The sequence below is a fragment of the Aquila chrysaetos genome, chromosome 2 (genome assembly GCF_900496995.4).
Source record: "Aquila chrysaetos chrysaetos chromosome 2, bAquChr1.4, whole genome shotgun sequence".
Lineage (NCBI taxonomy): Eukaryota > Metazoa > Chordata > Aves > Accipitriformes > Accipitridae > Aquila > Aquila chrysaetos.
The window spans coordinates 13742980-13815068 of record NC_044005.1 but is presented as its reverse complement, the minus strand read 5'-3'; the positions used below and the strand labels follow the sequence as shown (position 1 = coordinate 13815068).

Below are 72089 nucleotides of genomic sequence, written 5' to 3'. Positions count from 1 at the left end.
AAAAATTACTGATATTCTCTCAAAAACAATTTCTTCACTAAGAAAGTGGAACATTATCTAGATATTATTGCTATAAGATAGGTATACAACTGTGTGGAAAAAAGTGACTGCCAGTGCCTCATTTTCAAACTAGAAGAATATGCTTGAGAAGGTCTCAGCACAGTTGAAGTTATTAATAACTCGGTGGAACAGGAAATAGTCCTAAAACCTGGGCAAAGCACAGAAGTGAAAGAGACTGCAAGCAATTTGAAAGAGAAGATTCAAAGTAAGTGTGATAAATTAGCAGGGGGGAGGGAGGAATGAAATCATTTAGATGAAATTTTATAAAGTGCAAAGTTCTGCATTAGAGGAGGAACTCAAGTATACAGTATCAAAAAGGGAAGGCTGGAAAAGAAAAGACTGGGTAAATTGGATCACAGACTGAATATGAGTCAACTGCAGACGAAGGTTTCAAAACAGAATAATATAATTCTGTGTTTATTAAAAAGAAAGCTCTATATAAAACATGGAAGGAAATTATCCCACTCTACTAACGACTGGGAAAGCCTCAGCTACATCTATTTGTGTCTTTCATTTTTAAGAAAGATGTGGTAAACTGGAAAGAGTCCTGAGGAGAACAAAGAACAAGGGGAAATTTATAAAATGTGACCTATCTGGAAAAAACAGAAGACTGAAGACAGAATGATAAACATCAGCCAATGTTGACTTTAAAAATTTTAAAGTCATCACTTATCCTGTTTCCATCAAAGGATGGCAAGAAGTAATCAGCTTCATGTGTGACAGAAGACTTAGATTAGATGTTAGCAAAAGCCTTTCTAGCTGTTAAAATAAAGCTTGCATAGGGAGACAGGCCCCTTTAAGGTGGGTGCAAGAAGGCTGGTAGGGGAAGTAACCACAGCATTACTGTGTTACAAAGCAAAAATTTTCAGCTGAAAATGAAATAAGTAAAATGAATGCAATGGGGATAGGGGGAGGGAGATGCTGGCTCTCCAGCAAATAGTCTCTTTCACTCACAGCTTCAGTCTGCCATGTCAAATGTTCGTAGCCAATTCTTTCACTGGTTAAAATCAGTATAGCTGCAATGGCTTAAAGTTTTTCTTGGTCTGTACCATCAGGTGGCATCAGACCTTGTCCTTTGTCTATGAAATGGAAAGTGGGAAATGCTTTTAACAAGAGACAGCTGTGGACAACTTTGGATGATAGCCTTGCACCGATGGCCAATTCCCTTCCCTCTTAATAGAGTAAGTTCCACAAGAGGCTGTGCTTCTACATCAGGGAGGAACCCTACTAGGTTTTTAACTGTCTCTGCTACAGCAGTGGTTACATCTAGCAATCTTCCTCCTGTCCTTCCATTACACAGACCATCCATGTTTATGGTCGGTCTGTAGCAAGCAAATGCATCTGACAGGAAGATAACAGTAGCAGCAAAAGACACGCCAAAACTCACCAAATGAGGCATAAGGATGTTAAATCTGTAACCCTGCAGCTGCATGAGAAATACTTATTTGCCTCCATCTTGGTAATCTGGCCAAGCAGATCTGTTTGGATTTGTAAATAGTCTGGTTAAAATGAGCTGTTTTTCTTAGTAGCTGATTTTAAAGTTTCCTCTTGTGAGGAAATTTTCTTGTTGTTTTGCAGATAAAAATCAAATATATTTTGAAAAGATCATCTACATCCATGGGGGCAGAATAATATTTTGACAGAGGAAATGCCAATGTTTCCCTGCTTCGTTCTTGGCCAAAGTCACTCACCAAGGTATGGGAGGTGGCGGGGGAAGGTCAGGCCTTTGGATTTACGTGCATTTTGGCTAAGTTTCTTCCTGGCTTGAGAAGGTTATTTGGGAACTATTGGCTTCAATGAACGCAGATATTATCTATGATTCTCTTTGGGTAATCAGTTTGCTTAGTGCTCTTACCAATGTGGAAAACCATTTTTTAAAGGGATAATGATTGACAATCTGACCGGTGCTCATCTCTCTTTAATCTCCTGCTTTGGGCTACAGTCACAGCTGAAGTGTGTTACAACGAGCACCCTGCAGTGCAGGCTGCTCTTTGGGTGACAGCAGCTGACTGGTCTGGTCCAGGATCTCCTCGGAAGTAAAGGCATTACCCAGTCTACGTACAGCAAGTAGTATCATCATGAGGTGATTCACCTTCTACACAAGAGCTATAGATGAGATTGCTTTTCATGTTGCTGCCCCACTCTCAGACTGCAGAGTATGATATTGGTCAGCTGCTCCTCAGCCTCAAACCTGAGGTGTTCCAGGGTGGCACCTGGCTCATTCTCCTTCTGACACATTACAGGATCTGAGTGCCCAAGCTGCTGGACTAGAAAAGCCTTACCCAAAAACTCAGCTGCCTGGTGTGCAGTCCCACCCTGCCCCAACACAAAACCTCTATCTGTCCCCATTTGACCTAGTACATTAGAGAGGATGAGAGGGTTTTTGTCAGATGCCTCACCAGATGCTGCCAGATGTTGTCAGATGCCTTGCCAGAGTTTACCCTGCAGCTGCTGGGCTGTCACAGCTCCTTCTCTAACCTGTTCCTGACATGGTGCAGCTACATCCCAGCCCTCTCTTGGAGCAGCTTCTCCAATTCCAGCCAAAGCAGAAGCTTTGAGTAACAGACAGTAAAACTTTGGGCATCGAAGTGCAACACAGGCACAACAGCAACAGACAAAACAGACTGACAATTTCTTAAAGCATTCCACCTAAGAGCAGGAAATGACTATAAAAAAGCACTGAAGCACTGCATCAGCAAAAGGTTCAGAGATAAAATAAACACTGTAAACATAATACAGCCTTTCATAGTAGGAGAAAGACTGAGGGAGGAGGAACAGTACAGCCTTTGCTGTTTTGACTGGCATCACTGCTTGTCTCGCTCTGACAGGTTGCCAGGTTAAGATTTTGTTTTGAATCAGTCACTTCCCTTTGAACAGTGGCAACTGTTACCATTGTTACCCTGTTACACTGAATATAAAACAAAATTTCCACCAGCAGCTTTCCTACCATATGTTTATTCTAGGAGGCAGCAGGCATCTAGGATTTGGTAGCAATCACAGTGAGGAAACATTTGGAGGACCTATCTCAACAAAATAATTACCTCAATCACAGTAATATCATACAGAAGAAGACACTGAATTCACAACTGTTGTCCATGACATCTAGCCGAAGAAATCTAGTAACGTCAGGATTTTTTTTTCTCTTTAATTGAAGGGTTATTATTTCAAGAATCATCCCTCTAAAGCATACACATGAAGTATTAGTCCCAAAACTGTTGAGCATGTTTTAACTACAAAATTATTTAACAGACTTTCTTGAAACGTTTTCTGCTTTTTCTCCACAATAAATCTAGCCACATCCTGGTGAAAGCAATTTCACATAGAAAAGTGATATGAGGGGCTTAAAACAGGGTTTCATAAGTTTTTCATATTAGCACAGCTTTAATTATGAAGATATTTTTAATGTCTCCAAAACTATCATGATTTCCTAATTACTTATGGAAAACATTTTATAATATGTCTCCTATTTACTTACAATGTAGTTTTTTATTCCTAATCCTTTAGATAAGAAGAGCTAGCTATATTAAAATCAATGAAATCTCTCTTTAAGATCACCTTTACCGCTAAATCATATTATCACTACAGTGCTTACTAGTTCAATAAAGTAGTTCAATAAATAATGAGTGCTCCCTCTTTGCCTGAATTCCTAGAATGAATGCCAAATTTCCAGTGAGCTCTCACTCCTAAACAAATTTACTTAAATATTTGGTGAGATAGCTAGAAATTACTAGAAGTGGTTGAGAATACACTACCCATATGGTCTCCTGGACTTAAAAAAGCTGAAGTCTGATGTAATGTTACAGGCATCGGATGATAGTTTATTAATAACAGCTTGTATTTTTGAAAGAACCTAGAAGAGTTAGACTCCCAAATCCAACTGCCCTTTAAAGGGAAATTGTTGCTAAATCCCATAGGTTCTTTTGAAATCCCAGACATCATTAAAAAGTAGGAGAGGAGAAAGATACATAATTTTGACCTTAAAAGGAATCTACTGTCAATAATGCCAGCTGCTTGATATTGAATGAATTAGGTATTTTTTTCTATGAATAAGAATGAGTGGTCTTCTCCAATCCTAGAATTTAGCTAACATTCACATTCACCTTCTTGTAGGTAAAATAAACTTATATCAACGTACTGTAGTTTGTTTATTCATTACTCTGCAGGTAGTTAGATAATCACCTTTGACTTGTTTAGCTGCATTTCATTTTTTGAACATTAACAGGAACAGTTTACATGTGTGAGATTTGTGTCATGCTGAGACAATTTTTACAAGATTAAGAGACCAGAATGTGAAGAAAGCAGAGCTTTTATAAGGTAAGACAAACAAGGCAAGGACAGGGGAGTTGAGCCTTGCATGAAATATAGATGTAAGTTATCATTGCAAAAATAAATATACAAGAAAAAAACCAAAAGTGTAATCAGCCAAAAATCATTGTTACGGCAACAGATCTGCCCCAGTAGGGTTTACCTGTCCTTGTTTTAACAAGTGATTGCTCATTTCTCAGTGCCAAGCAATTTCTCTAGGCATGGAATTTGTTGCCTTCAGTGTTACAGCTGGAGGGAACTAGCTGTTAAGAAAAATGACTAGTAAGAGATTAAAAAATAAATGAAAAGATTGTATCAGAAAGGGGCCAGTCTCCACTTTTCGTGGAAAACAATACAAGACAGGAACTCTTTTTTCCCTATTTACCTCCCCTCCTCTCTACCTATTTGTTTTCAAGTTCTCGGCATACATCAGCAAAAGCAGCACAGAAAAAAATAAGAGGAGGCAAGAGAGGGAGAACACGTAATAGATGTTAAGATATGCACAGAAAAGAAAAACACACAAGTGAAAAACACACAAATTATATTCAAGGTTTTTGAGTTGCTTTGTTTTATTGACTTGTGCTGAAGACTAACAAGCTTTTCATTATATCCCATTATGTGTAATTAAAGTGTGTTACATTTGCAGATTCTGAACAACTGATGTGGTGAAGTAAGTTGTTGGAAAATACATATAAAGACATTTGGACTGAAGTAATGTATCTTTCTCTTAATAATGTTCAGTTAAATAAAATCTGACAGCTTCCTTATTAAAACTATGAAGTGATGTAGGACATCCTGCCTCAAGAACTCCTCAAATGTAAAATAAACAGTACGTAAAGAGGACACACTTCGCTCTCTCAACAAAATGTTCCCATCTTTTGGCTGAAACAAAGAAGCTGTATAAAGTTAGCTACATGTCCCAATAATCAAGGGAAGGAATTGGAAAATAACCGTGCCAATTGAAACTGCAGGAGTTCTTTTGGCCAATGTAGTGTCAACACAGTGTCACTTTGGCCAACGAAGTGGCTATTGGAACAACAACAAAAAAATATGTAGAGTTGCCGAAAGTGCCCATTAACAGATAAAGAATCAGCATCAATTATACACCTGTATTTGCCAAAATGCCACATGCAAATGTCTGAGGGCAAGTGGATAAGAAGAAAAACAAAAAACAAACCAGTGGAAAATGTCCAGTCCCCACTTTTTTCACGGAAAGAAGTACAAGAGGAATTCTATGTCCTCCAGTGCTCTGGAGGTCAAAACTTCCAAATATACATGAAGTAAAAATCTGTGCAAATGTCATCCATGATATGAACTCAGCTTGGTTCTATACTGGCAATTTGCACATAAGGAAATCTAATCTCTGTGTTCAGTGGTAATAGTTGCAGTAGCAAATGTGAGCACAAGTTTTTGTATGAACAAACCAATCATTAAAGACAGAGGGTCAAAAGTGATCATAACATGCCAGAATCTTCTGTTGCCAAATTCTTCTAAAAGTTGATAACCCACTGCTAACATTGGGAGAGAAGTAACTTCTGTTGAAGCCAGCAAGCCTTCTTGCAACTACTTAACTGGAGGGCTGCCATCCAAATATTCCAGATAGTTGGGATGGTAGAAGTCTCTGGAGACTTGCCTGGATTTAGGGGATGAAACTAAACATGACTTTAATATTTTATTTCAAATTTATTCCTGCTTTGGTGGACTCCCTATACCTTCCCAAGCCCCTTAAATGAAATGGAAAATTGTTGACTAAGTCAGAAGACATCTGGCAGACTTAACGGAATGCACTGATGGTGTTCAATGACATCTGCTCTGCAGAGAAGCATTACCTAGGTCTGTTCAGAATAAGCCAGCTGTTCAATCATCTGGAATGAGCAGGCAGAGGTGTCTGAAGAAATCAGAAATAGAACAAAGACATATTGCCCTCAGGTGAATTGAAAATGGCCTTTCCTGGCAAAAAGCCAGGCACCCAAAGAAAAAGGATTGCCAGCTGAAGATTGTATGTCTCTCTAAAAGTATTTCCGTAGGGGTATTTCTTTGGATCAGGATGATGGGAAGGAGAAGATTTGTCAGCATAAACTCTACATCCACAAGCAGTTTTCTGAGAAGTGGCAGCAAAAATGGCTTTGTGGCTTGCATGAGATTTACATTGAATAACTCTGCTGCCAAATCAAGATTCTTGACTTTGTACACTCTCTACAGGGGCTGTTTCTTGAACTGGAGGGAATCAGTTGTTTACATCCTTTTATGGTAAATGATAATATTTCTACAAATAATTTAACCTCTTGCCACAGAAAAAAAAAAAATCATTGTTATGACCCAGGCCCACCAAATACTCTAAATAAAATAAAATAATAAAATAAATATACAAGAAAGCGTTCAGAGAAAATGGCCACTTAAAATGGCCTTATCTGAGTACCTGAGGGGCTGATTTTGTAAGATTCAAACTGGCATAACCATTCAGAATAGCTTTAAACTAAGAGGCCTAGGAAAGAAGACTGGAAAAGAGCCATGTTCAACTCTCAAAACCTGATTTTATTACACAGGCAAAAGAAAAGCAGTTTGAAGGGTTCAGTAAAAGGAAAGAAAAAAAAATCAGCAGAAGCAGCAAAGAGAAAAGTATAAGCAGAGAATATAGGAGTAGTCATGGAGACAGTTCAGTTACTGAAGGGATTACACATGATCGAGTTGAAGCGGGTGGGGTAACAGAAAGGCAACTTAGCTGTTTGGAAACCAATGAAAGGTGGCAAGGTTACAAACCAGAGGAAGTGGAACCAACAGAGCGGGGCATGAAATCAGATAGTACAGCCATAACAAGACATGGTGGAGTATCAGTCATGATTGGAACGTGGATATTGAAATACATGATACTCTTCTAAAAGCTAGAAATAAAATCAGGAGTAGAATACTGCCATAGTTTAATAAAGACCACTTCTGCAAGTAAAAATTTGCAATAACATGGATAAAACTGAAGCTTTTAAGGTCAAAATCAATTTGAATGAAGGGCTGCAAAATGAACTAGGGTCAGAAGTTTGCCATTGCCTCACACGGGTCAAATTTGAATCTGGATGAGGATGTCATTAATATTTTGTTGGAGAGAAAATGGCTATCAGAAATTGTATCATTGTGTGGACACATAAATTTCCCAGACACAGATTGGAAAAAACATGCTACCAAATATGGTAGGACCCATTTATTCCTGAATGTGATAGCCAACATATTTCTTCACCAAATGTACTGTGACTAATAAGTACCATTATAAAAAAGGTTCTGGTCAGCTGGAAATGACAGATCAAGCAAAAGACCTGGGCATAGAACTTAATCACAAGATTACTGAGTCACCAGTACAATGATAAAGTGCAATGTGATAATAGCCTGCAGCTAAGGCAAAATATTTCCAATAGAAATAGGGACATATTAATATAATTATATAAGGTAACAATAAACTGCAGACAGTGCTCTGTGTTGTGTTGTGTGCAAAGATGAACTCAGACCAAAACAGGTAGAAAGAAGGACTAGTCATCCTTTTAGGGAACTAAGGGTCTACTTTGGGAGGAGAGACAAAAGTGGGAGCACAGACAAAATGTGGTTGCCCTCTGTGAATTGTGCGAGCACGAGGTAAGGGCTGGAGGACTAAATAGAGGATCATGTTAGGAGTGGAATAAAGTGGCCTGAATTAATTTAGGAAAGAAAAAAGAACAAGATTCCTTACAATCAGCTGTGTAAAGTCTTGAAACAGCTTCCTGAAAGAAGTGCAGGAGCAAAAGTTAATTCATTGGCTAATGATGAAGGATAGTGAAGTTAGGAATGGGATTACATGGTGAAGTTCATCCTCAGTGCAGACAACAAGAGATAATGATCCAGTAAAACCCCTCCCTTCTTCAATGTCCACATATAATCATTAAACATGTCTGAGATGCAGCTTTTTATCAAGAGATAGCAAACTACTCACACATGACAATTAATATAAGTGAAATTTAGCATATACTTAATGCTTAGTTCTCTGCACACTCTACAAAGCTTTACTGATTTGTATCAGTGTAAGACATTGTTTAATATGTTGGGGTTTTTAATTATTTGCCCTGTATTTCATAAGATTCACAAGACCTACACTACAGAAAATGTGGAAATATGAACCAAATCTATGTAGCACCAAATAGGATCGAATAGCACAGGATTTTCATGATGCAAATTACATTTTTTCAGTCCATTCTTTCTTTCTTCTTCCCATCCTCTGTTTAGAACATGAACATTAAATAAAACAAAAGGGTCACATTTAGAAAGCAGAGATGAAAATAGGTGTTTGCTTTAACATATATAGTTTAGGCTATGTTCAAAAGGTAATAGAAAGCTACATATGTGCTTCTTTCTCCTCTGTCTCAAAGCCAAGTCCAATACTGTATGCAACTCTGTGCGTGGGTAAAGTTTTCTTTTAGATCATATTGTGACAAAATGTTACAAAGTTTAAAAACACTAAAGACTTCTTTGTGTTATCTACGGTGGACCTGTGGAATGTACGGCTGCTAGTGGTCACTGAGTCAGTGGACTTTTAAAATGAATGAATCATTTTATGACCACTAATAATTTCTGTAGCTATGCAAGATAGAACAATGAATTCAGCATCAAAATTGCATTTTCCAGGAAATAAGTTATCTGTTTGTGAGTATGGGGTCAGAAAGGAATTTATTCTCCATTTCAGCTATTCATTTTGGCAGATGAGCTTGGGGATATTTCAGCTTTCCCTGACTGTAGGGGTAGTAGCTGTTACTGTACCAGGACAAGAGATGAGATATGGATTGAGGCTCCAGTGCGATATAGTTCTCTTCCCTTCCACATGGAATATAAGTCTTCCTTTATACTCCATATATGAGGAGTAAAATCAGCAAAGAAAATGATGTGAAACTGACATAACCATAAGAAAACTGAGGCTCGAGTTCATAGAGAAATAGGAAAGATATTCTCTAAAATTCAAGTAGCTATTTGTATAATATTTTCATCAGTAATATACAAAATAATATAAGCTAATGAAATTTCACAACTAGTGTCAGAATTTCAATGCTGGCCTCTATGCCCTTCTCACCTCAGTTAAACTCAACATTGTTATCTTGATAGGAACTTCCTCTCCAGCCTACACAAAAAATAGCTTGAGCATTCTAGGTAATGAGGGGAGTTACAAAGCTTGTGTAACTCATTCAGAAAGAGTTAATATGGAACTTGCACATTACATGTGTATTTCTGCATTTATACTAAGTAGGTGCATGTGAGATACATGGTTGGATAGGAATGAAAGAGGAAGGAAAAAAGATGCATAAATTGATTACACTTTCCACTTCCAGGTATCTACACTTTTAAGGTCCACTCCTGAGACTTTAAGTATCTGTAAGCCACATCTCTCAAACACATACAGAGCTACAACTATCATACTTAACTTCAGACTGCACTTTGAAGTACATAAAATCACAAAGACAACAACTAGAGGGCACTTACAACTTTCCCTGAAAAATCAAGCTTTGGGCATTCAGGCTGCTTCTCAATGTGCTCGTGGAAAAGTATAAGAAGTTTAGAAGATAAGTCACAGGAAATGTACTCAACAGCATTCTTCTCCATTTCGCCAGAAGATGAATATATCAGACCCCTGCTGCCAAGGACAGTTTTGGTCTATCTGCCTGTGTTGGGCTCATCAGGAAACATTTTGTACTGTTTTCATCTGGCAGGGCTTCTAAGACAATGTGGAGGACTTTATAAAATCAGACCCACCAAAATCAAAATACATAACCTATCTGACTAGACACCAAGCTTGTTTTCATGATTACAGCAAGTCTGCTGTGATACAAGTCCTAATATTTTGAGACATGTGCTTGTATTGTAACAAGTGATTTAAAGCATTTTCAAACTGGAATCATGGGTAGACTGCTTGCAGTACAGCTGTCCATCTGGAAATTTCAGATTTTGTTTATCTATTTTCACAGGAATTTTGACACATCAAATACTTGGGGTTGCAGAAAATGACAATGTGCATTTTGACTACATACTGTCTAGGTAAACACTTGTCAAATGAGGAATACTGAAATCAAAACAAGCTTTTGTGTGTGTCACTCCACGAATTACAGTCTTTCTGGCTACTGGACCAGATTTTAGTTACTGCTCCAATACTGTTTGATAAGAAAGGCAGCACTCTGAAGATTGCCAGTCCTATAGCATGAAGAGTTGCATTTTGAATGGCATTATATTGTATAACAATAACAATCTTTCTACCTTATCCAAAAATAGAAAGAGCAACTGTTGAGGCCTCTTCACTGGTAGCCATCACATTGGACCAGGCTCACTGTGAAATGATTCAAGCAAAGTGTTTGAAAAGAGATATATTTTGGTTGGATACTGGCAAATTTAGTAGAATCGAATTTGTCCTAGCTGGAGGTGTGGGCTAAGAAGAAAGCCTTTAGGCATCTATAGACACTGGGTTTGGCTTAGGAGTCAGGGCTCAAGCTGAGAAAAGAGTGACTTCTCATGAAATACGCACCCAAACAATTGGAAATCCTTTGGGACCAGCTGTTCCCACCATCTTAGATTTACACAAGACATACTAAAGAGCCAAAGAGGAATTTAAAAGCAACCAAAAGCCAGAACAGTAGGAGAAGCTTTGGATCCCAACCTGCCTGAACTTGGAAAGGCTTCACACAGTCTACTTTTCAGCTTGAGCCCATCTGCACTTTTAAGTGTGCTTGTCAATTTAAATTAGACCTTTACAAGTAAAAATAAAAAATTATTTTACCACTAACTCTTGAAGTGTTATCTTAACAGCTGGGTAAAACATTTGCACGGAAATTCAGACCCATTCAAGTGGGCCCTGCATTCCAGGCTACAGAGGTTTATGAACCTCAGCCCATTCAAATGAAATCTGCGATGCAGTTGTCCATAAACACAAGCAGCTCCAAAATCTCTCTCCTCAGCCAACCTCTCTTACTCAATACATGCAAATTCCCCTTCTTCTGCCTTCTCTAATCCTCTCAAGCACTTCATGCTTCCCAAAGTCAACTAATGTAAATGGAGACCTGAAATGTAGCAGAGACAGAGGACAAGATAACACAGTGTTGGTCTGATACCCTTCCAAGCCCTGAAGAACAAGCCTAAAGGTTCATTTACCCTGTGGAAAATAAAGATTTTCAAGATTAAAACAACCCTAACCAACAGCCTACACCAACCATGGATAAGTAAGGAAGGGCCTTCAAATGTATTTATTTTCAGGTGCATAAAATGTATGCATCACAATTTTCTGAAAACTTTGCAAAACATATGACACCACGATAAGCAGCCATCAGAATATGACCAGGACAGTTAAAGGAATTTTATTTGCATTACATTTGAATTTTTCCTTACAGAGGATAAACAAAAAATTTTCACTTTCAGTCAATCTGAAATATTTTTTTAATTTTTTAGTTCAGCAAGTAAACTGAACAACTAATTATTCATAAAGACCTAATGGCAAAGTTTTCACTGGAAAGAAGAGGCTGAAACTCTCTACCAAGTACAAATAAAGTCTTATTTGTTTATTTAAATTCACATGAAAATTCAGTAAGTGACTAAGTTCAAGTAGATACATAGAAGAAAAGAACTGAGACTAACTTCTGACTTTCTATGTTTTAGGAAGTGTGATTCTCCCTATATGTGACATTCACACATATATTCCAGCTCACATATATCACATATCATATTGCATGTGTATATCAGGTTGCCTATATGTCCTATAACCTACACATCACCTTACAGCCCTACCTGAACCCTCTCTGGTCCTATCAGGATCAGGTCACACAGGAATGAAAGTGTTAATAAAGTTATGAATTTTATGTTAAGTTTTACTGCTGAAAGACCTGCCAGAAATTATGCTGTGCATTCTACCCCATACAAATATCTGTCAAAAAGGCTAGAAGTAGCCACTAAAACAGATACTTCCTATGCATTAAACTTCAAGCACACCATGCAACCCGGCTTAGTGGCAACTGCATATCAGCTACTATGCAATGAGGCTGAAATAATAAAACTATAGATCACAAAACATGAAGCAGACATTTGTTTTCTACTTCAAGATATTCAACAGCTGTGTTTATTCAGAGATTTTTTTTAACAGATAGGAAATAAGACATACTGTCTTTTATATAACAGGAGTAAGAATGCTTTTATATTCATTTTCTGAAGCCATTAGTTTCTGTCTTAGCTACTGTCAAGAGGGTACTTAGAACAACTGTTGAAAGACCTTATCTGTGACAGTAATTGGCAAACCCAGATTTCTCAGTTAAACTTACAGAAACACTTCTAAGCACTTTGGCACCCAGCTATTGCAGCATTTGAAATGCCACCTGCAATGGAGGAGTCCAGCATTTCTGATAGCTTTTTCACAGGCCAGTTATCTTACTGCAGATGAAGAGCTGCCCTTCCAAGATGCTCTGGTTGTTCCACACAGCTCTGGAAGTCCACGCCAGCCATGGATGCATCCTAACAAATCCTCTGAGGATCTCCCCTATGCAGATACTACCAGCAAGTCACATAGCTCCTTTTGTGACTAATGCTCCATCTGACATGATGGCTAAGGGATGGCATTCCTCATGCGCTGCAAGAATTTATTGGTGCTCAGCCAAGCATAAATTAGACATTTTTCATCTTGTTTTATATTATACTGCCACCCACCAACACCAACTTTCAGCCTTAAGTCTGTGGGCTTCTGCATTTTTTTATTTGTTCACTGTAGCCTGACGGCAGGCAAATTTTAGTAAAACACAACAGAATAATCTCTTTCCTGTCTAATGATTGGCACTGAGAGGAACTTTTAAGTACTGGAAACTCTTAAGGTCTTCTTCATAAAGCTGATGAGCTTCTCAGCATTCTACAGACATTTTTGTAAAATTACCTAGGCAAAAGTGATCCTAGCCAAAACCAAGATTTATTAAAAACAGAGAAAATGGAATTCAAAGAAACAGTTTCCTGAATAGCAGCGAACTTAACACTTCAGTGAACCAGGATTTCTGTGATCGCACATGGTAGTGTGGGGTCAGACACGTAACTTCAGGTAGTTCCCAAAATAAGGGTACCTAATACATATGTCACACTGTTCATATGTTTCATCCTCACCTGAATACACATTCAAGTATATACCTTCCTAGTAAAATACCACAGTCCCAAAATTCTTGCTGTTTATTCCAAATACTTTTTATGATACATACACTAAAGTAAAACACAGTATCAGATTCCAGAAGAGCATATCCCTCAGGATAGCTTCATATTGCAACAGCAACGCAATGCAGATAGTTAAATTACTTTGTGCTCTGTCTTTAAACTTAATGAATCATTAATAGTAACCAAAAAAATAGTGAATTTACATTGCTGCAGACATCACCAGAGCAACTGACATAGATGTTGGAAAAAAAGTGACAAGCTTTCATCATGTGAGAGTTTCTGTTTCTTTCCAGTTCTACCATTTCTCCTAGAAAAAGGCATTACCCCTCTATACAAAATTTTGCCCTACCTTTGTTTACTTAAATACCTCAGAGACATCGAAAGTTCAAAATATCTGCTATATATATGCTCATTAGCTTTTCCTACTGTTAGTGCCACGTATAGATAAAAGAGAAGGAAAGATTAAATTGTCACTAACCTTGCTAACCACACCAAAGACTATGCAATGGAAATGTTCAGAGATCCTGACTTTACAGCACAGGAAGATTTTCAAGGCCACGTCTTATAGGGTCACTGTTGCTGAGCTAAGCCAGCTCTGTGTCATCTCCCTGATATTTCCTCAATTGAATGACGTCTGCCCACAGGAGGAAAGAGAAGGTCAACGTCCACTACTGGCAGACGCGCTGGAGAATGGCTGGATTTTTAAGAAAGACAGGCCATGTTAAGTTTCCAACGGGAAGTTAGAGAATAAGCTGTTTCTGGCCTCAACATTTCTTAGACTGTGGGAAAGAGCAAGGAAATCTATACAATATTATCCATTTTCATGGTAAATGAAATAAAGTTATACAGCTTAAAATATTGTTCTCAAGTATTCCTCAGGTAATCATTGCCTCCATATGTTTAAATACACATATTTATTGAATTCTAGATCATTTGCTGTACATGCTTTCATCAAAATGAGTCAACCATAACTATTTTCACTGGAGTTAGGCACAGGCTGCATAGTTTCCAATCCAGTCTTATTCTTTGTCATCTTTCTTATTCTTAGCTCTGAAATTAAGGCCTTATGTTTTAATAAGTGAAGAAGATACAAGATACACTACTTCCACAATCCAATAATTATTTTTTTTTAGGTATAGTCACACTGGGCTGAGTCTTTGTTTACAGAATGGTTAACGTTTCTACTTATTAAAAGAGATCAAATATATACTGAACTCCACTTTATCCATTGCAGAAATCAGCTTCAGAGTTTTGTTATGAAGCTGTAAAACACAGCACCAAGTAGAACCACAGATTCCAAAACTCTGTCAGAGAACCCCTTGGGCACTTCAAGAGAGATTAAATCTACAGATTATTCAGGACAAAATAACTTGGCTTGCTTTTTGGCACCAGAAAAAAAAATACCACCATTTCTAAGACCTCAGTTTCAGTTTGCTCCTGATTTCCCAAACATCTCAAATTCTCACTGCTGGAATTCCTCACAACTGAATTCCTTCCAGTTTTTGTTGAAGAGCTTTCTTTACAGAAATATCACGAAATTATCTGATGGCAAAAATGGGTATTTTCTAAACCCACAGCTTAACTATCTAATCCCTGCATTTAAGCCTTCATCTTCATTTCAGTCATAACTGAAGGCTCCAACCCTGATGTAGGGAAGTCAGGGGATTCAATCCCTTAGTTTAAAATTAGGAGTAGGCAGAATAGGAGCAATATTGTACTCTAACCTTCTACAAAGCAGTTTCAGGCTCTGTCAAAGTATTCTCACAATCTATTGAGACAAAAATAGGAAAAAAAGCACCTGAGCACCCCATCTGTCTGTCTAGGAAGGGCAACATAGACTAGCAAAAAAAAGTCCAGCCAGCTTCTATAGGAACTGAAGGATATTAGAAGGCAAAAATCTAGGTGGAAGATACACATCTGTACCCTCAACTTCACAATGTCTTTCACTCACACAGGAGTAAGATTCATGATCAAGGTTGTCATTGTATGCTGACCTGCTGAAACATCCTATGAAATACACTATCCAGCAGGTATAGTCCAAACCATGTTTTCAAACAGAACCGCCCCATACGACTCAACATCTGTAATTCACTGTGGCACCAAGACTGCATAATCTCAAGCACGTAACACCACTGCACTGCAATTTCAAAGCAATATAAATTTATACTTCAACCAAAAGGCGTGGTCTCTGTTACCTGTTTGTGCCACTCCCTCATGCCCACATTAACTTCCCTTTTTTCTCATGACTAGTTTTCAGTTGGCAAAGTTTCCTCATCTGACATCTTTTGCACCGACATGAACACTCAAGTAATCACAAGGGAGGGGTATGAACAGGACAGCTGACCCCTTTTGGCAATAGTACAGATTGTTTAGGCAACCACTGCCTCTATTCCTCAGTGACTGGTATCAATGGCAATAAGCCATAATGGTATTTGCAGTGATGCAGTGGCAGAAACACTAATCTGCGCTTGCATTTAAGTGAAAGTGTGAGCTTAATATATTGGCACTGACTGGTGCTGCAGCAGGCAAAAACTCGACTGTAAATCTTATTTTTACTTTGAAATTTCATGACACAACAGCTGTACTTCCAGGTACTTTTGTACTCTTTCGCTTGTCAGAAATGTGAAAAAAAGTAGTGCTAGAAAGAAAATGGGGATTTTTCTTTATGGAAAGTATTGCCTTTCCTTCAGAAAAGCCAACTATTCAACCTTTTTGAAATTTGGTAAGAGAAAACCAAATATTTTTGGCCAAAGCCACACAAAAATAGTTTGGGGGTTTCCCACAAAAAGCCCTGCAAGTTTCTAAGAAATGTAGATACTATCTGGAAGTACATTAAAAAAAAAAAATTTCCCATTCAAATAAAGATTCAGGCTGAAAGGTTATTTCGGGTAATCTCCTCCTCCTTATTTCATCAATTATGCTATTGAATCTAATTTCATCAGAAGGAAGTCTCTCATCAACTACTGTATTTTAAAAAAACATGGGAAAAAAACAAGCCATTTTTATTTGTATCTGTTGTAGTGGGAACCTCTGAAAAACAAATCAACCCAGCACCACTGGTAAGTGGTATTGCACATAAAACCAACTGCTGATTATAAATTCCAACAATGCTGGAATGTTCAATTCAATCTCAGATGAAATTAAAACCAGGTAAAGGCACTGAAAAGAAAGACCGTGACAAATTTCAACTAAGTATCAAAACATCTGACACTGACCAAGAGTATCTATGAGCCTGAAAGCATATGACCTCAATTTGAAGAACTTTAGAAAATTTTACTGTTGATTTGTTCAGTAGTATTTGAGAAAACAAGAATAAAATGCATAATCACCTATGATCTATATGCGAGAACATATCTAAACAGCTGGCTATATAAATAAGGGATATTCTATAATCCAAGAAAAACAGTAGCATATTTGACCAAAAAAAGATCTTTTTCACGTAATTGCTCTCCCTATCTCTAACAGGTTTTAAATTCACACAGAGGTATAATACTTATATTCAGAGAAATATGGAGGAGAAAGAGAGAGGGGAAAAAAAACAGAGAGAAAAAACAGACTTCATATACACTCTTAAATAAATATACATGCAGATAACAAAAAGTGAACTAAAATTTCAGGAACAGAGCACTTAGAATCTATTATTTCACTTTCCAATACCACAGATATAGGCAAAATCAGAGCATGTGAATTAGTTCACTTAAGTCTAAGATTCCTGATCTTTTTCCAACGAACATTTCAGACTCATTTTGAAAAACACACCCGAGACAGATTTTCTTCTAGTGTTTGCCTGAATGGCACTCTTGCCTCTGCATAAGAATGCTGCACTGTTTTCAGATCCATTCCAATACTTTTCCCAGTGTTTCACTTTGAACTGAAGAAAATGAGAATTCTGAAGGCGCACCCTTTTAAAAAACTGAGTCACATCAGGTCACAATGACTTGGCTTAGATGGCTACATAAAACAGTGCAGTTGGCACAGATCTATCATAAACAGCTTGGTAGTGATTTTGAATGAAAATGTGTATGCTTGGAAGCCTGCTGAAAGACGAACATGGAGACGTAGATTTCCAGTTCTCAGTCCTATTCTTCATGCTGGCAAAGCACCTGCATGTTGTTACAGGCAAATGCCAAACTCTTTGTTTGGAGGCAAGAGCTTACTCTGTCCCTCATTTATACCCACTTCCATGGCATTCTCATGCAGACTTTCTTCTCTGTTTATTCTCAGTTTAGCGGTGTGACAGCCTCTGGTGTTCCATCCCAACAGTAAATCCTACTTTCAAAGTGCCTTACTTCTCAAGAACCACAGTGTACGATTCATGTATCTTCATCAGAAACCATTTTTAAGGATTAGCTGGCAAACCTGGGGTTCAGAAAGTTCTGGCAGTACCAGGATTATACCCCAACTCCTCTAAGGAATGCTGAGAGGCTTCCAGCTTGCACCTTGTCACAGCTGGGCCCTGAAGAGGACAGAACTGAAAGTATTGATGTGGCTCTGTGGAAGTAATTCAAGCAGAAAGCAAGAGGGATGAGGCACTGTTCTTCCCCAGTTTTACCCTAGGATAAATTCACTGACTTGAATGGAGTCACCCTGGAGTAGAATTAATATAATACAGTGATAAATCAGGCCTATTGATTCACTGACAGTGCCCCTGTAGGACCTTCTTGAGCAGCCAGCCTACTGAACATTGCTCGCAGCATTGTCTTCCCAAGCACTGTGCCATGCCATTTCCACAGACAAATTGTTTCCTGACACAGCAGAGAGCGATCTCCATGCTTCCTGCTTAGTTAATGCATTATAACCACATTGTTTTGCACTGGTTGCCCTCTAATTTGTGTGCAAAAGGATTTTTGAGTCAAAGACACAGCCCTCAGCTGTGGCAAATCCATGTGGAGTTTTGACTCCTGAAGCATCCAAAGATCACAGGAGTTACAGATGCAAAATGTATTTCCCAAACTACTTTCATGATCTGATTATTTGGGAAGCCAGGAGAGAAAAGATGGATCAAACTACCGGAGCCAAGAATGCTTTCTAAGGAGGCAACGACAGCCAAACTCCTGGCCTTGAAGTCCAAGGTAGCAATGGATGCCCTGAGGAAATATTTATACATCTCTTGGCCTTTTTTGAACTCCTCAAAAATTTTCTGCCTTTTGTTTTCAGTCAGATATTAAACCCAAGAGGCAGCTTTAGACAGTGAAAAATTATGTCTGGTCATAATTGCCTGGTAATTAGCAGCTCTCAGTGGCAGCAAGCCAAATAATAAACCTTTCTTCCAAGTATATCTAGTCATTGTTTAGATGACACCTTTCCAACTCAAGGCTTTTCATTTCTGGCCAATGTTGAAAATGCCACAAGGGTGGGACAATGTGAAATGAAAATCAGACTCCTCTTTGGAAATCAGATAGGAGGAAAAATACCTTAAGAAAAGAAAGTGCAAGAACCAGGACTGTTCCAGTCTTCTTTCAACAATTCCAAGAGACCTTTGCTGGTGGAAACATTCTGGTTTTCTCCTGGAGTTCCAAAATGTCAGTAGGCTATGTGGTGTCCCAGGCAAAGCTACAGTGAGAAAAATCAAAATTTATATTCAGCAGACTTCTTGCCTGCCCTGAAAAGTCTTGTCAATATTTAGAGGAGAGAAGGCAGGCAACCTTAGAAGGAAAATGAAATATAGACCACCACCTCTGTAAACTGCTTCACCACTGTGAGAAGACAAAGAATCTGGGGGCATTCATCTCTCCTCAGTCTCCAATCTAGTCAATAGATACAGGCACTGTTATGGACAGAGTCCATCTGACATTTTACACATCTGCTTTAGGATAAGTAGAGCTGCACCTACAGTCCATTGACTACATTGGCTGCCTATCCACAGATCATAAAAGGATGCTCGGGGACTACCATAGCAGCAGACTTTTACATTTCAGATGCATTTACCTTTAGTTAGATAAAGTCCAGCCTGTTTCTCTAATCACAGAGGCCTACTGCTCTTGTAGGCTCAGATGAAGAAGTCTCCTTCATAGAAGAATGACTTTCAGCAAGGGAAAACAACATGGCTGGTTGTCAAGAATCTTCAGGAAACAGTCAGGGATGTCAGAGACAGAGAACTATTGGTCAAAAACCTGCAAGATGATCTATCCCAAGAGACAGAAAAATACAGGCAGCTCTAATATAAAAGTAGTTCCAACGTATCTACAGCTGTTATCTTCCAGACATCTGTCCCACCTTTTCTAACAGGAGGACTATATCTCCCTTCCCTCTTCACTCTTGCTGAGGAAAGGACATTTGATCTAATCGTGAATTGGCTGACAAATTACCTGGGCTCAGTCCAGATGTCCCTCCCTCCTCAGGGCTAGGAAACTCCATCAAGAGGATGGGGACTACAGTTGAGGAATGGGGGGAGGTACCTATTCTTTAAGCATTTCCAGACTCCATGAAGCCACTCTTCTAGAGCCCTCTACAACCTGAACAGGGTGTTTTGAAGGTTCCACTCATCTTCTGGTATACACTTCCATTCATTTGTAAAACAAAGCAACTTCCACAAACCAGGAAAGACAAAAGGCCAGCAGAAAAAGAAAGCACAGATTAAGTAGAGATCCCATGTATTTACTTTAGACTTCAGTGCTAGTCATGGTCTCTATGTGAATAAAACAAACTAGCACATTGACAAATTAGCCAAGCTTGAAGGGATAACAAGAGCTGAAATTATTGCAATTACACAATGTGAACAGGAATGCCAAACTGAAGTTCTCTGAATTGTAAATGAGACCTGAGGGTCAGGTTCTGTCCCAGGAAACACATCAGAAACTTCACCCAAATAAGTGAAGTAGTGCTGACAGTAATCCAGTGCAGGACTGTGTGGGCTGTCTCTTCCCTGGAGAATTTTTCCCACCCTTTGGGCTCCGAGTCTTTGACTTCAGCATTAAAAGCACTGTCTTCTTGTAAGCTCAGTCACTAAACCTACTCACTCCTCTACTGTTTGCTTTCTTGAAGGAAAAACTGAGCTTCAGCCATGAGAACACAGCATCCTGGACAGCCTGACCTGCACTCTTTGAACTCCCTGACTTCTTCACACAGGGACAGGTGCCTAAAACACCAAGGGATGCTCTGCTTTAAATAACCACAGTCCTTCTGAGATAGCTCAAAAGGGATACCCCTCACATTTTAGTCTGCAGCTTTGGGTTCACAGTTTAAGCTCAGTTCTGTTCTAACAACGGATACAGTGGGGAGGAGTAAAAGTAAAGTAGAATCTCCCTAAATCTAAACAACACTATTTGCTCAGCCTAAAGTCATGACAAACCCCTTTAGACATAATTCCCTGTGGTTGCCACGGCTCCCAGTACCTTAGGGAGGCTTTCTTGGATGGCCCCCAGTCCAGGATAACCAGCAGGCACTTCACATACTCCTCTGCTTGCCCTCAGCCCGCTGCTAAACTTTGGCCACTGGGCCATTCTGACCTTACACACCTTCTGCACAAACCAGCATGATGGAGAAGGATTGTTCCATCTACCTTCCATTTCTATCTGATATGAGCTTGGTGCAAATTACAAATACTTTTCATAAGTTATAAGTTGTCAGAGAACTTACCTGGTGATCTTCCAACACAGCTTCTTTTACTCCTGAGCTTCATATTAGGTGATAAATTCTGATTCTTTAACACTTTTCATTTAACTTACCTTCATTAGTTAAATCAATGCTGATGGTATCCCATAGATTTGCAGGGGGACTGCACCTACTTATACACGACCCTGGAAGCCTTTTTAATGGGATGTCATGGAGTATACTTTGGCAGGCCACTGAAAACAAGTTTATTTTACTTGCAAGATCACATAGCCAGCTCAGCAGTGCTGAAATGTGGCAATGAATTCCTCTCATCGCGTAGAGATGATGATCAGCAATACTACCAATAGATAGGAAAAACTAACCAAGTCGTCCTAGTCAGTGGATCTTACTTGCGTTTAAGACTGACACATACATAGCAATTTGCCTCTGTTCTACAGCAGCTGCAAACTATTAACTATGACAATGAAGTTGATTTTTAAACCAACAAATATGACGCCTATTATGAAAGTTTTACCATTGTCACATGGTGTGCAGTCTTTAAATTCATCTCTTGCTGTGCGGCTGAACTTTTATTGAATTTTTTTTTAAATTAAAAGAAGGTCATGCGAGGACGGAAAACCTCTTTGTCAATCAGACTGTGCAGTGCACAAAACTCTTCCAGAACTCTCATAAAAGCCAAGACCAGCATACTGTACTTAAAGCACAGTGTTGCAGAGATACTACAACTGTATTTGACAGATAAAAAGATACTCCCCCTCATTCCCCATTGCTTCATTCCACCTCCAAAATGCCATCATCTTTGCTGGGTTCCCAGAAAATCTAGCACTGAATGATCCATTTGCCAACTGAGGGAGTTTTCAACATAAGAAACCTTCAAAATTATACGCGTGGCCCAAAGCACACACCTTTGCTGTAACGCACTGATAGAAACAAATCATATGAAAACCAGCTGCCAATCCAAGAGCTACACAGAGAAGAAAAAGAAGGATTTTAGCTTCTTCTGACAACATAGGGATGCATTTGAGGAATACTTACAGTGGGATATCATACAAAACGTCTCTCATCATGCACAATTAAATTGTGGCCAAATCATTCCGTAAAAATCAAGATGTAACCTTTAGATAATGTTCATTTTTCCCCTATAGGCGCAGTGACACAGGACAAAATATGCTAGAAGCCTTTATAACTATTCAGCTGAAGATCTGATTCCTCCTGGTTTCTATTTCCATTCATCTTCTTTCTCACCTCATCATATGAGCTACCCTTCTTCTTCAAAAGAACTGTGCAGAAACCCACAAGAGGGCACAATCAGGCAGAGAGGGGGGTGAGCCTCACTATTTTACATAACAAAATCATATGCATCAAAACACACACACACACACACACACAACTTCCCAAATGTCTGAGGTTAGTTATCCTTCATGTCCTGACAAGTTACACCCACCTTTCCCAGAGGAACTAACTCACTCCATAACAAGTACCAGACTTCTGTTAAAACAGCAAATAAAGTAGGACCACCTACCACCCAATCCTGCAAACACTTACTGGTATACAATCCTGCATGCTTACTGCCATGCACAACCTCGGAGTTTCAGCTGGTCGGCCCATGTTCGTAAATGCCGTATCTCCAGCAAATGTCCCCAGAGTTATGCTCTATTGCTAGGTCAAAATCAGGCCAGTTCTGCAACCCCTGTTTACAGTCAGCCTCAGGCACTGACTTATGATGGAATAACTCATAAGAATGAAACACAAGTTTGGATTTCAGGATAAGGCCCCCAGTCAACATGTGGGAGCATTTATGGCTCTGTGAGACCTACGTTAAAAAATAACTTAAAAACAGACAGTGTTTCCCTATGAGTGGCCTGTTTTCCCATGTTCTAGTTTGCTCTTTCAAAAAGACTGGTAGGCTGAGATATCGGTCACTATGTGAAAATGACAACATTCGATTAAAACAATAGCAATTTTCAAGTGACGCTTTTTTTTTCAATAGATGGATGACATTCCTAGACATTCTATTAATTAGCAGGCCCCAGGCAACACATTTGGTAAAACAGAACAATCTGGCCTTTGATTTGTATCCAGGCCTTACCCAAGATCACACAGAGGTAGCCAGGCTGCTGATAGATCCCCCACACAGAGCACACACCCCCAGCAAGCAGCTGTGTTAAGAACTGCATGTAAACCACTTTGAAGAACTCTCAATCTGCAGACAAAGAGAGAATGATTTATTAATTAATAAAAAACTGCTTGTGTCGGACTGGGCAAGCAGAATCTGTTAAATGGACTTTACTAATCAGTCCCAAATTTGTTTCTGCATCCTTTTTCCAGTTACCTGTTTCAACTTCACTTTAAAAGCCATCCTGGTTGAAAAACATATCCTGAATGTTTCCTATATTTCAGGACCAGGAATTCAAACAAGCCCATTACTTTCAAAGTAAGGAGGCTATTAATATCCTGATGAGCATCTGAAATTAGCAGCATCTCATGTTCTACACCTACATGATGGTTATCTAGGAAACTGGCATCCTTTTTACGTCTTTTCTGGGCAGCTATAGTTACAATCCATCAGTACACTGGATGAAAAACAGTCTCAACAGAAGATGTTGTAAGATGCCAGCTGAAACACTCAAGCTTTTGATACTCCCACCTGCATTAATAATTTCTGGTTGCATTGGATAAAGATCTGTGAATTCCTTCACGTTTAGGAATTTATTAAGGTAACCAAAACTTTGGAATCTTTTTTACTTGTTGTATTATTCATTTCATCTGTAGACGATAATGGTCCTCTTACATTAAAGATAATTAGGGCCTTAGAGGGGCTTTCAAAGACATTTCCACATTTTTTCAGTGATGTAGCTGTAACTAAAACAAAATCCAAAGGGAAAAGGGGAGGACTATTCAATCTTGAAAGCAGCCAGACTGTCTGGAGGAGATATATTTTGAAGGTTTTATTGGTGGCCCTCAGAGAAAGGCAGCTATGACCTAAGCTTGAAGGCTAGCAAGGACTATGTGGGTTTGTGTGGGAGGGGGTTAAATCTAATTTGTAAATGGTGAGTTATTAGCCCTGACATTTGAGAATAGACACTGCATTGTGTCGATGATGAGAGCAACCCTAGTTTTCTTGTTAATGGCAGTGATTCATTCTTTCCCACTCCACTATTGTTCCCGTTTACCTGGCAAAGAGAATTACTTCTTATGTGCTCCCAATTGCTGATTTCTGGAGAGACTGTTCAGATGAGCAAAAGCACAGAAGAAGAAATGCACAAAACAGGCAGAGTTCTGGGAACAGCCCTAGTGGATCTCTGAAAGGGTATGTTATTACCAAGCGGCCTTTTCGCCCTCCTCTACTCCCCTTTGCACCCGAGAAAACCCTGGCTCTCTTCTGCTTTACTCGGAGCTTTCAGTCTCCCTTCCATTCAGTTCAGGATTATTCCGTTAAACTCATGCTTTCAAAAATATCTAAAATATCCTAAGATGGGTAAAGGATTTGGAAGCTTTAAATGACTTCAAACCTATGCGTAGCCATACATTTGGTAACACAGAGCAACCAGCCTTGGATTTTCCACTACAGCCTTACCTTACTGCACAGGAGCAACTATGCCCACAACTGGCCTCCAATGCCGTGTGAGACCACCCAGAAACCACACAAGGGGTCTCAGCCCATTACCCTCACAGAAGTCCATATATTAAGTTTTTTAAAAATTGTCTTAAAGCCATGGAATATCAGGACAATGACCAGGAGTAAATCAAGGCTCAAGCCTCCACACAGAGCTGTCTCTCCAACAGCCTGTTTTATAACGTGTCTGGCTACTGCGCTCAGACTCTCTGTTTGTCACTTGGCGAAGTGCAAACCCAACACTTCTCAGGCTGCCTCCCCTCCTCCCCAGCAGACTGTGACACTGGTAGACGGGCCTGATCCCTTGCAAATGTGAAGTGGCAGAGCTGCATTGACGTCAGTGATGATACTTCTCTTTCTTACAACTACCAATCTGGCCCTCCCACTTTTACAAAAGCCCCTGAGGGGACAACATGAAACACAAAGCTTGGAAAAGTACAGAACTAGGACTTGGGAACAGCCCATGGCACAGATTAGGGGACAGTAGCCATAAAGAGTTTGAATCCAGATGTGAAATTCCCCAAGGCCAGGACTATTCAAACTCTATCTCGTATGTGAAGCAAACAAGCTAAATTAACTATTGGGTCAACCTTGCCCATAAGACACAGCTTTCTGTGAGCAGCTCCACCCAAAGATCTTTGGGAGCTATTTACTTTGGGGCACGCAAACAGCTATATATCTGCCAAAAGGTTAAAGCACATTCCACCCTTCGTGCGGCCAGCCAGGGCCACTGCAGCAGGCAGGGCAGGCAAGCTGACCGACACACTGGGGCTTGCGCTGTGCAAATAGTTCTTGTGCCCAGTGAGCACGGAAACCACAGCTGCAACTTTGCCAGTGGTGCAGAAGGTGTCACGTCCAGAGACGGCAGAGGGCACTCAACTGACCTCAAACAAACAGAGCTTAAGTGGAATGTGGTATCCTCAATTCCATCTTGGGTTTCAAGTGACTAAGTGAAGAGATGCATGAAATTCATATTGAGTCCCCAAGCTATTATGTGCCTACTGCATAGAGCTACATCGCTCTCCGAGCTGCCACAGCCAGCCATGAAGGTAGCTGGGCTTTGGCCACACAGAATTCCCACAGATTTCAATGGGAATTTCAGTGTTCCAGCCTGGACTCCAAAAATGCAGTGCTGGACCCAGAGCTCTGACGGCTGGAGCCGTATTCAATATCAGTGTCTGGCAACACCCATTTGTAAAACAGTGAGTCATTCACAGGCACAGCTTTAGAGGGACAGACAGGATGACTTTAATCATACATTTCCATTTCATTAACAAAGTTCAGTAAAACCAGATGAGCATCCTGGATGATAATAGTTGGTATTAATCTAATGACTGCAGTGATCCACTGCCACAGTTAGGAATAGTTTTATATCCTACAGAATGCACTGTTTTAATTTGCTTCAAGACATAGCAACTAATGGACTCCTGAGGCTAAGGACAAAATAATTGTTTAAATGTCCATGAATTTTATTTAGAAACAGGTTTTCTTCTGAAAATCAGAAGCATGGAAACGAATTACAGAAAGTAATTTGGAAGAGTACATCCTCAAGAGTACCTAAGCGACCTAGGAGTCTGGGACACCAGATAAATCAGCTATCATTAGCACTTTCCATTCATTGTAAGCAAGGAAGCAAGTGGTTTGTGTAGTGGACTGTATAGGGAGTGACATTTAGTTCAGGCAGATATTACTGCAAGGTGCTCATTTGTCATGGCTGCACAGTCCTTCCCGCTGACCAGTTGGGTTTCCTTTCAAACATACAGTTTTAGGTCTTTCCCTCTAACATTGGCATACATCAAGCCTCAGACCTGATGGAAAGCATCTGAAAGCAAATTGTTGGTTAAAGCTGGAGTTTGGCACTGCATTTTTACCCAAGGTTTTTTTAAAAAGAATGGACAGCCTTTTGGGCACCATTTTTCCAGATCACCATGTCTGGCTAACCCCTCTTACATATTCAGGGTATGCTTCCATGGCAGATTTGCAAACAGATGCGATTCCCTCTGCAAGTGCTCCAAGATGCCCAGATAGAAGCTACCTCTAATCCTAAAGTCATGTAACTGCAGCCCTGTTATGCTGATCCCAAGCTAATATATTCTGCTTCCCAGCAGGACTTATTAGTTCAGGCTCAGCCACATGCTAATGATGGCTACACAGCTTCCCATTCAGAGCCAGCTTTCACCCAGCCAGCTTGGAGCATGGACAGAGTGAGTTCATATCTGCCTGCCAAACCCTGAGTAGACATACCTTCAGTGACTCAAGCAGTTAGGAGTAGAAATGCATGATGAATCTTGTGTAATATTCTCACAGTCCAGTAAAGGCTGGCCTTCCTCACTAGTTTGAAGAGCCTGTCACAGATGGTGGTTTCCTTTGTGATAGGATTATTCCTTACTTTGTGTACCAAAACTCTTCCTCACTGACACTTTCCCAACTTCACACTGACTCCTGCTCCACTAAGAAGGCTGAGCACTCTCCTGCTTAGAGGGACGTGTTCCTTCAGGATTCACCTCCTCATGAAAATATGAAACCAACATATGCTCTACCAAACTCCTTTCACTAATTTAATTTCCCAGATTCTGTGAGGTGACAGGTCCCCAGGGAAAACCAGCACCTCACAAAGTATTACTGAGCAGATGAGACAGATAGATTTAAATTCAGCATTGCAGTCTGAAAGCCCTCTGGTTAAGGTCATGGCAATCAGCCAACACATGAGATTTCCTACAGCTGCATCAGTCTTAGACATGAGAGAAACATCAAATGCTTTGACAGAATTAAACTTTCTACAATGCACATGTACTGGGTTTGTGTGGCAAGGTTTTGGTAGCAGGGGGGCTACAGGGGTGGCTTTTGTGAGAAGCTGCTAGAAGCTTCCCCTATGTCTGACAGAGCCAAGGCCAGACGGCTCCAAGATGGACCCACCACTGGCCAAAGCCGAGCCCATCAGTGACGGTGGTAGCGCCTCTGGGATAACACATTTAAGATGGGAAAAAAAGTTGTGGCAGGCACAGAAACTGCAACTGGAGAGAGGAGTGAGAACATGTGAGAGAAACAACCCTGCAGACCCCCAGGTCAGTGAAGAAGGAGGGGGAGGAGGTGCTCCAGGCGCCGGAGCAGAGATTCCCCTGCAGCCCGTGGGGAAGACCATGGTGAGGCAGGCTGTCCCCCTGCAGCCCAGGGAGGTCCACGGTGGAGCAGATATCCACCTGCAGCCCAGGGAGGACCCCACGCCAGAGCAGGTGGATGCCCAAAGGAGGCTGTGACCCCTTGGGAAGCCCGCGCTGGAGCAGGCTCCTGGCAGGACCCGTGGCCGCGTGGAGAGAGGAGCCCACGCTGGAGCAGGTTTTCTGGCAGGGCTTGTGACCCCACGGGGGACCCATGTTGGAGCAGTCTGTGCCTGAAGGACCGTGGAAAGGACCCATGTTGGAGAAGTTCGTGAAGGACTGTCTCCTGTGGGAGGGACCCCACGCTGGAGCAGGGGAAGAGTGTGAGGAGTCCTGCCCCTGAGGAGGAAAAAGCGGCAGAAATAACGTGTGATGAACTGACCCCAACCCCCATTCCCGTCTCCCTACACCGCTGGAGGGGATAGGTAGAGAATCTGGGAGTGAAACTGTGCCCAGGAAGAAGGGAGGGGTGGGGGAAGGTGTTTTAAGATTTGGTGTTATTTCTCATTGTCCTACTCTGGTTTGATTGGCAATAAATTAAATTAATTTTCCCCAAGTTGAGTCTGGTTTGCCAGTGATGATAATTGGTTGAGTGATCTCTCCCTGTCCTTGTCTCAACCCACGAGCCCTTTGTTATATTTTCTCTCCCCTGTCCAGCTGAGGGGGGAGTGATAGAGCAGCTTTGGTGAGTACCTGGCCTCCAGCCAGGGTCAACCCATCACAGCACACAAATCCTATTGCTCTATCTTTCTAGTGTAAAAAGCACAAGTGAACAAAAAACTGGTTTGCTTCAGAATCTTGATCTCTTTCACCTCCAGCCCCAGCCTCCTGTAGAGGTCCACCATGTCTCTTAGTTACTTTTCTAGATCTTGGTCTACTTTCCACCCATGATTTTTATAGCAAAACACCTAATAGGAAGTTTGTCTGCCATCTCCACCCAGTGGATAGCTAGGTTAATGCACTAAATTAAGTGGAAACTACCCGCTTGAAGATCTGCAGCACTTCTGATCTCAGCTTGCATCAGGAGTTAAGTGTAAGACGGAGAAAATTCATACAAGCCGAGTTCCCCCTACCCTTCCAACAGGTTTTCTGCTTTCTTCTCTGTTTTCTCCTCCACTGTCCACACACATCCAGGAATAAAGTTCCCCCTGTCATAACAGAACTTCATCACAGTTACATTCTATGATCTAAACCGAAAACAACCTATTTGACATTTAAACCACAATTCATTTCATTTTGTTGTTTGATGACACCAGTAGGCATTCATTTTCCAAATAATCTTAGTAAACAAACATTGGTTTTTCAGTAGTATATTTGTCCAGATTCATTACTGTCCACACTAGTATCTGTAGTTCATTTATTATTCATATTTTTAGATCATAGGGATAATGTCTCCAGGTTTATACAACACTTCTAGTTGGGCAACACCAACGTGTCAACACCTTCTTCTCTTTTGCACAGAAACTCTTCCATCATGACTGCAGCCTCCACACATATTCCAACTTCTGTGTAACCTTGTCCACTAAGTCTTTAATATTCACTTAAATTTGAGTTTGTAATTTCCAATTTGCTTTAGACAGAGCCTGTAGCAGCCCATCCAATTCAGTAAAATCTTTCTAGCCTTTGGGACCAGCAATGGTGTTAAGACATTGTGATTTCCATGCCTTCTTTAATGTGTTTTCTTCTGCATCTCTTGATTTCAGTCAGTTTCTGATAATACTTTTCTACCAACCTGGGCAGCAAGGTAGTATCAGGTCTTGCTTCAGCAGCATAAAAATATCACTCATTCAGTCTCACTTGGTGACAATATACTAAGAGGTAGGAAAATCTAGGTGTGCAAACTCTTCAAATACATTTTATGTCTACTTATTCTTCCTATTCTCTGAGGAAGCCATCTAGGATCCCTAACCAAAAAATGTTCAAGAAATGTAAAAACAAAACACCCAAAACCATTAATATCCTACAAATATGTGCTTATTGGTTGGGGAAAATAGCAATGCTGCCTTCTTCCTTTACTGTCCTATTTAGCTCTTTCCTTTCTCCTGCCTCAGTCAATACTAAAAGACCTGTGATGATGAAAGCATGAAGTCTGTGACACTCTCATTTCTGGTCCAGGTGCAACACACACTCATCTCCTGCATCTGCCTGTGAGCATGTCTTCCTGTATTGCACAGTCTGAGAAACCATCTAGCCTATGACTACTTTGCCAAAGGAACTTTCTCTTTACTCAGCTCCTGGCTTAATATCTACAATGTCACTCAGCATCTGTGATCACAGTTTGTTGTATGTAGCACATTGTTTATGTACAGCACTATAAGGTGGGTAACACACGCTGCCTCTCACTTATTTTCACAAGCTGAAACTAATTAATGTCATTTCATATGCCAGGGATAAGAGGACAGCTGGAAACCATCAAGGGGAAATGGGAGCAGTACATGGGCTGTTTCTTCAGTCAGCTGTTTCACTGCCCAAAGCACACACACGCACATTTACGGCTTCCTCTCTCAGGTCCAGTCCTACTCTAGCTCTACCACTTGCACTCTGAAGTCTATACAATTATCCCAGTTTTACAGTGGTATAAGAGAGAACAGGCTTGGGCCCAAATATTCTACTGGCACTTGAAACATTCCTGTTTTATCAAAACTTGATACTCAAAGCCTTCTGGGGACACACACAATCAGGATAAAATAGCAATTAATACAACATAATTGCCTTAGACTATGCTCAGAAATCTCTTCCAACTCACAAATAAAAGTCCACACACTCAAGCCACAAGTCTCAGCCTACGTACTCCATCAATAGACATATCTTTGTCATATCTCCTGGAGGCCAAATACAGGGTTTGTCCTAACCATGAGGAATAGAAGCAGAGAATTGAGGTTCACTGCAAATGCCATCTTACTGGTCTTCATTTTCTGTGACAGTACTCAGGCCTGGGAACAGTTATCCAGAATGCTTCTGCTGACCTCAGTTTCTGGGATAGTTCTCCCTCACTTAACCCTGAACCTTTCACATACACATGAAGATAAACACCCAAAGTTCTACATGCTAAGACTTATGCAAACACATTTTGTGCCAGAGGGCATAGGCCAATAACCTGCAAAGATCCACACCCACACAGAATTGCACAATGGACCACACGTATTTTGGAGTATGGCATTTGCCTATCACTAAGAATTATCAAGCACCAGTCATTTCCAGAAACAGTTTGCTGGTCTCAACGGATCAGTTACACTGCATTTATTTTTGCTCTAAGCAGTACCTTCTATGCCAGTCATTCATACCAATTTGGGAGCTCACCCAGATCCTTCCCTCGCCCTTTTCCAGGTCCTCAAGCTCAATAACATTTAATTCACCAAGTGGAATTCCTCTGGCTCTTCTCTGCAATCCTAATTTCAACTTTATCCTGACGAGCTGCCAGAGGCTTAGAGAGCCTACTCCACAGGGATCCCAAATTCCACAGTCCACTGCAGCCCAACACTACATGACAGCAAATCTTTCAAAAGAAAGAAAAGACTCCATAAAACATCATCAGAGCTCTAACACTTCAAAATGTGAATTCATACGTCAGTTGTAACATGTTCAAGCCTGGACACTTGGCTAATGCACAGACCTCTTCTGAGCTGGTACCTCGCTGGTGCCTTGGGTCTCAGCTCCGATCCACTGGATGGCAAGTAGATTGAGCCCAGGAAGACCAGCACTCCAGGCAAGAGCGACAGAACTTTCCTTCTAGTTCTACCACTTGCAGAGTAAGCAATACACCATTTAACTGATACCCTGAGTGATTCTTTCAGAACAGAGCCAAAGAATAGAAGTGAATTTCCAGGAAGTAGCTCCTGAACTCATCCAAAATATTAAATTACAAGATATTTTGTCGATTTTCAACTGCCATTGGAAAGGCCCAACTAACAATCCGATTAATCTCAAAACAATAACAGCCCTTAATCTAACATATATCAGCAAATTCCTGTTTCTCCCTTTTCTAACAAAAATAACAACACTGTAGTTGCCAGCGCATTAGTAAGATTCTACTTCTGCTCCAGAGACTGAATCAAACCTTTGTTCTTTACAGCAAAGGATTAAGAAGGTTGCTATTTTGGTAATGAGATGTGGAGAGGTACTTACTTTGCAGCTGAGATCCAGGCTGGATGCCTGAGAAAGGAATAAACTCTGTTACCTCAGATGAACTTTATTCTTATAATCAGTATATCAAACTCTGTTAGTGTGATGCATATCATTAACAATAAGGAGAGACTATTCATGAATAATTACAATTTGATAGAGTGTTTAAGCTCATTTACAAAATATGCCTTATGTTGTAGATAAAGTCATGAATGTAGATTTTAAGATAGCAACACACACACACACACGAAATTAGAAAAAGAAAAATTGCTTACTTTCTAGGTAGCCTATTGGTCAGCTGCTTCTTTTTCTTCACACTAAGTCTAATTTTTTTCCGGATATCTCGGCTCTTTTAACAGCATATCATGGAGAAAAACTGTCATAAAGTGGCACAAGAAGAAAAAAAATTGTCAGAAAAACAGCACATGGACAGAGACAAATGAGAGAACACTCTGAAAAGATCAAATCATAGGACACAGATCCAAGTGCTGAGGCACCAACTCAGTGCCCAAGATGATTGAGAAAACTGTTTGTGAGGCTGGAAAAGGAAGCAGTGACCTGTGAAAATGAAAGCAACTTCATGAAAACATTAGTCATATAAAAAATATGTTGTTTATAGTTATCATAACAACATTTTTATTAAACAAACATGTCTGGTATATAAAGTTGTTGCAAGTAAAACATTTCCAAAGGACTAGGGTAGGTAAGGTAGTGTGGTTAGAACCTGGCACCACTTTATAATTACATAGGGATCAACTTTTTGCACTTAGAAATGGAAATGTTTGGAGCTCGCATCAGAGGAGGTCCAAATTTCTAAATGAAAAGTATTATTGTAAGAAAATCTAGGAGCATCTTCAGATATAGTAAATACAAACAGAAGTGAAGGCAAACAGATCCTCAACATTTCACTTGCATCCTGCCTATTGGCTGTTGACATGACAAAGTACTTTGAAAATACGACAAAAATTAAACTATTTACTGACTCTCATTTCCAGTCTAGCAGGGCAGTGTATTTTAAACATATTTTTTAAAGACCCACCATGATGCAAAGCAACCCCAGAAACAGGCAGAATGTCAGAAAGAAATTAGTCCATTGGTCATTGCTGATATCCTCTGGGAATGCTGTTTTACATCTGATGAAACTCTTTTATCTCTCCTCTCTAATGAACAGTAAAAATCCACAGGGGTTCAGATATCTCTGGCAGTATAGGTGCCAGATTTCCTAGGGAAACAAATCTTACATAGTCAAGCTTCGCCTGCATAAGTGGTCACATGCATATTACCCCTTCAATAATTTTTTGGACACAATCACCAATTCCAGCCATATCTGATAAAAGCAGATCTTTTATCTGATACCTCAACCTGATCTGATACCTTTGAGGTATCTGATACCTCAAACATAGTTAAATTCCTAACACAATGCTGATAAAAGCAGACACCTCAAAAACAATTAAATTCCTAACACAATGCAGGAAAATAGTTGGATGGGTGAACAGGATGGCCTTAATAGCGCTCCCAATAAATGAAAGGCTTCACTGTGAACATAACCTACCAGGATTCAGAGAGTCCACTACTATTGAGCTGTCAGGAATTTCCTAGCCACTGGAAAAGCCCCAACTGGAGCTTGTGCCTTGTTAGAAAACCAGGGAATCCAGTGCCATAGGAAATGAGACTTTATTCATTCCAAGCTCAGGGAATCACAGTTTTCCAAAATGAACAACAGTAGAAAAGAAATTGTGCTTGCAAGTTTACATTTACAGGTAACGCTTTAATCAAATATTGAAGGAATTGGGCTCAATGCGGATGTGACAGAGCAATATTTTTTGGCCTGTAACATGCAGGAGGTCAGAATGTACAAATAAACAGTACTCACTCTTCAAGTCTACAGAACATGTTGATTTCCTTTTAAATCCTCCAGCAGGTTAACTAAACAAAATATCTATTTACAGCAGAAAAAATGATGAAGTTATTCAAGGACTGCCATCTGAGTATCAGCGTGAAGTTATGACAGAAGGATCTACCCGCTGAAGCTTTCCACATTTATTCTCTCCACCAGTATTGAGAATCATTGCAGATTATAAAGTAACTCCCTCTTTGAGTACTTTGAGAATTTTCAGCATGGTTTAATTTTTCTATCACAGCAGAAATGCTTTGTAACTCAAGTTATAACTTTCACTGAAAAGTCTTAAAGTCCCTGACCCTGGAGCTTGATCCATATTGGTGCAACTCTGACAGATCTCAAAGACAGATATGCTTACAGAAAAAAGGATCCCATCTGTCCTGGTTTGGGGTGATCGGCTAAGGAGTGATCAGCAGGACTTGCTGACCTTTTAACAGCCCCATATGGCCAGTTCTTATCTCAACCCACAAGTTTTACTTTTTTTTCTGATTCTCCTCTCCATTACTTGCTGGCTGGGGTTAAACCACAACACCACCCATGCAAGACTGCAAATTTAATTTGCAGATTTTGCATATGCATCCCTAATGTTTAGGTATTCAGCCACCTAATGGAAATTCTTTGGACTGATCCCTAGGAGGAAAAGGCATTGTGGTTGAACAAGAAATTCTGGATGTGGCAGTTTCATTTTAAAAAAATCAAAAAAAAAAAAAGGAAAGGAAAAGCATATTTGAAAATTAAATGCAGAAATTTTGGCTGCCATTTTAGTGTGGGGAATTCAAATGGAAAAAAGTGTCTTCCATGCTTTAGCTGAGTTCTCTCTGATAGCTGACTATGCCTGGCCCATGCAGCCTGTAGACAATGAATGGGCTGAATGGACAAGTGGAGGAGGAGGGAGATATTCAGCTGGATGACAGCTTTAATATCTGGCTTCAGTTTCTAAAAGTACAATCTGAGTTCTGATGGATGGATGGATGGAAACATAGACACACATACACACATTTTTCTTTTACAATACACAAATCTTTTTACAATCACCTGAAATGCTCTCTCACTCTGTGCATAATCAGGCATTTCTATGACAATAGCCTCCTATGTTTTAATTATGTATTATCTCAGACTTGAAGACTTCATAGAAGTGTAAAATAATTAAGCCTCTGCATTTAAATGAAACAGTTTAGTCAACAGCAGTCTCTCTGCAGCATAGTTAGGCAGATCCCTCAAGTCTCTCTTTCCCCGATATATAGGGCAATGCCATAGTAAGTCAAAAGTTAGAGAATATGCCTGGTGTGTCATTCTAGGTATCACGGAAGGGCCCGGGGTTCCAGACACCAGCTAGAGGTTATACTACTTTAAGAGCAAACAAAATGCAAGATGGACATACAAGAACCATGGCCTTTCTCTGGCTTTCTGCCCTTTCATAGCAGCTGCAGAGGCAATGCACTAGTTCTCACAGGGTCACAGAGGGAGAGGGACAGACCAGAGCACTGGGTACTCTGTGCACTTGCAGTAGTTTGGGAGACTGGCAGGAGGCATCCTAGGTCCTTCTTGCAAAATCAACAGGTGTTAAGAGTGCCCAGACTTACTGAAAATGAAGCCATGGTTGTCTCGACTTGGGCAACCAGACTTTTTTTGAAAATTTTTTAAAACAGAGCCTGCAGGGAAATGAGGGTTAGAGCGAAGCTGTCCTAGCTCCCAGGCCTCACACAGAGGCAGCTCTTTGACTGTAGGACTCCTTTCTCCCTCACTTCCCCTAGCCCTTTGCAGTGAGGTGGGGCCAGAGGGAGGCATTTTCAGCCTTCAGAGGACCTTTATACTGTATTAAAAATATGGTTTCTTTAATGTTTCCTTTTTCAAAAGTAGTAATATAAACTAACTGAGTGTGCTCTTAGGAGAGCTTTTGGCAAGGGTATGGGACAATCGTGTGCCAAACCTCATCTTTGGCATGAAGAAATAAACAGACTGTGGTTCTGCATAAAGACAAAACTTTTGGAAAGCCTTTAGAATATTTCTCATAATGAAACAGTGGGGTGGTAGTTTTCTTGAAATTCAGAATACTCTCCAGAATACAAATCCAACCTTTAAATGTTTTGGTCTCTTCAATTATAAACTGAGTTCCTTCATTAAAAAAAATAAAATTGAAACAATTAAATTATGAATGATGGATATGCTCTGATTTTGAACAATCCTCATTAAGGCTATTTCCATACCATTTCACCTGTCTATAGCAAATAAAAATATTGAGTCAGATAGGAATGAAATTATCCTCATCACTCTATATTACAAAAAGGGAAACTGAGATTGAAAGGTCATGTGCTCTGTCTGCCTAAGGCCACAAAGGATCCACTGCCCAGAATAACAGTGCCAGATTAGTTTGCTCTAGACTCTGGCTATTGAGCCCTGTGCTTCTTGATGATGTTCCCATTCAGGATATCTGAACAAGAACATTGCCAAAGATATGGGAAAGAAAGGACCTATCTTGGATTTTATTTCTCGGTGCTCCCAGTGGTTTTCTACAGTAAACTGAATGGCAATGCAGATTATATAGAGGATTTAGAAGAAAAGCAATCACAAAGTTTTAGAAATATTTCAGTAAAAGGGTCCTGACAATGAGATTTCTCATTAACATCACACTTCAGAGAAAAATGCAACAAGTCAACTAACAGCAAAGAAGCCTGGCACCTTTATATCATTTTGGTTTATTACCTGAAACACAACAGCTGTGTTATCGAGTAGATCAACCTCCCCTATTGAGCAAATGAGGTTTATCACACATAGATCTGAAACACACTTAGATGAAGATTAAGTATCCAAAAGGCTACTATGCTTTGCCAATACACACAGAATCATGTTGGACTGCCCAATGTATCATGAGTGTTATTAAAAGAAACTAAATACTTTAAGAACATTTTAATAGTGTTCCTTTTTGATTTTGGGTGGAAAGGGTGGTTGTTCTCTTCCTTTTCAGGATTATTTTTTCTAAGTACATTTCTAAATCCTACTTAGTTTTGTTTAACTCCAGCCTTGTAAACCCTTTGTGTGTTTCTTTCTCTCCCAAGCCTCTTTAAGCACTTTTATATCTCTCCTTCCAACAAGGATTTTGCTATATTGTTCCTTTTTGTTCTCTCAGAAATCAAGTGTCTTTGCCTACAATTTGGAGAACTTCTCCCGTACACACCCAAGTCCACTGCTGCAGACAGCACAAAGGTTTCAGAATTAATAACCTATGAAAAATGAATGAGGCAATTCCCAACTCACAAAGCTTTATAGTTCTCTGCTTACTGCAGCAGATATCTCTGTAGTGGATTCACTCATGCCAAATCTTCAGCTTTTCTCTGCAATAATGACAATAACAAAAAATGTTTAGATATAGATGCCAAAATTCTGATGTCACCACGGGACTGTTCAAGCTGGAGCCAGGACCCTGCTTCAATCTAGACCTTGACACCTGTCTGTCACTTTGAGAGAAAGGACATACCTCAACTGCACAGCCCTCCAGTACAGCTACATAGTTGACATTTTTTCAAGCACATCACTGCAAGAAGTAGCGGTTAAGCCCAAAGCTTCAAGAATTTCACTAAAGAATGTACCAGTATCTGGTTATGTAAAGGCCTTTGGTTAAAGAATACATAAACTTCAAATACCACTGGGGCTTGTGGGTTGAATTTTTGGGGGTTTTGAGTTTAGGAATTTAAGTCGCATCTTACTGTGAGAAAAGAGAAAGCAAAAACAACTGAGAAATGGTACTAGTCCACTAAAAACTCAGAGCCATATGCTGTCATGCCACAATAATAAATAAGAGGTTTGTGTAGGACAGAAAGACAGGCTGTGACCTCCTTTCCACTAATTATCACAAAGCTATTTTGCTGCATTTTTATAAATACTTTCCTATCTTCACACTTAGTACACTTTGTCCCAGTGTAGCTCCCCCTCATTATGTAGGCTCCAGGTTGATAACCAATCAGTCCAAGTTCTGATGTATGTCCAAGTCCTTCCCATCAGAGTTAAGTACTTTGTGTGCAAGAAGGTGAGAGGCTTTTCTTTAAAAAATTCCTCCTTACTTTCATCACAATTCACTGCAGTGTCTAAAGACATGATGCTACTATACAGAATAGGGCAAGACGGGATTCTTTAAGTTTACGATGCATATGGCAACATTTTAGGCTGTAAGTGATTCAGAGGCATTACGGGAGAGGTATTTCCTGTAAGTAGCACTATAAAAAAGTGGTTATTTAAAAGGGATTAACAAAACGACAGAGTGAAAGCGGCTGACCTACTGGGAGGTGTAACATGAAGATGGCATGAAGCCAAGAGCACGAGACAGCTGCGTAGCACATTAAGAAGCAGGACGCTGAGGATCAAGCTGGATTTATATAATAAAACCAGGGAAGAGGTTCAGTTGTGAAGAACTTCTCCAGCATGGGTGAGAAAGCTCAAGGCAATATTTTCAACTGAGTAAGCACTAGCTGATGGAGAGGAATTCCAAGGCCTGATCCAAGTTAATGAAGAGGCTTTACTGATCAGGCTCTGCATTACATGATGAAAAGCCCAAGCCCTACAGTGAATTCTGACCCCAGCAGAGTCAAGTAAACTCGACTCGAATAAATAGAAGTGCTGCTGGCATTCAATGGAAATGCAAATGTGAAAGGGATGTTTCTTTCACAAATGCTTGTTAGGGAAAGTTTCATGGCCTATCATGCACATGCACTGAAATACACAGGCAAATACAGACATCCATTGGGTAAACATCTTTAAGGTAATGTGCATGCACATTAGCACTGAGGGGTAGAGCTTTCAGTTCACTCCACTGACCTCATTCTCATCCATCTATATTTAATGTAACCCACCACAGCAATTGAGTTCTTTACTTGCTAAATACACAATGTGGATAAATTTTGGCTTTTTCTAAATTGCTGCAGAAGGTAAATTCACAATTTTTCAAGATGAAAAAAAGGTTTCTTTTATGTAAACTTATTTTCTTAGCAGGCAACTGAAAACACATTTTAAATACCTTTGTCTTCTATTTAACCAAAAAAAAAAAAGAGCAGATGTTTTTTGGATGAACTACATTGTTCATTATTTTCCTAAGATGTCCAAAACATGAAACTCATTTAACCCCTAGAGGAGTGACACAGAAATGACATGATGTGCATCATACATCAAATAATGGTCACTCCTGCTGCTCTTTAGACATCTGGGGCATAATTTGCAATTATTTGCATTTATAGAGCAAAGCTATACAATAGAAATGGGAACACATCTCCTAAGTTGATGCAGAATTAATTTTCAAAGGGTGACATGCACCATAAATCCTATTGCGTGATTACTATAAACATGCAAACAAAAGAATGAGGAACAGCGTTGTCTGCTAATGGATGTTCAGTTATGAATTTCAATTGTTACAATATGTGATTAATTTACATGTTCAAATTAAGTCTCCATTTTTGCATGTTTAATTATGAGGTATTTAAAAGCATGGATGGGTGTGTTTGATCATAAGCAGCATCTAGGAAAAAGCTTGGCACTTGCAATTTGCTTGTCCTGATTTAAAATGTTCTCATTACATCATGGAATGAAAAAGTTAGAAAAAGGAATGTCTGTTCCCAGCTAATAATGCACACAAGTCAAGAGCTCTCCTCTTTCTAATATTTCCCATAAGGATGTGCATCAGAGGTATCTTTTTGACAAGCAAATGACAGAGGGAATCTGTGAAAACAACAATGTGTCTTTGGAGAGTCCAGTAGTACACATACTGTGGATGCCATCATTTAATCCCATCTTAGAGCTCCCCCATTTCCAAAAACTTCAGACAACCCTAAATTTTAGTGGGATTTCCATTTCACGACTCTGTGCCATGGATGAAGAGCTCCAGGGACTAAGCTACAATTTTCCTAGTAAAACACAGGGGTCCAACTGCAAAGGAGGGCTTAGGGCTGTGCAAATAACTGGTTTTCAGTTCAGCTGCCAAACCAAACAGTTGAAAAAGAATGTTTGTTCAAACTGAACCGAATTCACAATTTTTCCAGGTTTCCACACCAAAACCACTACCATCCCCATCCAGCCCACTGTACTTCATTTAACATGAAATGTTCCATATGCCTCAAGAGGAAACATTTTTGGAAAATGCAAACATTTGGCAAATGCAAACATAAAAGGCAAGGAAACGCAAGACAACATTTACAAAATTGTTGCAGAAGGATTGTTCTCTGAATTTTTATATACAATTCACTCCTTTGCTATACTGAGAAAGTTTCTTTCCCACTATGTTGACTATAACAGGGTTTGCCCCAGTTTCCAAAGTGAGTACCATTAATATCAGGTTGGAGAGTCATTCTTACTCTACTGCTCATTGACTCGCAACTATTATTGAAGTAGTTTGTATGAAGTGGCTTATTGGAACGGTTCCATTTTGGAATGATCTAAAAAGTAATTGCTAGGATACTCATATGAGGAGTTAGGGACCCAAATTCAAACTCTTGATCAGACAGAGCATGGGTTTGAAATCTGATCTGACTTTGCTTATGTGACTAGGTATTGGAGGATTGTGCGTTAGGTTCTCACCCCTTGCGTTAGAAGTGGTTCACTTTTCATGCAGTGCTTAAGTGGCCACCATCAAGACTGAGAACATCTTTAAAGCCAGGTGATTAGCACACTGCCCTAGCAGAGAGGGCATCAGCCCCACAGACTGCTCCTCTGAAGCAAAAAAGTGTAAAGAGGAACAACTGAGAACACATTGTGGTAGCCCTCACTGCTGCTAATTGGTCGTGTCCTGTCCTAAGAGACAGTACAGCAGGATCTAAACCACCAGAGCAGAGGACAGAATTAAATTGCGGCATCCACCATTGCAGATGAACAGCTTAACCACCAAGAGAGGAGGCAGAAGAGAAACACACCCCTGGTGAGGTCTGTCTTCTTCCCATCACCACCAGTATTCTTCTCAGGTTACATTTTCTGGTAGATAAGTATCAAATTACCCCAAATAATTTGATCAATGCCAGAAGTGACCTTTCTTTGACACTAAAAATTTTTCTCTTATTGTCCTAGAAGATGTACACATACTTTTGAGACAGAACAGTTCTTCAAACAGGAATACCCTACCATCTAGCAAAGCAAAAAGTCTCGTAAATGTAATACCAAGCTCTTCTAGATAAAAATTATTAGATACCATGAACAGAGTCAATCAAACATATACTCATGGTAGTATACATATTTGAAAATGCTTATATACCTGAAGCTTCAAGGCACTGCAGCTCAGAAGATCAGCTGCCCAATTTACAGAAAAGTCCTGGAGAAAATCCTGGCATACAGCAGCCTTCATGCCATTCCCATTCATTTCTACAATTTATGCCCTTTTCTGCATCTTGACACTATTTGCACAAGGGAGCTGCTGGACAAGCCAAAATGTAGTTTCAAAGGACTGGATTCATGAAGATTTGTAAAGGAATGGCCCTTCTGTTTGGCAAGCATCATACATCTATAGAGATGCCATAATGGCAGTGAGAGCAGTAGGAAAACATATTGTAAATATATTTATCAGAAGCAATGATTTCTAATATGACATAGAAACAATATTGAACATTTTCAGGTAATACTAGTCACTCACACTTACTGAATAACTGGATGAATCAGAGCAGTCCCTGCCCCAAAAGACACAGATCCTAACTTAAGAAAAAATGCACAATGTAGATATATACCTGAGCTCATTGAAATTTCAATTCCAAATATGCCTTACATATTCTGAGTCCTGGAAGAGATAGAGGAAAATTGATCATCTGCAAAACACTTGAGTCTGCCTTTTCCTATCTTTCTTCTTCCTGACTGAGGCAAAGAAAATTGAAAAATATTTAGTTGATTGAGATTCTGGTCACAATTCTAAAATATTTGCAAATTTTAGCAAATGAAGAACCAGTTAAAAGCCAGCACTAACAGCCATTTATTTTGGCATCACTTTCTTTGAATGTAACAAATGACTAGGAGGTGGCAGCCTACTTTCAGCATCACAGGTTGGAAGTACAGCAGATTGAAATTTTACAAAGTAGAAAAGTTTTCTTCACAAAATACCTTTTAAAAAATGGGGAACTGGAGTAAACCAAGAAATTACATTTTTACTCAAGTAGTGAAGATGAAAAAGAAAAATAAGGGAAAAAAAGTGAAAGTAGTGTTATTTTCTGTTTGAAATTACTAATACATGGAAACATTGCTTTTCAAATTGCATGGAATTAAAATTATTTTTTAAATGTTACTGAAGACACTTTAATTTCCTTTGTTCTCTTTTTTGTGCAAGCTTAACTGATAATCTCCTGCAGTTATCATTACAGTTGAAGCCTGCATCTATTGCTCTGGGGCAAGTAGCTTTTTGCAGAAGCTTATTAGGTTTATTACTAAACAGTAACTAAATGAAAAAACCTATGGCTTTGAAAGAAGACCTGGCATGCAGATAACATTTATGACTGAGTAAATTCCACTCATACTTCTCTAAGGAATTGTTGTTGTTTTCTGCCATGTTTTTGTGACTTTTAATGTGCTTTTCACTTCACTTTAGGCATTCAAGATTTACTGGTTAACGTCCTGACTGATGATGAATTTTAATTTCCAAACGTTGCACGTGCAGCTGGTATTCTCAGCACTGCTTCACCTACCACAGGAACCCAGCTATGGCTGACAGCATAGGTTACAGCAGCCGATACAAGACCAGGAGTGTGCAGAACTTCAGCCATTGCCCAGGAGTCACAAACAGCTTCACTCACTGAGCTACATTCAGAATATACTGGATAAAGACAGACAAGCTATTAGGGCAACCAGCAATAGCAATAATGCTAGTTACAATACCACACTGGCACAGCCATAATATTTCTTGTTCTGTGCTACCTTGTTCAGCGCCATCTGAAGACATTGCCTCTCACTGAACTGTGGCACACTGACCTCCCCAAAAACCCAAATAGATCATGACAATGCCTTAAAATGCAGCTGGATTGCACAGGCAGAGCAATACATTCAGCAAACATTGCAAGATCTCGAGCTTGCACAGCATTACTGTGGGAGGGCTTTAGTTGGAGCTTTTAAATATTAGCAAAGGAAAAGGGCTGTTTATATCATTTCAGCACAACTCTTCATTCATTCCATTTGGATTTTTAACAGTTGCATTGCTCTTGTTCAATTAGGGGATCATCAGAAATTTGCAATATTCTGGACATTTTCAAACATTTCACATATTTTTGTGTCAGAACTGTGGTGGGTCACATGACATGCAGCTGTGTTAACATATTTAGGGTTTGGATACTTATAAGCTCTTGCACTCTGGAGTATTATTTTTCTACTTGTTTACATTTGAGAATTACTGGATTTTGTTGGGTTTTTTAACCACAAGGTTAGAATTTATTGGAAAAAATTAAGCAATAAATAGGTACACTGTCCTACCTTCATTTTTCATGTCCTGCCTGCCAGTAGAAGGATTAGAGAGATAAAGCTGGTTTTCTTCTGTGAAACTGCAACTAGTCCAGTCACAAGCTCACAAACACTCCTTTCCGTGTCAGCTATACTTTGACCACACAAGTGTGGTTTACAGATTATGGGAGTTACGAAAACACATGGCAAAGTGCTCTCGGCAGCCTCACTTATGTATCAGCAGGAAGAGCTTCCAAGGGACCTCTCCATCCCTGCAGTGCTGAAAAACTTCCAGGGAAAATCATCCTGGATACCGATGATCTCGTTTAACTCAGGGAAAACTGCACTCTCAGCCAGCTGTTTCATTATGGGAAAGTACCAGTTCACAGAAAAATTACTTATAAACACAAAGCTTTACCTTTGAAACACAGAGCTTTACCTGCATAAATTCTGATAACAAAAACAAGTCTGTACCAGCAGATCACAGACATGCTTCATCACTTAATCACATAGACAGATGAATAGATGCCATAATTCTTTCTAAAGGTGCATGACAGCAACCATAAATAAACTAAATGTGCAATATCTTATTTGAGACTATTTTATTCTTTCTTAACTCTGCAGCTTTTTAAAAATGCCAACAGCCTCAACGGTGGAATCTGAGGCATGCCTGATACTGATACTGGATGCTGGTAACATCATTGTTTTACAAATAAATTTGCAATTAGACATATAGAGAAGAAAGTGATTACACTATCTTTGAGGGAAATATCTGAAATTATATATGACAACACTTCATAAATGGAAAATTTACAATGGAATTTGTTCATAAGGATTGTTGAAAGTGATCTAACAAAAACAAGATGAGTCAGTCAGTTGGCTGCAGATGGTTTAATGGACAGTTCTTTAAAATCAGCGCTGTGAAGTTTGGAGAAACCATGGCAAATTCTATGACTGGAGAACTAGAAAGGATAAGTATGTCACCTGCAGTCTCACAGCAAAAGTGCTTCAGCACAGACTCACTAAAGGAATATATCCCACCTGTCCTTTAGCTGCTGCTACAGGTGTCTTATTGGTGTTAGCTTATACCTGCCAGTACCAACTGCAGACACACTTCAGCATACAAAAAATCACATTCAAATGCCATCCTCAATCCAATTTCAGAGATTAAAAAAATAAGATTTTGGAATGCCAAGAGCATTCAGATCACTACCTCAAGCCTTCTCTGAGCTTAAGGGGAGTGACACAAGTCATTGTTCTTAAGATTGTCTTAACTGACAATAAGAAGAACACTTCTACTATAGAATAAATGACTTGCATTAGTTAATCTATTGCTGAACACTTAGAAGTAAATTAGAGGAGGTCAACACAATACTAGGGCATAATTCTGACTTCACCTGACTGCTTGCAGATATTTCAGCCACCTTGTTTCTGCTTGAGATACCATGGCAAGATAATGATTGTACTGTCATTAACTTGCCTTAGGAAGGGAAAAAAACCCAAAATTTTAAAAATGCAATTACTTGTCAAAGAAGACCAAGCCTACAGCAGAAGCTGTGAGCTGGTCTGCTTGAGTAACTTGATGATGTCTTTCTCTTGCCTTTGAGGTACTGATCTGGCTTAAAGTCTCCATTGCCAGAGAGCGCCACAGTTCTCCAACAGCTGGTAAAAACTTGGACATTCTGTTCTGTGGGGAGGAAATTCCCACATTTCCAAAGAAGTCTTCATTCCAAACAGGAGTCAAAACATGGCACCTCAAAGTTTCTTGCAAGAAGGAAACTTCAACACATTCAGTTTTAAAAAAATAAGTTCATTTCATTGTTTAGTTGGTTGTGGGGTTTTTTTCCCAAATGAAATTGGACAACAAGCAGCTCCAGGGGAATCCTGAGATTGCCCCAAGACCAAGAAGTGCTTGAGGAACACCCCTTGGGGGTAGGCTGTACCCAGTCAGGGCAGATTTTAGACATCCTCAGAAGTAGAACTGTTTCTGCTACAAACCCATGTGGTTTCACACACAGACAGCTTTCATGCACTACATGTTCCCGATATCGGTTGGGTTTTGCTCATATATATGAAACAGAATTTGTATTTGGGCTCTATTTTTTCCCAATATACAGCCTTGCTTGCCATTTTGTTTCCCATCTTCTAGACAGCCCTGTCTGCCTGCACAAAGAACTGGATGTTAAGCAGATATGACCAATAGAAATGTTTTTTTCTGAGCCAATGCAGAGGTCAGTCTAGTCTTCCCTTCAGCCCCAGTGATAACTGATTACTTCATTGAAAAAAAACCAACCCTGTACGTTCACATGAACCTAGACTGAACTGGTTCCCTGACAAATACAAAGTCTCCATCAGGATCAAAGCTTTGCCATCAGATACCATCTTGGCACAGAAATGTGTTCATGAGCTCCTGTACTTTTTTCTAACTAGTCTGTCTCCTTCTACTCCTGTCAAACCTCTATTTACATTAAAACGTTTTTAAAAAAAAGAAGCCTATCCAATCCAAGCTATAATGCCTCAAGATCATTTAATAGCAACTTGCAGTGTTAAACACACTGCACTTCTCACCCCAATCCAAGAGGATGGCAAGCAAGGCAACAACAAGCTAAATCCCTTCAATGCATATTTTCTGATCTTCTACCTAGTAGTATATCCTTATTATTACTACAGCTACCACCCATCACAGATCAGGTTCTGACGGTCCTGTACTGACAGAATTCCCATTACACACTCAGCTACCCAGTTACCTTGACTTTGCTTCTGCTTTGCACTTCTCCTTCATTGCCTGATAAAGGTCCAGATGCCTCTTCTGATTCTGGACAGACAAGAAAACACCACCTTCCCCTAATACACAACTGGAAAAGAGCCAGGAGCTGCCACAGGAACTGGAGTCATCAGCAGGTGCAAGGAACCAAGACACACAGGAAGCAAGGACCAGAGAAGCATGAGCAGGAAGAGCATGATGAACTTAGAAGGCGGCCAAATTAACTCTAGCATTATTCAGAATTACTAGCTTCTGTTCAGAAAGAACAAACCACTTGTCACAGTAAAGACTGCTGGAAGACACATTAAATATTTGCTTCCCTAGTAGTCTATCCTGCCTTCACCATTGAACAGGGACAGGGAAATGATGTGACTGCAAATGGACAACAGGTCCACAGATGGGAAGCAATGATGGAAGCAGCTGTAAACAGAAGGGATGTGTCCAAAAGTAAGCTTTTCTGTTCTGAAAGGGGTCATTCTCAGAAAGTATCTGAAAACCTTGCAGCACACTGAAATGATTTAACCCATCTCAGAAATGTCTAATGGTCTGTACAAAACAGTAGACTTCCTGGGGCTATAGCAGGTCACATAATATCAGTCCCATCCACTTTGAATGAGGGAAGTTACAGAAAAAAGCCTGGATGATGCAAATGCCAGAAAGGTACCCTCTGGATGCCAAGTGCTAAAACAAGTGACAGGGTGAATGTCCAAATTCATCCTTTTCTATCCTATATTAAATCCGTATTCAACATTCTACCCACTACCTATTCTATACTACCCACTAGCCAACAGAAAGTCAACTCACTGTCATTATAGGTGAAAAGGTTTGGAACAACCATCTATCTAGAGATTGCAAGAATAGCCATGGCTTGCATAGTCAGTGTACAATTTGCTTTGCTATCAGGAATACAGCCTACTGGAATCAGTCATCAGAAACAAATTAGTCTGGGTTTTGCAAGCCGTTATCTTGACTGAAGATTAAAAGTGTTTACAATGTAGTCAAGTCTGCCAATCAATATTCTCCTCTATGATTCCCCTTCACAGAATTGCATAATTCTCACCTAGATTCACCACCTCCTGGAAAGCAAGGATTCCTTTTTCACCTGAAAGGCGTAGCTCTTGTAGCATCCACAATGGGAGAATAAAGGCAAGCCAGAGACCATAAAGCACTATCTCATATTAACAGACGGTCCACACTGGTTCAGAGGCCAAGTACTGAGCATTTCTACTGCATTAAATGAATCTTATATTCACAAGTCACAACAGCTGCGGAGGAAATCAGCCAACACACTGGTAAATATGCAATTGGCATTGCGTACTGCCTCAATGTATCAGCTATACTGCAGCTTCCTGCCTTCGTACCTATAGTCTGTGCCTCTAGGAGGCACTATCGAACTACAGTCCAGGGCACCTAAGGCATTTCGAAAATCAGCCACAGCCATAAATCCTCTTTTCACATGTTGTTGTTCATCTGCTCTCTATGAGGAGATGATTTATTTCTGTGGTAGGGAGCTACTCAAAGGAAAGCCTCAAAACATCCTAACAGGGATAAGTGTGACATATGTGTTGTGTCAGCCACTACCCATTAGAAGGCCTATTTCCTAGAACTGACAGAGATGCAAGTATTTTCTGTAAAACAGTCAAAGTGCTGACACCTTCTATGATACTATGGAGGTCATTGTGAACTAGGAAATGCAGCTTCCACAGATCTTTTTGTTTAGTCTGATTTTTCATGAAATGTGCCATGTCACATCAGGATACATCATGTAGTGTATATGATACACATACCATGTGACATACATCCTCTGTCTCAGTACTCTGGGGCAAGATTTTCTTCATAATCTTGATTCTTCATGACATTCAGCCAATACAGCCATAAAAGGGAGTCCCACAGACAGTAATTCTCTCTCCACAGTGAATCAGCTGTGCTTATTCTCTGCAAACGAGGATTTTGGTGAGGGGCAGAATGAGACCTCTTCCCCTCAGATAGTATGGGTGGTAAAGCTCCATCTTTGTTCAGCTGAACCAATCTGGTGCAGAACTGGAGTAACACAGTGGTGAGTCAAGCTCACTATGCTTGCCCATGGAGTATTTAATTGTGTTCTTTTTTGTTTGTGGTTCATGCACATAATCTAAAAGGTCATTCTACACTGAAAGCAGTTGTTTTTCCTTTTCTAATGGAAAAACAATTCCCCATCTCACAATCCATAACAATAAAAATAAGAACAACAAAACCCCACCCACATGAAAGAACCAGCCAGCAAGAACATCCCATTGCACAACATCTCCCCATCTCATAGAGGCCAACCCTTCCCAATTCTCCCTAGATATCTGTTCAAGAAGCTGGGCTATAAAGCATGCCCTGAAGATGAACAGCTCCAAGAGTTCTTGGTCGTTTGCTTGATCCAAGCAATTACTGTGACTCATTGTTCCTATTTCATGAGTGGCTTTAGTTTACGGTCAATATGACAATGAGGTTGTCATGCTTGGACAGTAAACGATACATAGAAAACAGATGTTAACAGGTGTCCGCATACTACTCCCAGTTGCCACTGGACTTACATGTTTACTGCACGTTACGGTGCAGAAAAAATTGGACTCTGCGCTAATTAATTTGCCTTTAATAGTTCCTCTTCTGAATTGTTCTGTTAGAACTCTACTTTTATTGCAACTGGTGGCAGTCAATAAAACTTCATGGCTTTTTTGTAAAAAGGTCAAATATCCATAAAACATATAATTTAATTGAAAAATAGAAACCTCTCCACTGAAAAAACCCAACGTTTCTCAGTAGCTTTTAACAGACATCTGTTTTTGACAGTTCTCTTGTGATTTTTCTTCTGGTTTGCTTTGATTTTTAATCAAAAGTTAGTCCACAGTCTTTCAAAAGGGAAAAGACATTATTATCTGGAGATGAGATGGGAAGTAAAAAAAGTCCAATTTTTTATCAGCTTGGGAGCCAAATTTCAATACGTTTTCACTTCTTCCCCCCAAACCTTCCATTTACGACTCTAAGAGAGCTGACATACAGCACTAGCAGTAAAGCTTAAACGCCTTTGGTGAAAGACTTTGGGTCTTTATCAAAACACTCTCAAAGTCAGCACTACCTCCTGTGAGGGAGCTCACAGGAGAGAGAGTCCAGGGTGAAGTCCAAACACAGCATGGACATTACTCTGTACCAGAGGTCTGAATTACTGCTTGTTCACACAGAATCCTGCAGCGCCTTCATGGCATGTCTCTCTTCCTTTCCTCCACCAGGGAATGCTTTGCCATGACACAAATCAAGCTCCTGAACTCTCCATTGCAAATCAAAAATTAAGACAGCTTAAGGCATATAATTTGGGTTATGATTTGCAATATTCATTAAGAGAACAGCCAATTCTGGCAAAGAAAAAAATGCCCTGAGCTACGATAATGAATACAGGGTTTGTTACAGCAACAAGACTGATGGTCTCATCCATAATGATCTGACAGTGGTTGCCTTTATATGGTGCCTTGTTTTGATTTTCTATCAATAATTATATTATGTGCCTCAAAACATCTGGCTGGCTGGCTGACTTGATGCATGTTAAAACCATCCTGTCTGTGGATATGCATTGGAATAGTAGCTATTACAAGATCACATAACAGATGTCAGGAGCAGTAATGATTCTTCAAAATTTTGTGCTAAACCAGGGCCAGGGAGCACTCACTGTGGTCCCTTCTGCCCTTAGAAGTTATGACTTGAATACATGAACTGAGCTGCCCAATGCCAAACAAATGCACTAGTGCAAAAACTCCTGTTCGCGCTTTTCTCCAACAGCTTCCCCAAGGCGCAGAGTCAACACCTGAGTTAGCACTCACCGCATGGTATCACCTTGTTACCCAATACAAAGCAGAGAATTTCTTCAGCACATTATCCTGGCAATTCCTGGCTAGTATGGCCGTGCTGGGTTCTAACTTTCAAATAAATTGCACTTGTCTTTTGGCTGTAAGTGTGCGCATGGCTGCCCATTCGCAGGAATGTTGCATTTACTACTTCATGTGGGGCCTCGAGCACATATCAACCAGCCTTTAACTAGGTCAGCCAATCTAAAACACAACCATGGGTTTGGGTGTCTTTTTTACCTCTTGGTACTGAATGGATTCAGACAGCTTGGGGGACTAATCGATATTTCTCTAATTTGATTTGAAATTATGATAAACTGTTTCTTCATATGCAGAGCTACAGAATCTCACTGTGAGTTAATGAGCAAGGTAACTTTAAAGCAAACATTATGAAGAAAGTCTGTCCTTCCTTCTCCCCTTTCCTTACTTCTAGGCTCCAACCTATACACTCAGAACAGCTTCTTTCATTTGGTGTTTCAGTATTTACCATCTGTCTTATTTGCTAGTTCTAGAACGAAAGCACAGGTTTGTGCAGCACCAGCTTTTAAGTATTTCCTGACCTAAGGGCAAAATGTAAATTTGCAAAACAGGGACCACAAGTAAATCGTTATGTTATTTGCTCTTCTCTTGCAAGAACTGTTTCTTCTTAAAATTGTCAAATTTGCAAGACCAACATTTCTAATTCTCTTCACATTTCATAGGGAAGCTATAAAGTGAATGGGGAAGAAGGAAAATGATCTCTACCTACTTTACAAGATGTCTTTTAAGATATTTTCAGAAATGTCTTCTACCTTTACAGCAGAAGTACTCTGACTATGCAGCCACATGCTGCATGTTCTGGCACCTCCATTAAAAGAAATACAAGTAATTACACTGCTCAGCATAGTGTATATGGACATTTGTGTTTGCCTGAGGTTGTTATCAAGAAGACTTGGGGGTGTTCGGCATTCTGCAGCATCTGAGTTACCTTGTACAAGTCACTACCTCAGCGCAGGTAATGGCTGATGCTTCCAACAGCCGCTCTGCATGCATGGGCTACTACTTCACAGGGCATGGGCAGGGGGAGCACACTTTAGGCTCACAGAGGTAGCTTGGAGTGGGTTGACCAAAGGGTGGGTTTACGTTGGAACGATGAAGACCTGCAGCACTCAGCTGATACACTGGGAGAAGAGATCATTTGACTGGGATTTACCTCATTCCTCTCTACAGCAAGAGCAGAAGCCAGGGCGGAGAGTACAACTCTCAGGATCACCACTAGATCCCTATTCTGACACCAATAGCACCAAGTACTTGTGGCACAATGCGAAGACACACGTTAGCTCTAACAGGAAGCATTTTACTTTTTGCAGGACTTCTCTGGATACAGCATTCAGCTGGTGGACCAACGATAAGGTGTCTTTTAATATAAACTCACTGCTAGTTCCAAAGTTAACTCTTTGTCTGAGTTCTGATTTCCAGAGTTATTTTACAACTTGAGGCTTGAAGAGTTGGTATTTTCTTAAAGGACAGTTTGTAGGTCACAGATTAAGAAATGATTTATAGCCATCCAAGTCAAGATTCTTTCCACTTTTTTTTTTTTTTAAAAAGACACACAGCTTTTTGCAAATTCACAAGCTTCTGCCATAGTCTCTCTGATCCAAATCTCTACTACTTCTCCAGTATATTTTCCACTGCCTATCCCCCACTTCCCCCTGTACCCTAAGGCCAAATTATACAAATGAATGTCTTGGGTTTTATGACATGGACACTGTTGAGAAATGTTAACCCGAAGTCACATGAAGTTTTTCTTGCTTCAAGTTCCCTTACAAACTTGAAATGCAGACTAAGTTTTTCAAATGCTTCTTTTTTCAAAATATACAAGGATCTTCCAAATAAACTCTAATGCCTAATACAGCAAAGGCAAAACAATATATGATTTTGTACAGAGAACTGTGGAAGTCATGACTTTACAATGATCTTTTTTTATGGTTTTCATTATCTTTAACTCTGGAAGGGTCTGGTTGAGCATGTAGAGGCAATAAAACTTTTCATTTAAACTCCTTAACATATGAAAATTGTCAATTGTCATGGATGAAGTCTTGGGACCCCGATTCACTAGACCTTAATGTTCAAAGGAGAGGAAGGTCCTGAGCCCAGAAAGATTAAAAGCAAAGAAAATCCTAAACCAGCACCCTCCTGTGAAGCTACAGAAGACCAAAGGACATATCACCTTGTCAATATTTGCAGGGCTATGTGTACCCACCTGACTTTGTTGTGCAAATCACTGATATAAATTCACAACCCCTAGCAGACACATGCATGAAAATAAGTGTTTACACAGATACCTATCCATACATCAGCTCGGGGCGGGGGTAAAAAAAAAAAATTCAGCAAAGCTACCAGGGATTTGGATATGCAGTTAGAAAGAAACTAAACATCATACACAAGTTATAACTGAACCTTGGCTTGTTCAGAGGCACAATGCTGCTGAATCAAGCACTTGTGCTGCCTACTTAGCCCTCTTATTACCATGTTTTTAAATGTGGTTTTCTTTAAAAGGTAGTTTAACTTCCTAGAAGGACTTTCCATTCCTGCCTTTATTCAGTGAGTAGCCCCACTGAAATCTGCTTGACATATATTTGCAAAACTTAGAGCAAGACCATGTTTCAATGTTGAAATTAAGAAACACCTGCACAGAGAATCTGATCCTGCTTGCCTCCTGCATGCAAACAGCTTAGTTAGGAACAATGAACCACTAATATAGCAGAGGCAAGAAGTTCTCACCTGAGAAGGATTAGTAGGAAATCACAGGAAAAAAAAGTTTAGAAAATCCATTCCTAATGCCCAAGGTATGAGACTACTGTATAATGTCATCAAGACCACTAAAAGTAGCAATCAAAGACACTTGATATGCTCTAATTCAATTGCAGATTACTGGTTGCAATTGGCAGTCTGTTATGGAAGTCAGGAAAGGCGGCCATAAAAGTTATCTCTGATCTTAAATATAGCTGAAATCTATTGAAGTATTATGGACAGTTGTTTTTCTCACTTTTAGCAATAGGAAATACATTTCAGGTTACCTCTATTTCTCTTGAGCGACTTCTGTCAACTCCTACCCGTCTACCTCATTGAAACCGCCTCCTCCTTCCACTCTTCAGATTACGCAAGTAAATAGCATAAGTAGTGGCTGGCTACAGGCAAGATATCATTCAGGATGCAGAAGGACTGCCACAGGACTGCAGCGGCAGACTTAATATTGAAGTAGATTTTAACAGTTAAGTTGCATGTATCATTCTTAATGGTCATTATTACTTTAATATTGCATTCTGGATTTAATCAGTTAATATTCTGTCTCGCCACTGTCGGCTAGGGATGTTCGATTAACAGCACTGCTGTTATGGTAAAGAGAAAAGATTTATCATTCTTCCAGGATGAAGGTCATGACGTTTTGGGTTGGGGGGTTGGGGTTTTTTTTTTTCATTTTTTGAGACAAACAAATTTGACCCATCATATAAACACAATAAGTCAATAATAAGTAATAACAATTCTTTTCCTCATTAGTTCTTCACTGTGATGTTTTCCGGGATACTCCACTTCACTGCATTAGGGCAATTTTGTTGTTTTTCCAATTCCAAAGCAGAACAATAATGACAGTAGCATCCAAAAAAGTTTTTTATAATTGCCTAAATTGTATAACACCTTACCAGGATGTCAGGAAAACAGCCAAAGAATTTCACATTATAAAACTGGGCATATCATCTGATATAGCAATTTTGAGCACATTTTCAGACTAGCCAGACTTTACAAGCTTTCCCAACTCCAGTTTAGCCAAAGTCTTTCATGGACCATCTGGTTCTAATGATACAAAACTAGAATATTTGGTGTCCTTTTCACTATGCTACATTAAATTAAAGCTTAAAACATCAGTAAAGCAAAATCCATTCTTTTCATATTATGTTTTTTAAATTAAACACTAAGTATTTTGGCTAAGTAAATGTGTTTATTTTTGTAAAACTGTACAGCATATACTATATGATACAGTCAGCAGAATCCTTAGTTCAGTTACTCTTGCATACTCCTGGTCCACAGCCCACTGAGGCAAAGGGAAGTGTTTCCATTGACATCAATAGGCTCTAAATGAGGCTCCTACTGTGAGCGACACCACATCCTTACTCATCCTAAAACATGTATGAGGTTTCAATACTTCTCCCAAGAGAAAAGGTTCAAATTATGCTTACAGTAGCTCTTCCTAAATTAAGTAATAAAAGGGCCCAACTGTGCATTCCATGCACACTTGGTAAACCAACTGAAATTCAGTGAAATCAAAATATTAAGGATGTGATAAGAGGTTTTATAGTGGAAAGGCATTGTGAACTATATAGTCTTTGTAAGCACTGTAGCTAGCTATAAATAGGTTCTTTGGGTGCGACTTTCACAAGTGCCTGCAAGACTTTATCTTCCAGTAGTTGTTGTAAAGCAATGGAGTTTCGAAAATCCCTCCTTAATTGTAGCTTATCACTTCTGAACTCAGTCACAACAGGTTACAATTCCCTGCATTTCACCACCAGTCTTAGAAGCTTGTTCTGCAGGTGGAAACACAGACCAAGATTTCAGAAGATGTGTAGGAAAAAAGTTCATTTTTAATAGTAGAAGTGCCTAGCTTCTGTAGGTCCAAAGAGGCTAAACCAATCTGGAGGTCTGAGCAACCATGAAGATCAACCAGCCACAGCCTCAAGAAGCTGACACCTTCCGTGGATCAGCTAAGGTCAACCAACAGCAAATATGATTTCTTACTTACAAAACCAGTTTATGTTTTACTGTACTGTAGCAAGTGGCCATCATCTTTTTCTGTATGTTTTGTTTTTCTTTGTAGTTCCTATCACTGTAACCATCATTGCGAAGTTTTTACCCCTCTCGTTGCAAACCCAATAGCAAATATCCCACCTATTTCACTGAGGCTAACCAAGATACAGGTATTATCTGAAGGGGACATAACAGCCTGTTCTGTTCTCTACACTTCCTTGAATCCAAATATGCTGGTAGGGTAGACTTCATTTTGTTTCTTCTTTCTTTCTGCTTTTTCCTTCTCTCTCCATGGTAGCTTCCATGTTATTATTACAAAATAGTTAGAACATACAGTTCCAAGCCTGAATTCCTCACAAAGCCCCCTAAACAGGAGTTTTTCTGCAGTAAGAAAGGACTGAGAGAGGACTGGATGAATTGGCCCATACGGAGTTACATGCTAGCTGTTGTTATTGTTCTCAGAGAGTGCATTTAAGGTTTTGGGAACAAACAATAAAATGAACAGCTGAACAATTTTAATCATGGCCCAGTTCCTAGTTACAATTATTTTTAAGCTGTCTCACCATTAGCTAGACTGATTTTTTTTTCCCAATGAAAAAATATATTATGTAAAACTTAAAGAAATACTGTTTTTAAATGACAGTAAAAGTAAAAAAAAATTCTTATATGTAACACGCTATGACTTCTGCTCTTAGCCAAGCATTTATGTATGAGTTACACATAATTTTTAAAATGTTCCATTCTCTATATACTTCATGTACAAGCTAGTTCTCTAGGAAAATATGCTTTCCTAGATAAGTTAAAAGAGTGGCCCCTGAACTCTATTACCACAGACATGCCTGAGCAAAACTAGAATGCATGCTCATATGAAAGGCATATTTCATGCATTCTGTATTTCAAAATGCTACAGCAGGGACACATCAAAACAGAGTAAGATGACAGCTCACACAAGCAAATGAGAACGGGAGAATAAGATGGCACAAGGACATGAAGACATTCGGAGAGACTACTGACCAAGAATATCCTTTTAAGATGCCTTCTTCATTCATTCAAGGCCTGATTCAATTACTTCCACTGGAGTCAACAGGAAGACTTGTGGTCTTCAGTGCCTGTTACTGTGGCTCATTACTTGTGTTACAGTAGCACACTGAAGATTCAATTAAGCTCAAGCACTGTAATACCAGGTCCTATACAAACACTCACAGTGTCATAATACCTTCTTCCCAGAGCTTGCATCAAGCAAGACCTTGAATCATGCAGGTCAAAAAAAAAAAATATGGCAAACAAAACATGGGAAAGAATCCAAAGGGAGCCCAAGGGATTTAAGCTGCGTTACAAAAACAGTCAGTGGCAAAGCAAGAAAGACTTTGGTTGCCTGACTGTACACAGTGCCCTATCTATTAAACCTATTCTGCCTGCTGATGGACTTTGGGTCAAACCCACACTGCACAATATGAATGATAATTGAGCAAATGAAGTAAAAACCCTACCTGCTAAATACAATGAACAGCTGTCACAGTGTTTCTACCTCATGCAGAAGACATGCACTGCAGTAAAACTACTTTGTGTGCAGAAGGCTCCACTTGCAACTCTTGTTTTTAATAAGAGTTCTGCAGGAAAATGTCATAAACAGAAACAGAGAATCACTCCAGAGGTTACCCATTTCCCCTCCTCCCACACTACGGCAGGCTCAGTTATAACCGTGTCATTCCTAACAGATGTTTGTCTCATCTGTTGATGGATGCTCCAAGCTATCATTAGGCAATCTCTTCCAGCACTTCACCTCCCTTGCCATTAGAACTGTTTTCCTTTCTTCTAATCAGAACCTTTCTTGCTGCAGCTTATGCTATTAGTTCTCCTACCATGTCCTCTCCTCAATATTCTCTTTAGCCTAATCAACCCAAACACATTCAAATCTCTCTTTTTAAATCATCCTGTTGACTAACATTCAGCTTGAGATCCACTGTAACCTTAGTGCTTTTTCTACAGTATTCTTGCTTGGGTTGTCCATCCTGTGTTTATGCAGTTGATTATTCCTGTCTAAGTAAGTGCAATAACTTGCACTTGTCTGTCAAACAGCCCTTGAACTTTATTTCTAAATATAATTTTGAATTCTAATTATTTTCTTTAGTGTATATAGAGTTAGTGTCATCTGCAAATTTTATAAGCCTGTTCAATACCATCATGAAGGACACTACTGAAAATCTTGAATACTGGGAGGCCTCCACAGATACTCATTCAATACATCAAAGAACTACTGAAAAGTACTATTTAGATACAGTTAGTAAGCCCATTTTGCACCCACTCTGCAGTAGTTTAATTGAGAATGTTTGCCTTGATTTCTTATTAGAATGTCATATAAAGCAGTATCAAAGATCTTACTAAAATCGGGATAGACTTGCTAATTTTTCTGTATCCAGAGCCTCCTGCTCAGTTGTAGATTGGCTTGACACGGTCTGACAACTGACACAATTTGTTTCTGACTGTTATTCATATGTTGAGTGTTATTCAATTCTTTATCTTCAATGTGTTTAAAATCAGGTTGTTTGTAATTTTTTCCAGAATTTTGGGGGGGAATCATATTTACATTAATCAGTCTTTTCTTTCTAACTGTTCTTTTTCCTCCTTTCTAAAGGTAGTCACTACCTTTTTCTGTTTTCTCACCCACCTTCAATGAGTTATCAATTACTAATTATTCTGAGACTGGTTTTTTTTAAATATCTCTAAAGGTGGAACATAAATTCCAGACAATCTGAAACAATTAACTTAGTTAAATACCATGTTAAAATCTGTACCTTAATGAAAGTACACAGGGAAGCATGAAGGCTCATTTTGCAATTTCCTGAGTTCTTTCAGTGTTTTACTTTGCAATGTTAATTGCCCCTTCAGTAAAACCTTTTCCCCTTTTTTAAACAACTCAGGGAATTGACTGGTTGTTTTTAGCAACTTGTGTTATTGCCTAGGAACAAAGCTGGATCATTCACATACAAATTTGGTCCTATGGCTACAAGGAATAAATGTCCTGTTTGTATTCTCTGATGACTAAAAAGGGATGAGTTCATATCTTCACTTTCCAAACAGTATAGCACTATGCAGAAATAGCTGTTGAATTCTGGAAGCAGTGTAGATGTATCAGTGAAATGCTGGATCTCAACTAATTAAACCTATTATTCTGCAGAGCTAGTTATCCCAGACACAAAACAATGTCGTAAGCATCAATGCTTTCAGGTGGGGACTAAAGTTCTTCAAAGACAGTTCAGTTTTTTTTCTGCACAGTGCTGCATCATTGATTTTTAGCCAGAGCCAGATCAGATTAAAAAATGGCAATTCCTTCCATCTACTGCCTTTCCCCACCAATATAAGATAATGCAAAGCTAAGGTTTATCTAAGTATATTCTTGAAGACATGAAAATATTGCTTAGACACTTATATACAGCCTTGACACCAGATTAATACTAAATTCTATAACTGTGCAATTATAGGAGTCCCAAAATTGCTACCTACCTTGTTAACACAACCCGTACATTGAAACTGGAAAAAGAATCGGTAGAAATAGTCATAGTCATCCTGATCCTCATCTTGCACTCAGTTCCTTTATCACCCTACATTCAATGTGGAGAGAGTAATTTGACAGGTCACTTCTTATTTCTTACTGACTTTACATTTCCAAGAATTTTAAGAAACAAAAACAGAGTTTGTTGTGAAAATGTAAATTATTGTCATACTGCATAGTAAGAATACTGAATGGGAATATTTAGGTAGAATTGCCTCATTTGCTTTATTCTTTTTTAACTGTTGATAAACACATGTCTAATGATTCTAAGTTCTATGAATCTTCTGCCCACTAACCATAACCTTTCAATGCAATGCCCAAACTACTTAATAGCATCCTTGTAAGTACAGTTGTTTTCAAAATAAGAGATCATGGAATAAACTCTGGGCAGGAGGACAAACCTATAAACAAATCAGACAGTTCTTTATACAAAGATTGGTTGGAATATCAAACAAACTGCCAAAAGTTGTGCAGCCAGCAGTTAAAGTGACTTGTGTACATTAATTCAAGAAAAAGTTGGATTATGCTTTGGAAAAGAAGGAAATACTACAGTGCAGCAGCCACTAAGTTTTTTTTTCTCTTTTTTTTTTTTTTTTTTTTTTTTTTGGAGTTGGAATTACGGTTAGACTGTTTCACATAGTTAACAAATATACTACAATTAGCAGACTTTCTTCTTTCATTTTCTGTAATCTGCAAGAAAGTTTTCCGTGGTTATATCAGACTGACCACTGGGTTCCCTTTGCAAGACTACATTTATATCTTTACTTGCTGAAGTAAACATGTCTCTTTTTTTGGCTTAAGAATGCCTAGCAGCACTTTAAAAAGAAATTTAAGCCTCAAAAAACAGATGAGGAAGACAAGATAAAATAAGACATCTTAACGAGTACACAGATGACTAGATAATTCAATAGATACCTGGAGAACAGAAAATTGAAATGAAAAGCATCTTCACCTGTTACATGTTTCTGTTATGTCCAAGCCTTTTGTGGTCATCAGGACTTATTATACAGCAGGAAAAACAATCAGATACAGGAGAAATAGTTCAGGGAAAAGGAAAACAACATGAAAAGTCAAATGCAAATTCATTTTTCACCAGACTTTTGTGTCATAATAAAACTGATAAAAAATTGTTTTCATTGGAGGAAAAGTGATTGCTACAGTTTGCCAGAAACTAAACCACCAAGATAATCACCAAGACTGAACACAGGAAAGAAGCAAAAGAAAAAAAAAATGAGGTTTCATGAAGCTTCAAACATTTCATTGGCAAAAATAAGAAGGCTCAAATATTGCTGGTATCAGTAAAGTCCCTTCATTCACCCAAGCTGTCATCCTGGTTCCTGGTGCCACAACCAGAAGTAGCAGCAATGATGAACATTGCTGTTGCAACAGGAAAGACAAAAAGAAAATGAGTGGAAAGAAAAGATATCATCCAGTCCCTTTCCTTTCCAATGTATGCTTGTTTCCTGTGGCACATCTCTTAATAGTCTGTCCAGTATATTTTTAAAGTTCTCAAAGGATCAAGTTTCTACTGTCTCCCTTCAAAGATGCTTTTGTGACTTAGGAACATCTAGAAATTATATAGCTATGAGCTAACAGGTAAAGTAACAGGGCTGCTCAACATGGGCAATGTCAGTAACTGCTATTGACCACCTGATCAGGAAGTAGATGAGGCCTTCTTCAGATAACTTGGCCTTTGTCCTCATTGGGAACTTTAACCACCCCAATACCTGCTGGAGGAAAAACAGAGCAGGGCACAAGCAATCCAGGAGGTTTCTGAAGTGCATTGATGATAAATTCCTCACTAGGTGTTTGAGGAGTCAATGAGGGTCAGTACTCAACTGGATCTCACACTTGTAAACAAGGAAGAACTGGTCAGAAACCTGAAGGTTGGGGGAAGCCTTGAAGCTCCTGACAAAATTCAAACACAAAAAGAAAGTATACAAGAGGTGGAAGGAGGGATAGGTGGACCCAGGAAGAATGCAAAGACACTGTCTAAGCATGCAGAGATGCGATTAGTATAGCCAAAGCCCACTAGCAGTTGAATCTGGCGAGGGATAGGAAGAGCAACAAGAACAACTCCTGCAAGTACATCAGCAGCAAAAGGAAGACTAGGGGAAATGTGGGCCAGCTGCTGAACAGGATAAGGTTCATGGAAAAGGCCAACATACTCATCTTAATATAAGAAAAAAAATTTCCCCAGTGAGAACAATCAATCACTGGAACAACCTCCTAAGGGACGTGGTGGAGTCCCCATCACTGGAGGTTTTCAAGACATGACTGAACAGGGTGCTAGATAATCTCCTCTAGGCTCCGTTTTCCACAAAATGTTGGACCATAAGTTCTTTCAAGGTGCCTTCCAACATGGGCTGTTCTATGAGTCTATGATTCTGTGATTCTATGATTTTATACTCAACGCCTTCTTTACCTCAGTCTTTACTAGGAAAGATATTTGTCTTCAGGAATCCCAGGCCCCAGACACCAATGTGAAAATCTGGACCAAGGAATAGTTACCCTTGGTGGAGCAGAAACGTTAAGGCACATTTAAAAAAACTGGACACCCATGAGTCCACGGGGCCTAGTAAGATGCACACATGTGTGCTGGCCAATGACTACTCTCAATTATCTCTGAAAGGTTATGGTGGTCAGGAGAGGTTCCTGAGTGGGAAAAATTCCAAATCCCATCTTCAAGAAGGGCAAGAATGAGGGTTTGGAGAACTACAGGCCAGTCAGCCTCACCTTGGTCCCTGGGAAGCTGATGAAGCAAATAATCCTGGAAGCCATTTCCAAACATATTAAGGACAAGGAACTGACAGGCAGTAGTCAGTATGGATTTAGGAAGAGGAAATTATGCCCAACCAACCTGATAGCCTTCTATGATAGGATTAGTCTGGTGGACATGCAGTGGATATAATTTATCTTGACTTTAGAAGGGCTTTTGACACTGTCTCCCATAACATTCTCATAGAACTGATGAATATGGGCTAAATAAATGGACAGGGAGGTGGACTGAAAACTGGCTGATGGCTCAAAGGGTTGCAATCAGTGGCAGGAAGTCCAGATGGAGGAGGCCAATCACCAGGAGTACACCCCCAAGGTCCAATACTGTTTAACATCTTCATTCATGACCTGAGTGATAGGACAGAGTGCACCCTCAGCATACAGAATTGGGAGGAGCTGGTTGTGCTGCCTTTGAAGGGACCTCAACTGAGATAACGACAGCAATCACATGAAGTTCAACAAAAGGGAATGCAAAGTCCTGCACCTGGGGAGGAATAAGCCCATGCCTCAGTAGAGATTGGGGGCTGACTGGCTGGAAAGCAACTTTGCAGAGAAGGGCCTGGGGCTCCTCAGGGAAAATGAATTGAACGTGATCCAGCAATGTGTCCTTGTGGCAAAACCAACAGCCTGCTGGGCTACGTTAGGAAGGGTGTTACCAGCAGGTCAAAGTAGGTGGTATTTCCCCTTTACTCAGCACTGGTGAGACACATCTGGAGTTCTGGGCTCCCCAGGACAAGAAGGACACAGACATACTGGAGCGAGTCCAGTAAAGTGCCACAAAGATGACTAAGGGATGAGCTGGGACTCTTTAGTCCACGTAGCAGAAAGCTCAGGGAATCTTACCCATGTATATAAATACCTGCTTGGAGGTTGTAAAGAAGAGCCAGACTCTTCTTCTTGGTGTCCACTGAAAGCACAAGCGGCAACAGGCACAAACTGAAATACATGAAAATCCATTTAAATATAAGAAAAAAGCTTCTTACTGTGATAGAGGTAGACCACTGGAACAGGTTGTCTAGAGAGGATTAGGAGTCTCCACCTTTGCAGATATTCAAAATGCAACTGGATACTGCCCCAAACAACCTGCTGTACTTGAACTTGCTTTGAGCAAGGAGCTTGGACTACATGATATCCAGAGTTCCCTTTTAACCTCAACCATTCTGTGATTCTGTGCTCCAGGTAAAGCTCTCATGAAATTTAAAATATCTTACATCTTTCAAAAAAATTTTGCTTTCCTCAAAATCCAGTAAAAAGGAAGATGAAGATGAAGAAAACAGAACTCTTGTTACTACACCCACACCAATTAGTAAATAACCCAGAATCAGAACAGGACAAAGTCTGTCATGTAGCTGTAGTGCTACATCATCAGATGATGTTCCACATGCTGGAGGTAAAATCTATGAGGTTTAAATTAAGACACAGAGTAGATTTACTAGAAAGCTTTTGTTTTCTTGATCCAAGCATTTATCATCATTTTAGACTAACAGCTGAAGTTCATCTTTTGTCATGATAAATTATGGCTGGATGAAACTTGTCTGGGCCTGCCCTTTATTTCATTCTTAGTTGCATTCCCTTGGTCTTTGAGGAACAAGTAGACAAATTAGGAAGTCCTTTTACAAAATGGTTTGCAAGAAAGCAGGTCTATTTCTGTAAACAATGGGAAAGTCCAGTTGCTGAATTATTCATGAAAGAGGAAAAGAAAATGGGGCTATTTGACAAAAAAATATCCAAAATCATACCAAAGGGTCTTCACAGTGATGGATATGCCAACAAGTGACAGCTGTGATCTACCCTGGCATGAGGTAAAAAAATTATATGTTGAAGTCCCAGGGAGTAAAAGATTCACAGTTACTCACTCAGGATGCTACTAGAAACAAAGTCTTGGAAAAAAGTAAAGATCAAACACTAAATTGTAGACAAAGGTCATGGAGAAAGACAGCATTTCTGAAAGAGAAAGCCTGAGATAGTATCTGTAAGCAATGCTAGTGACAAGGGAGAAAGGGAGGAGAATTGTGCCTGTACATATTTATTATTGCCAAATAGGCTGAAAAAACCCAACATCACTGCTATGGTATTTTCTTCACTAGATCTAAAGGACAGCAGCAGCGGAATCTGCTGTTTGTGTTAAAGTGTCAGGAGGGGAAAGAACAAAGACATGGAAACATCTGCTTTTAGAAGCCACTTGAAAAATAATTATGCAATACCCTGTGAAAAACATCTGTTAAAATGCTGCTGTCCACCCATCACATAGAAAGGAGACACTTAAGGAAAATATAAGCAAGTCCAGGAGAAGATCGTGGCTCATTTTTCTCTTGGAGCACCCATTACCCCAAATCTAAACCAAAACCCAAGGGTAAGTTTAGCGAGAGAAATATATGATAGAAGCAAGCAGGATGATATACCACTGCCGAACAGATGGTACAACCTGCTGTTACATAATCAATACAAATTGAACCAGAAACCATGCTTAGCATGTGTACTCTTTCTGAATACAAACAAATCGCTTCCTGGGAATTTTCAGCCCTCCCATTCACAGAATCTAAGGCCTTGCAATTAGTCATGGAACTCTCTGTTCTACACCAATGAGGCTATTCCAGCACAGAGCCTCCCTGCCCATTCCGCAGAGGAACTTGAGTTTTCTGTAAATCTCGTCACACCACATCTCATCTCATTATATGTGATTGGTTTAACATCCAAACCTTTCAGGTGGACTAGTGATTCCAATGCAGTGTTGTGTCAACACCATGCTACCTGAATCCTAAAGAATGCTCTCTCCTTATCACTTTGATGTGCTGTACACACTGAATAGCTCATTCAGTACTGGTTTGCATGTCTTGAAGTAGGTGACAATCTAAAACATTTTAACCAGCAATTGAGATAGACAGTGTGCATGTGCTGTTCCCATGGTCCAGCTGATGAGCAGAAACTGGCTGAACTACAATGTTAAACCCTGTTCTACCCTGTGCCTACACCTTTAGCCAAAGTAAAGGAAGAGTTCATGTTTTAGTTCTTAAGAAGGCTTACATGAGCAAAACCACAACACCTGACACTTTCCAACTTCTGCATTGAATACTCAGCATAGCTAACTACATCTACAGATCAAATGTCATATTATTGATGAGATTCTACATTGCATGCGACAGAAAGAGGCTGGATATGAGACCCCTGCCTCTCCTGTATCCTTTAGTTCATGCTCAAATTCAGTGGCATAAGAAATTCTGCCCTTCCTACCAAAAGAAATTCCCCTTGGGCCTCAGAACAGACCCCTAAAATTCATTGCCATGTTTTGCTGCATTTGCCTCAGAAGAGGATATTTGTCACTAGGAAGCAAAGCACTTGCTATAAATACAATATGGTTTGTAAAATGCTTCGAGATCCTCAGTGGTAAGGGACAAGCTAGAGTAATGTAAGAGGATATTATTTTTATATCAATAAAACAATGACTCCACAATATAGTCACCTTGCTTCTTAAGCTGTCAGAAGAAAATAGAATAAAGGGGGGTGGGGCGTGGGGGGATTTAAACATGCCCAAAATAACTGTAAACTAGATTTTAAATTCATTGAAATTCCCAGGAATTGTATCCTCAAAACAACGGCTTGTAAGAAGCATCATCACAATGTTTCCTCTGCTTATTTTTGTAAATAAAGAATTTTCTATGAAACATTTTAGCCTCTGTTAGTCTCAGTTCTTTCCTGAACTATCAACAGTGATTAATGCAGATAGTTTAATAAATGTTTTCTTTTCTCTGTAAATGTTTTTAAAGGAACATTAAATGAGCCCAAAAACCCAACCCCAATCTTCAGGGTTTGGTAAAAGTCATCCATGTTTTGCTGCCTAAAAGCATTTACAGATGAGGAGTAAAACTTACTGACTATGACAGATTTAGGTATCTGTCAAGGAGTGGGAAGGCAGGTGGGAGAAATCTATGAGTATGTGCTGCTGTCCTCAAGTGTTTCCTTGAAATCCACAGACTCCCAGTAGTGTTCCAGAACAAGATCAGTGAGCCAAATCTTAAACCTTCTGTTGCATATCGAGGATCTCGCATCTAACTCCTGTGTAAGAATATGTGTTTTGGAGATCTGGGAAGGGCATTTAGGAAAATACAGCTACACAGCAAGAGCTTTGTTATATTCCCCAGGTTAAAATGACATAGAGGAAGAGCTCTATCACTGCACTTCAAATTCACTGGCAAGGAGAGAAGATACTGAACTATATTGCTCTCTGAGTATTTTGCTCAATTAAAGACTGCAAAATTTGGCTCAAGTAAACTATCTTCAAATTCCTGTCTCCTGCAGCTGGAATGCAGTGAAGCCACCAGAATGAAGACCAAGCTAAATATTTTAACTCAGCAAGATACATTCTGGTTTTGTGCTCCAAACTACATGGAAGTCTATATTATGAAATGGGATTATAGGATTAGAGCAGGTTTGCCTTCGGCATCTGGAAAGTGTGGCAATTGGCTTCAGTATAGAATATCCCCAGCTAACATAGGTCATGTGGGTCAGACCAATTTCCATGTCAGTGCAGGACCAGCATACGCATGTAAATGCCATATGGTTGCTGCCTGACTGTAAATGATCTAGTAATAGTTTATTACAATGTTGCCACTAACTTCTAGTGCCAGTTAATTTAACATTCAGTGTAATTTAATCAAAATCCTAGGTACCATGTAATCTGTATTAAAAGCAGAAATTGCCCTCTGTAGTGACTATTTCCAATTGCCTTGGATGGGGGCAAGGGAATAACTATGCTTACTAATGCCCTTTTTTTTTTAAAGGGAAGACAAACTAGAAAAGGAAATTCAAGGGTCTTGAAAGATATGAAGGCTCACCTATACAGAGAAGCTAATTTGGATTAAGGTAGAGTATGACTTTAAATGTAAATCTCCCTGATTAAACCCTGATGAGATAGCAACTTCTGGTATCATTTGTCTTGCACAGTCTTACCTAAGAATCTGTGCAGGAAATTAATCCAGGACAGTCTATCAGGAGGAGCCACTCTGGAATAATTTCCTATGAGAAAATCCCTGGGACCCATTGTTCAAATGCTGTTAGGCTGTACACTGAAGTCCTTTTCTATACCTGACTGGGCTGTCACCTACATCAGTTGCTCAGTTCCACTGAACTCTGCTGCCCAAGGTCTACTGCTGAAGGAGCAAAAGTGTGATGGAGGTTACCCTGAGCAGAGAGTCACACTAACATTTTCATCTAGCAGTGCTGTCTTTACAGTTCATAGCTTAACTTCATCCACATGGGTTAAATAATTCCTAGAAGATATTCAAGTAAAAGAATTAACCACTTTCTCACATGTCAACGAGAAGCAATCAACATGTCAGTGAGAGAAATTGTGTAATACCTAACATTCTGAGCAGGGATTGCTCCTGTCCAGCAAGTGGCCTTTGGCCCATGCTATAAATCAGCGCAAGCAGTGAAAACCCTAAAAAACCTTGGCCTCCCTGGAAGAAACAGAAGATTTAATCTGGTCTTCAGACATTTGGGTGATGAAAATACAATCCCTTTCTCTTTTGAAATGTATAAAGCTGTTCAGAGAAGGCAATAAACCACTTGTATTATGTCATGTACTGAAAGTAACACCTGATAGTCTGTTAAAAGTACAGTAATAGAACAAATGAAATCAGACAAGTCTGATTTCTGTTAGGTTCCTTATAAATCCTCTAGTCCTGCCACTTGCTCAGCTTATGGGTTTCAAAAAATTATTTTAAGTTAATCAGTCTCCAATTAATATTATGCCCATTTCCACTCAGAAACCTTGTAGGATTTTCCAGCTTGTTCAGGTACGCTCCAAACCATCCACATTACAGCAGAAGAAGTAAATAGCTCATCAGCTAAAGAACAATGACTTTGTCACCAAATCTTCTCATTACATTTTTGCTACCAGCCACCATATAGATTAATTTAGATTTTTTTACTATAAATCCAGCTACAATAAACAAAAGTGCCCTTGTCTGGGGCACTAAAGATGTGAACATAAATATTCTATAACAATTAGAATTTTGTGGAAACTATTACAGGGTAGAATAAAACTGTATGTTTGAATGGATCCCTACCAAGGCACTTTTGTTCCTCAAGTGGACAGGTAAAATTTAAAATAACAGCATTCGGAATTCAAAGACAAAACTGAAATCTCAGTGCAGTTTTTTAAATACTTTTGCTACTGATTCCTAGTTCCATGCACCATTTTTAAGCATCTTTCCACTGGTAGTGCATAAGAACAGCAATTCTCTGGATATTTTAAGTAACCTGATTAGTGAATTTTAGTTTATTTGTACATCATGAACTGAGTCTTGCCAATGGGAAGGTACAAACATTAAGAACTCACTGTTTTCTTCCCGCAAAAGTCTCCCTCTATCCCTTTTTCCTTTTCATTAAGGCTGAAACAGATCTTCCAACAACAAAAGCACAAGTCTCCACAATTTGAAATACAGGACTAACTGTATTCAGTTGTACCAGCAGTACCAAATTCTTGTCCTCTGTGGACTACACATGTTATCCAGCATCATAGGTCTGTAAGAGCAAAATTATGATGAGCTAGTTGTATCAGATCTTCTACATTTCATTAGCTATAGCAGTTCATTTCATAATAGCTGTGTTATTGCCATACCTAGACACTGCTGCCATCTGTGCTATCGATTTCTTTTAGAAAGCAACCCACTCTTGATTTAAAGATGGAAAATGCACCACAAATCTAGGTAAATTGCTCCTTCACTATTAATTACCATTGACATTAGCACTCTAGGCTGTTTGTCTACCGAACGGAGGAAATAACACCTTTTTAATAAAGACAGGTAAATCCACAAAGCTCAGTTGTCAGAGACCTATGTTTTAGAAACTCTGAGATCGGTTTGTGTATGTTAGTTCAAGCCTTTCCAACTTCACTGTGAAAATAATGATTATAGGATTGGACACAGCGTTTCATTAGTGGTCTCCCTGATGCCACATCCAAAGGTAATATAATCTTCTTACTTCACTTGATAAACGCCTTTACATTTATCCAAGCATCATTTTTAGCCCCTTCAGTAACACCACTACAGGGGATGCTCATGTTCAATTACTTATATACTTTTTATTCTTACTATTATTCAAGAATATTTAATACAGAGTTCTATCTTCTAAGCATAGCAACATTTGTTGTATTTAGATATATGACCCTTAGTTTACCTATACTGATCTATATTGTTCAGAGGGGTGCATTTATAAAGCCTTAGGGTTGTGCATATAAGTAAACTATCTCCATTATCACCACAGCTCCTCGTACTAATGGCAGCACAATGTGACCAGATCCCTGCTCCACAGACCTGCACAATGGTTCAGCCAGCATTTTAAAGACAGAATCTGGAGGAAAATCTAAGACAACTGTAATTATAAACCATATTTCCTGCTCTGCCCTTTTTTATTCCATCTGCAAATTCTACCAGCTGTAACATTATATTTTATTCCAAAGCGTTGATAAAGAAATTGAAAGCCAGGCTGCACTACAAATGCTCTCCTCAGGGAAGAATTCCATAATTCCTTTTTATGACATATCAGCTAACCGGTTTTTAATTCATACAATATGGACTGCACTGATTTTGCATAGTGCTAATCTTTTTTAAATCAGAATGCCATGTGGAACTCAGTCATGTGCCTCACAGAGGCCTGAGTACAGCATGGCAACCGTCAGTAAAATCTGCAATGTTATTCATTCACCCTGTCAATGGAAATCCATTCTGTGGGGCTGAATACTACAGAAATTCAAACTGTATTGCGACTTTCTCCTTCCAGCAAGCAGCAGCATACAGTGTGAAGAAGAGACGAGCTCTGGACGTTCACTTCCACGCCCTGCCCTCTGACCTGAGGGACCAGCCATAACACATTTCTTTGCCATACAGTAGCTCTTCTCACTTCTTCATGGCTACAGACAGTTGTTGTAACCAATCTGATTATTAAGTGTGCAGCTAGGCTGCAGTGGACTCTGTCAGGGGTCGCAGTGGATTAGGTTCGTGCTGTTTGCTGTCATGGCCATTTTTAGATCGTTGTGTCTGGTGGACACCGTATACCAGGAGCAGCAGCATCCTGCCTGATGATAGTATACTCTCAGAATACGTTGAAGAAAGGTTCCATTAATTTACTACATACAAGCACTGTTGTTACCTTCCTAGGACTACTCATTTAATCTTAGCACTACCAGCACCACCTCAGTACTATCCTGCCTCTGTCCTGATTGCCTTTTTTTGGTTTTGTACTAACTAAAACCTCAGTAAGCCCATGGATTGCATAAATAATGCTTGCAAAAAATTATTTCCAATGTACATAAAAATGCATATAGGCTTGAAACTCCTTTTAAGCTTTGTGGTATCTGTCCACTTTCCTGTCTACTATCTGTGAGAGAAAGGCAGGCACAAGAGCAGATATTGTTATGAAGGATTTATTTCCCAGACGCACTTGTGCCAGCTTCTCTCCTGAACAACTGATATAGGTTTAGTTTCTATAAAATACTAGCATTCACAACAGTGAAAATACAGGAAGCTGCAGCTGCCTGTAATACTGCAGAGCAGACTCAGCAAGCACTTCGTCACACGAGACACATTAGTTCTGATTCTAAAAATTGGTTAAAGACTGATGGCAATCTGTATCTCCCAATTAATTCGAGCAAGACCTGATATACTACAGAACTACTTGACCCATCTCTGCAAAATTATGCATGCTGAGCACTACAGATTGCATTTAATCCCTCTTTGAAGATCAGGAGACAGGTACACTACATATTCAAGGATGTTGACATAGCAATTGTTTCAAACCACTGCACCTCCAAGAATGGATTGGAAGCGTAGAGGATCATTTCATTCCATTCTAAAAGACCAGAAGATGTGGCCAAAGAGAAGGGATTCACTGCCTTTTCTTTTTTTTAAAAAAAAAAACAGTTGAATACTGCAAGGTAAATATAGTCCTTAATGTAAGTGTATTGATAGAAGATCCCCAAGCCTTGACCAGGTAATTAATCTGTTCCTTCATCTGGCTGGTGGAGCAAAATATTTCATCAAAACTACATTTCTCTTCAACTATCTCATGTCTACAGCAGAAAGAAGCCATAAAAAGAAGAGGCCTCTTTGCAGAGGCTTGGAAGTTAAACCAGAATAACAAAAGATGGAAGTAAGAAGTAACAGATTTGTAATTTTTTTGCCAATGTTGAAATCAGCAAATCTGGTGGGATCCTCCATTGAGATAAACCAGTTCCAGTCTTGTATTATTTAAGTTAGCATTAATGAGGAGTAATTTGACCACTTCCAATAAAAACACCTGAATATAATCAACAGGATCAAGGCAAATTCAGGGACAGGCAGCATGCTAAAAAATCTCTTACAACTGCTTTTAATTGGTTAAATTATTCAACTCTGGTAGAGATAGACAATGTGGCTGTTATTATTGTTACAAAGATACAGTACATATCTCTAATCAATAATAAATGACGCTGGAAATCCTATTATATTACAGCAACAAACAAGAGGCCTCTATTTTGAATGAAAATTAAGATTGTGTTTTGTGAATTCCATACTACCAGTACATAGGTGACAAGTTGATGTGAAGCAACTAGATTTAAATTCCAAAAAAGGGTGTAGGTAGCAGGACAATTAGTTTATGACTACCATGTTATCTTAGAAGGGGAAAAGATAGCTCAGTGTTCAGCTTCACAAAGACAACAGCACTGCAGAGCACGTGCATTAGCAGAACGTTGGGTTCTCAGCAACCTAAGCAGCCTCAGCAGTGCAGTCTCTGTGTCTCCATATACAGCATTTGAATCACTCCTTTGGATTTAGGTACCTAGATTCTGCCTAAGTTTTTCTTTAGGCATCTAAGTGCTTTTTTGGATCTCACTCTAAATTCTTACTTATCATAGAACCTTTTCCAAAAAATCCATTAATTTCTCCCGCAATTACCAGAAGACCATGACATTATTTTACTAATCAACAAAATAAAGAAAGTATTAAATTGCTTTTCTGGTTTTAAATGAACTACGAAAGAACACACATCTGCAAAGTAAACCTAAAACATTGGGTTGTGTGATTAAACCACTTTATAATAAAATATATATGTAGTGACTTCTGACAGCCTACTGCTGCAGACCATAAAATCTATTGCTTAATTGTTATCAACAAATGTATAAATATACCTCATTAACCAGTTATTATGCACACACCTCACTTGTCCACACCAAGAAACAGAAACACTGCACAAAACTCCAAATCTTTGCAATGTCCTCCACACTACTGGGAGATTACTCAGCATCTGCATGAAAACACACTCCCTCTGCAAGAGAACACAGGATTAAATAAATACTGTATGATCTAGAAACACCAGGACATCTAATCCAGGCAAGTACAATGACTTTGTTGTGTTTTCTTGGGAAAGACAAATACTCTCTTTCCTCCTTTCAGAACTCCAGGATGGAGATAACCAGTATCATTTCACAGGCTGGTGTAATGGTCATAAAATGAAATAAAAATAGTAAGAACTGCATGCTAATTTTAAATAAACCTGCAAGTTGGAGTATGGTTTAATCAGGCCATTCTCACTTTCTCTTTACTATGTAAAATAAGAGAACTCAAGAGGAAATTGCAACTCATCACCATTACGGGAAGTATCTTTTCTTTGTCCTGGCAGACTTTTAGTATTCAAGCTGAAAGATGTGGGTTCTACTTTCATCTTCTTTTGATTTATATAATGATCCTGTTTGTGTTGAGCCCAAATTCTTTGTGAGCTCAGTATACTGTCAACAACAACAGGACTCTCAGCTGAGCTTTGTGGATGCCGATGCTGAGTTGCAATTGAATTTACATGGCGCTGAAGTTTTTCTGAACCACAACCTTCAGATTCATGACCAAACTTAGGATGGAATTAGACCCGTGTTCTGTCCCAGAGCCATTCTTCTTCTACATGGTTGTTTAATTCACTTGAAGCTCCAAAGATAATGTCCCATAGAAGGGATGGAGATTTCACTTCTCTCAACAGCAGAAAAAATGTACAACTGGGAGAGACGTGACCCTTGGAAAAAGCACAGCTATAAAGACAATATCAGCCCATGTTTCT

The 72089-nt window shown here is 39.5% G+C and overlaps 1 long non-coding RNA gene across 1 annotated transcript; it reads right to left on the bottom strand.

Moving 5' to 3' along the window:
• Positions 1-23215: 23215 nt before the first annotated feature.
• On the bottom strand, positions 23216-71309 carry LOC115338686. The gene is made up of 4 exons (XR_003922499.2): positions 71200-71309; positions 32259-32359; positions 31987-32013; positions 23216-23290 (listed from the first exon to the last, which is right to left on the bottom strand). It is a non-coding gene; the product is annotated as an uncharacterized LOC115338686 (long non-coding RNA).
• Positions 71310-72089: the final 780 nt, after the last annotated feature.